This window comes from Cricetulus griseus, chromosome 3, assembly GCF_003668045.3.
Source record: "Cricetulus griseus strain 17A/GY chromosome 3, alternate assembly CriGri-PICRH-1.0, whole genome shotgun sequence".
NCBI lineage: Eukaryota > Metazoa > Chordata > Mammalia > Rodentia > Cricetidae > Cricetulus > Cricetulus griseus.
The window spans coordinates 19,645,891-19,717,080 of record NC_048596.1 but is presented as its reverse complement, the minus strand read 5'-3'; the positions used below and the strand labels follow the sequence as shown (position 1 = coordinate 19,717,080).

Below are 71,190 nucleotides of genomic sequence, written 5' to 3'. Positions count from 1 at the left end.
TCCCAGCACTTGGGAAGCTGAGGCAGAAGGATTGCTACAAGTTCCAGGCCAGCCTGGGCTATAGAATGAGACCATGCTTATAAATAAGCAGCCAGAGCTCACCCTGGAAAAATGAAACAGAAACTAGATTTGGTACATGCTCATAATCCAGCACTTGGGAGGCACAGTCAGGAGTTAAAGGTCATCCTTGTCAGTTATAGATTGGGGCCAGCTTGGGCTACATAGGACCCTTTATTTCTGAAGGGGGATAAAATAGTTGTACAAACCTTTCTATAAAAATCCTGCCAAGGGCTGAGGACCTAAATCAATGGTAGAGCTCCTGCCTAGAATATACATGGCCCTGAATTACACACTACAGACTCACCTGCCAAGGTAAACACAATGGCATGCAGGTAGTTCCAACCACCCAGGAGGCCCAAGCAGAACAGGGGAGTCAGCCCTGGAGTTTGTTTTTATCTTTAAGATTTATTTTATTGCCTATATATACATATATATATGTGTGTGTGTGTGTGTGTGTGTGTGTGTGTGCTACATCCATGCCTGCTGTTCTCAGAGGTCAGAACAGGGGTTCAGATCCCCTGGAACTGAAATTACAGATGGTTTGAGCCACTGTGTAGGTGCTGGGAACCGAATTCAGGTCCTCTGCAAGAGCAACTATTGTTCTTAACCACTGAGATACCTCTCCAGTCCCCAGCCCCACAGTTTGAGAGCAGCCTTGGCAATATGACAAAATGCAGCCCATTTTTTCTCTCTAGTCTAAGATTCTTCAAAAGGTACCTACTTAATAGAAGGTAAGTAAATAAAAATTACAAACCTTGCCGGGCATTGGTGGCGCACATCTTTAATCCCAGCACTCGGGAGGCAGAGGCAGGCGGATCTCTGTGAGTTCGAGACCAGCCTGGTCTACAAGAGCTAGTTCCAGGACAGCCTCCAAAGCCACAGAGAAACCCTGTCTCGAAAAACAAAAACAAAAACAAACAAAAAACTTACCTTGCCAAGTTCTACTATTCACCCTTGAATCCTTTTTTAGACTAGAATAAGTCATAATGTATATAAATGATTAATGGCATTAGAACTGCACTGTCTGGCAGGTTGAACCCCAGAGTTTCAAGAAAATTAAGCAAATATTCTACTACTGAGATACACCCAATCATATCAGAGTATTCTCTAGATAGAACAACAGACCAGGAGCATGGGCAGTAAAGAGTGATTCTCTAAAGTCATTGATCAAGTCTGTCTGTCTAGTAGCCAGATTTCTGGGCTGTCAACTCAGGCCTTTTTCCAGACTCTCCACACTACATAAAGGGTCCAAAACTTTGTTTACTGGGCAGGCCTGCATGTAAATGGTAACTTGGTGGTTGTCCATATTGGTAACCTTGACATTGGAACCCTGGGAAGTGCTGTCCCAACTACCCAGATTGATCTGTGGAATGTCAGGTATGAGATAGGGTCTCATGTAGCCCAGGCTGACCTTCCACTTGCTTCATGAGAGAGGATGATCTCAAACTCTTGACCAACTCTCAATTTCCCAAGTCCTGGGATAGCATGTGTTATTGAGTCCTGGGGGTTGAATCCAGAGCTTCATGTATGCTAGGCAAGCACCACCTGGGCTCCCTCCCTTTCCCACTGTAGCCACTCTTATGAAAAATCTGCCAACTGTGAAGACAGCAGGCTACAGAAGATGCTCAGGTGAAATAAAAGGCCAAAGCTACAAACCGAAACAAAAAAACTAAAATTAATCAATGAGCAAATAAATGGTTTGGATAAATGAAAGGCATATAGACCACTCCAAAGTCTGCCATCCTAAGATCATCCTAAACCAGACTTAAATGCTCTTTGAATTCAATTTTTATCTTTTTTTCCCCCAGTTTTTTTTTCCAGCTTAGAAGCAGGAACATGGAGTGAAGATCAGACAACACTTTCCTATCCAGCAAAGTCTGTGTTGAACCCTGTGATCCCTTCTTTCCAATCAGAAAAGAGTTACCTTGGCAACCAAATTACTAACTCACTCAATTAGCGCTTTCCCCCTTTCCACCAATGCTAGGTAATCACAGAACGTCAGCCCCAGAGAGCTTTGCCTCATCTAGAGATGGAGGTGCCCTCCACATGATGCTGTGAAAGCTGGTACAGGCAAAGAAGGAAAACTCTCCTGGGCAGTGTTTGCATCCATATTTAAAGGGAGCGCAAATGACCTGCCCTTGACTTTCTCCCAGACACAGGGAACAAGAGCTGGGCTCAGCAAGCAGTTCTCTGAGGCTAGCTGTGTGCTTTGGGGCAGGGTCCACAACCTCATTATGTCAATAATTCATCTGCAAAATGGGATAAGCACAGAGCCTAACTTGCAGGACTGTGGGAGATAAGGATCTTGTGCAGCCCAGGTTGAGCCTCCAGCCAGTGCTCACCCTGAACTCCTAATCCTCTCACCTCTGCCTCCCAAAGCCCTGGATTCTAAGGATCCACTACTTCTGGCTCAGGAAGCTGTTCTACAAAAGCGCCAGTTGGGAGTCTTTGGTAGAAAAGCCTGTCTCAGTGACTTCTTCAAAAATCCCTTCCTCCCTCTCTCTCTTCCTCTCTCCCTTCCCCTTTTCCTCCCTCCCTTTTCCCCCTCTTCCTTCTGAGGCCTCATGTGTAGATTGTATCACAGAACCATATACCCTGATCTTTCTTAAAAGCACAGGGAATCCAGGCCTGGCCAGATGCCCTAGTGAGTAAAGGTGCTCACAGCCACACCTACAACCCCAGTTCAGCCCCTTGGACCCACATGGTGGAAAGAGAAACCAACTCCCATTAGTTGTCTTCTTGTGTGTTCTGTGGCACGTGCATGGCCACACACAAACACATAAAATTAATTTTTTTAAAAAAGCACAGGGAAGCCAATGAGGGAATTCACACCTGTAGCCCTGATATTTGGGGAGGTAGAAGCAGAAGAATGACAAGTTCCAGGTCGTCCTTATTTGTCTATTTATTTATTTATTTGCATTTTTCAAACAGAGTTTCTCTGTGTAACAGCCCTGGCTGTCCTGGAATTTGCTTTGCAGACCAGACTGGCATCGAACCACAGTCTCCCAGAGTGTTGGGATTAAAAAGGCGTGCATGGCCCCTGCAGGGCTCATCCTTATTTACATGGCAAGATCAAGGCCAGCTTGAGTTACATGGGGTGCTGTCTCAAAACACAAACCAAAAAGGCACAGAGACTGGATATATAGCTCAGGGGTAGCATGCACAAAACTGTCCCCTCTGAGGTCAGACCACTGGATCTTAAGCCTAGTTGCAGCTTCACGGGTGTTAAAGGTAGGTGAGACCAAAGAAATCATCTAAATGTTCACTAAGGAAAGGGTAGAAATCACCTTCTGGCCAAGCCAGGGGAAGAGCTTGAGGTTAGAAGTTGTAAAGCTGGGGCAGTAGAAATACCACAAGCGAAGCGTACAGTGAAGCCAGCCTGGGGCCCAGCTCTTACGACCCCCTCCTTCCTTATAAGAAAGCCCACCCTCTTCTAATTCAATTTCTGTGCTCAGCTGAGGTTCAGCTTGCCTGCCCCCTGCACTTCTGTCTATAATTTGTGCTGAGAAAAATCATGCAATTGTGTCCCAGGAATTGTGTTCCAGTTCATTTTGTTCCCCTGTTCATCTTATTTACTGTCATTACAGAGTTATCTCGGGGACTCATATGTGCGTGCCTCCTTCCCAAAGAGATGATGTATTCTTTGATGGCTGCAGAATGACAAAATGAAGAGGATGTTTTAGGCAGATTGTTGAGCCACATGGCATGGGGAATGGACTGGTGATGAAGGGGACTATTTATGGTCACCCAGATCCATGGCTGGCTATTACAGCATCCAGGCACCAGACGATAAAAGGCCCCGATGGGTAGGGAGAGGATAAGACAAGAGACATTTCGAAAAGAAAACCCACAGGCTTGAGTACAATACTGTGTGGCCATAAAAATGCTGTGTTGGAGCCAGACTGCCTGGCTCCTTCCTATAACCCTGGGTAGCCTTTTCACCTCTCTAGCAATGACAAGAGTTCCCACCTGATACGATTGCTGTGAAGATTCCTTGAGCTGATACTAGTAAAACCACTCAGGACCCTGCCTGAAACAAGGCTGCATTTGGTACTACCACTTGGTATTGACATTCAGTAAATATTTACAGAGCAAACAAACGGGTGATTTCAACAGCCTGCCAGAAGCTAAGAGTGCCTGGGAAGGAGATGATGAGCTGAGTCACCTTCAAGTCTGAAGATGGTGGAAAGACAGGAGCTGAAAACGGAGGCTGGGAATGTGACTGAAGGGCAGTGTGTTGGTCCAGTAAATGTGAGGCTCTGGGTTTAAAACCTGGCACTGCAAAACAAAAATCATAAAAGAGAAAATGGTCAAGAGAAGGATTCCTCAGCCAGGAGAAAAACCATGCTTATTTGAAAGTAAATTGGGGATAGGGAGAGAGCAATTATGACAACTCTTTCTTTCTTCCTTCCTTCCTTCCTTCCTTCCTTTCTTCCTTCCTTCCTTCCTTCCTTCATTTAAATGTGTCTCATTATATAGCCTTGGCTGGCCTGGAGCTCACTATATAGACCAGGCCGGCCTTGAACTCACAGAGATCTACCTGCCTCTGCCTCACCAGTGCTGGGACTAAACTGTGCACCACCACATCCTGGCTGGGGACAGAGCAATTAAATGGAGCTGCTGTGAAGGATCAGGCTTCTGGCAGAGGTAGAAAGAATGGGCTTCCCATGTGGGCAGGGCTCAGAAGGATTATATGTGAGGATAGTTCATATGGCAGCACCCTGGGTCAGAAACTGGTGTACTATAGAGAATTGCAGAATCTGACAAGGGGTTAAATCAACTTTGTCTATAACCTTTCAGCCTGGGTGTTTCTGTGAATGAATTGCCAGTAGCTGATGCTACAAAGAATACAAACTAAAACTGATACCAAGGAGTGCAGTAACTGTTTCTCCTTATCAACTGCTAACTGACTCACAGGAGGTAACATGCATAACCCCAGCTGATAGGCTGCTCAGTGTGTTTGAGTTATTGATTTGGGTGGGTTAAAAAGGCACAAGCTGGCTATCATCCTGTCACCTTCGCCCTGTCTCTGCCTGTATCTGTTTAACTGTTGGAATTAGATCTCACAGCCTAATAACGAACAAGACTTCCCCAGATCTCTCCTTACCCAAACAGGGAAGCCTTGGTTGCAAGCCCCTTTCTTCTCTCCCTTTCTTTTATTTTTAAAAATAAATTTGCTTTCTTTTATGTGAACAATGCACACGGTCTTTTCCTCCAATGTACTGTAAATAGTACCTTTTTTTTTCCAGCTGGAGTGAAGATGGGAGGAACTTGGTGCAGGTGTCCAAGACAGTAATGGGGCCTTCACCATGGCCCGGTTGATAAGGACCCTTGTTCCCAAGTTGGACAGTATAAGTACAATCCCTGGGGCCCACATGGTGAGAGGAAAGAACTCTACACATTGTTCTCTGATTTACACACACACACACACACACACACACACAGAGAGAGAGAGAGAGAGAGAGAGAGAGAGAGACATACATGCAAGTAAAACACTCACAAAATTAAAAATAAAAAATCTAAAAAAGAGAATCAGGGTTATGTTCAAAAGCAGGTGGTGGTGGCCCATGTCTTTAATCCCAGCACTAAGGAAGGAAGCAGAGGCAGGTTGATCCTGAGTTCCAAGCTAGGGGTCTACAGAGTGAGTTCCATAACAGTTGTCTTGAAAAAACAAAGACAAAAACAAGGGCTGGAGAGATGGCTCAGCGCTTCAGAGTACTGGCCACCTTTCCAGAGAACCCAGGTTCAATTCCCAGCACCCATGTGGCAGCTCAAGCAGTAGCTTAAGTTCCAGTGGATCCGACTCCTTCACAGAGACATGCAGGTAAAACACCAATACACATAAAAATTAAAAAATCAAAACAAAAAAAGATCGTGTCTGAAACAAATGAATAAAAAGACACTACTTAGTGGTGCTAGTCAAGGGAAATTGAACTTCAGTGTTCAAAAATTATCAGTGCAGGTCACTGACCAAGATCTTGTCCCATGTGCCCTGGACAAGATCTGTAGCCTCAGGGCATGCGCTTAGAGGCATCACGGATATAGCTTCTCTGCCAACGTGTTCCTCAATCCAGCAGCTCTCCCTTCAGTGTCCTTGGCTTCCTGCCCTTGGTTCTACTATTTTCTGTCTGTTTCTGAATTGTATTCTCATCTTGCTCCCAGAAACTGATGACCTGCTCTTTGTGAAGCACTTGGGACAGAGTCTGGCTCTTGGTGAGCACTGTGAACATTAGCTACTGTTTTTATTGTTCCTGACACCATGTTCCAGGCTTTAGCAAGCCATCTTAAACTCAACTGCCAAATCTTTATGTGAGACCCTGGGCTGCTGTCCCTGTAACTTCTTTCCTGAGTCTCCTAACCAACCCTCCCTACCAACATCCCGTGTCACCTGACACAATCCAGCTTCTCCTTGTCACTTCCCCAGAGCTTTGGTCCCTCTGGCTCATCATTGCCAAATGTTATCAGGGGAACTTAGGCCACCAGTCCTTTCAGAAGATAGGGGCCATTTCAACTCTGCCTCTCCCCACCATTCTGTGGCCACACCACTCTACAGGGTGAGTATCCCAGTCAAAGTCGTTCCTGGGCTGAGTACTAGGAATGGGCCACTCTGAGATGCAATATTTTTAGAAATGGCCTTTGCTTGCCTGGGTGACCTCACTGAGACACTTCCAGGCCCAAGGCTGGGTCTAGGCATTTCTAGCTTTTACAAATGGCTGGATCAGTACCAGGGACTGGAGAGTTCGGGTCAAAGTCCAAGCAGCTGTGAAGACCACAGCCAACAATAAGCACTTTGTCATCAAACCCAGGGGAGTGTAAGGGTCTTCTGGGGAAAGGCCTCAAGCACTCTAAGCACAAGGGGTTCTGCCTTATCTAAAATTCATGCAGGCTTTTGAAGGCCTTCTTGAACACACACAAACCTGAGAGATTGTCTATTCTGAGATGGCCTAGTGAAATCCATGTTCCCAGGGCTACTGGTGTCACAGAATGAGGGACACTAAATGTTGGGGAGACAGGCTGAAGGTTGTTCAGGGAAAACAACCCTCTGGACTCCAGGCCTGGAACCATCTGGAAGGATTTTTGTATCCAAATTGGCAGGACATTATTCACGGCATGTGGCGTGTTGGAAAGACTGGCTTGTGAGAGCTATGTTCAGGACTGAATCCACAAGTAACAGGAGAGCGACTGTAATTCTTTTTCCCATCTCCCCTCCTGCCATTGTGGAGGATCAACCTAGCAAATCTAGTTATTTCTAGAGCTTTCTTAGAATCTAGAGGGGAATTGTTGAAGCTGTAGTGTTCCCTGAACAATGCTAGGTGCTATCATTATTAAAATGTGTTAGTCAGGTATCATGGTCCATGCCCTTAATCCCAGAACTCCAGAAACCTCTGTGAGTTCCAGGCCAGCCTGGTCTACATAGCCAGTGCTAGGCCAGCCAGGGATACACAGACTCCGCCTGAAACAAAACAAAAAACAAAACCCAAATATTTCCTCCTTGCCCTACCCCTCACCATCACCACAAAAGCAGTATGTGCAGGCTCTGGCATGAGGAAAGGGATGAACTCTAAAAGCCCCAAGCTTAGATTCTGCTCTACTGCTGATTCTGACAGAAGGTGCCCACCAGGGTATGTTTCCCCTTAGTTTGTAGGGTTCTGTAGATTTCTGTCTTTGGCAGAAGTCACCATTCCAACTTCATCCCCGTCGCTGTTCTAGCCAGGCTGGAGCCATTAGGATGTCCTGGGCTCATTTTACAGAGATGCTTGAATTCCGAAGGAAGCAGCTACATGCTGTCTGTGATGTACTTCCTAGGCAATTCCTAGTCCCTTTGTAGCAGGCCTCAGCCCTCAGACTGGATGTTCTTCAGGGGCATCTCAAACTGTCTCATCCTCAATCCCCAGAAACTTGTATCTATGTAGCTGATGTACAAAAAAAAAAAAAAAAAAGTGAGAATGGAGTGACCCTGTGAATACTTGGTTAACCAAGGCTTGCAGGACTTACTAAACTTGATTAATCCAACTTGGGAAAATATGGTGTCAAGAAAGTCTCACATAAGCTGGGTGCATGCCTGGAATTCCAGTCACTGTGGAGGCTGAGACAGGGAGATTCCAAGTTTGAACAGATAAGCTTGGGCAACTTAGCCAAGCCCTGTCTCAAAATCAAAAGCTAAATGTGATGCCATATACCTATAATTCCAGCATTTAGGAGGTTGAGGCAGGAAGATGGCAAATTCAAAGCCAGGCAGGTTGTGGGGGCGGGGGATGGGGCTGAGGAGATGGCTCAGTAGGTCTTTTACTTGTTGCACAAACATGGGGAATTTGAGTTTGCATCCTTGGCACCCATATTTTAAAAAAGAAAAAACCAGGCATAGCAGTGCACACCTTTGACCCCAGCGCTCAGGAGGCAGAGGCAGACAGATCTCTGAGTCTGGTGCCAGCCTGATCTACAAAGTGTTCCAGGACAGCCAGAGCTACATAGTGAGATCCTGTCTAAAAAAGGCCGGGCAGTGGTACACGCCTTTAATCCTAGCACTCGGGAGGCAAAGGCAGGCAGATTTTTGTGAGTTCGAGGCCAGCCTGGGATTAAAGGTTTACAAGACTCTCCCAAGCTATTTTACAACTGCAAAAGAAATGGCTGAAAGAATCTTGGTTTTTGCCAAGTGTAATAGTACAGGTCTTTAATCCTAGCACCCAGCAACTGGGAAGCAGAGGCAGGGAAATCCCTGTGAGTTCAAGGCCAGCCTAGTTTATGCAGTGAACTCCAGACAGCCATGAATATGTAGACCCCATTTCAAAAAAAAAAAAAGCCCAAAAAAGAAAATCCTGTTTTTCTTTCTGTAGACTACAGCTCAAGGCTGGGTAGTCTCAAAGGAAAAAAAAAAAAAAAAAACAAAACAAAAAAAAAAACAAAAAACAAAACAGGCTGTCTTTGCCTGTATTCTTAGAAAAAGATCACAAGAAAATCTCTTCACCTCCCTCCTCCTCACCTCCTTGCCCTTAAGCCCAGAAAGCATTCTTACAAATATGATCGACAGGAAGCCCATGGAGCAGCTTCTCAAATCCCAGAAGTAGGGGCATTTGCCAACCAACCCAGACCACCCAAGTTTGATATCCAGGACCCAAATAGTAGTTATCAGATTTCCAAAGGCTTTTCCATTGCATGTGTGAACCCTCCACACATACTGAATAAGTAAATGTCAAAAAAAAAAAAAAAATCTAAATAGCTGGGTGAGGTGAGCATGATTTTAATACCAACACTTGGGAAATAAAGATGGGGGGGGTCTCTGTGTGAGTTTGAGGCAAGCCAGATCTACACAGTGAGTTTTAGGCCAGTGAGAACCTGCCTCAAAATGAGTGTGAAATAAAAATAAACCCAGAGGCATTCAAGCACAAAGTTCTAAGAGTTAACTAAACATGGCTCTGACCCCAGTCCCTAGTTGACCCCAAATATACACTTTGCTTTTGAGGGTACACCCCACATGGTCTTTCTTCCCTCTCCCACCTCCAATCAAAAATTCAGACTATGTTCCAAAACAAAAACCAAATTTATTCAGCAGACATTTTAATTGAAATCCTATAAATCAGGACCACCACAATTTCAGACACTCCGTTGCGAAGTGTACGTCAATAGCTGCATCTGGAGGATGAACAAGCCATTGAATCTTTTTTTAAAAAAAATGGTTTAGCTACCTTAAAGTTTGGGGGTGGCACCTCAAAGGGCACCCTCAAGTTTCACAAGGGGAAAAGCCTGCAATTTCTCCTCCTGAAGTCACATTTTAAAAACGGTTTCACTCATTCACAAAGAACTAGCAGGTGAGGAAGCAGGAGAGAGCCCCTCGGATTCAGCAGAGAGTTCAAACCAGGGCAGAAAAGTGTGTCCAAGGCTTTCATCCAACCCCACACACACCACAAGTAACGAAGGTTGCAGAAGACAGGGGGTTGTCCATGGCCATTTCTGAGAAAGCTGGTGACACGGCTGAGAGTGGTCTATCTAGAAGCAGTTCTTGAAAGAGAAAAGCACAAAAAGCACAAATAACTCTCCCTTCACAGCCTGTTGGCCTGCGTGTCCTCGGAAGACTCCAAGCGGTGGCAAAGCAGACAGGTCTGCACTTGGATCAAGAAAAAAAGACTTAAAAAAAAAAAGACACCGCGGTTAGCTCTCCCAAAAATCCCACAACACCCCACTCACAACCAACCTGACCTTGAGTCGAAATTGGCAAGGTCAAGTCATTTACAAGTACACATTTAAACTCAACTCTCCCCACCTTCGAGAATGCACCAACTGGGTCTCATCATCATCCTTCACTGTAAGAGAAAGCGGGTACTGCCAAGCCACCCAACTGCCAAGTTTTAGCACTCTTCACCCCAGAACCTCTCCGATCTGCAATTGTAGCACCATATCCAGGAAGCTTCTCCACCCGAAAATAACGACACCGTGTATGCCTACTATTCGTTTTCAAGTATTGTTAGAAAGCCCTCCCGATTCCCGCCCCTGCGAGCCACAATCCAATATAAACGATGTCTCCCAAGGGCTGTCAGGTTCAAGTCCATCAAGTAGCTGCCACAGTTCTCCCAGTAAATCCCAGATCCTCGGCTGCCGGTGCTGCTCAGTCGAGTCCGTTTTCTCTAACAGCCCCGCGCGCGGACGGTAACTTTGGGGCTGCAGCCCGCGCGGGATGGACGACGGCTTTAGCTCCGTACTGTCCCGGCCGGACACTCTTGGGCCGGCGTAGCCGCGTCCTCTTCCTCCTCCGGGACCCCGGGTCAGAGCCAGGCACCCGAGGGCTGCAGGGTGACTGAGTCCGGCCCGCTTCGGCCACCCACGGACCCCGGGGCACTGGTGGGGGTCGTGGCTGCGACCGCGGCAACTGCTCGCTGGAGCCTGCGCACCGCCTCCTTGATGAGGTTTCCCGAGAGCACGAGCTGCTGCAGGAGCCGGTGCGGGTCGTCGTCGCCCGCGCGCGCTCCACCTGGGGCCCACCGCCGCCGCTGGATTCGCCGAGAAGCCACCGCACCCGGGAGCCACCCCCGCCGTCCCGGCCCGGGCAGCGCGCCGGCGCCCGCGGTGAGCTCCGCCACGCAGTAGGGAGCCGCCCGGCCCCGCACGCGCCAGCGCTCCCCCTGCACGCAGCGCACGGCTCCCCGGGGGAGCCGGGGCCCGGGCCTTGTCCGCCGGCAGCTCAGCCACGACCCGCGGGGGCGGGGGCGGGGGCCCCGGGGCAGCACTCGGCGAGGCCGGGCCGTCGTGCGCCGCGTCCAGCTGCAGCGTCTCGCCGATCTGAGCGATGAGCCGGTCCACGTCGGCCGAGCCGCCCAGAGTCACCGACTGCTGCAGCAGGAGGAAGCTGTCGTCGTCGTCCTCCCCCTCCGCCTCGTCGCCGGCTTCCTCCTCCTCCTCCCTCCGGCACGGCATGGCCCCCCGCCCGGGCCCCCGCGGCTGTGCGGGCGTCGCTGGCGACTCGGCTGCCGCGGGCTCCGCGGGCGGCGGCTGGGGCGAGAGCGGAGGCCGGGACCGGGCCGGGCCGGGCCTGAGATGCGGAAGCCGGGGGCCACCGGGCAGCGGCACCGCGCGCCTTCCAGCCGCGGGAGCCGGAACGCTGCCGGCTCGGGTTGATTTGTAAACAATGGGTGACGTCGCGCGGCTCCTACCACTGCGCGCGGCCGGGGGGGGGTGGCGTTCGCGAGAAGACTTCGGGGCACGGGACGGTGCACAGCGTGCAGGACCGCGACCCGCGCCCTCCGGCCAATGCTAGAGTATCCGTCTGTGAGCAACCCCGGGGGTGAGCGCCGCTTTCGTCGAGCCCAGGTCCCACTCGTGGTCGGGAAAGAGGCGCACTCGGAGACGGCCAGTTGGCTTCTCCCACTCGCGGACACACCCCCACACACACTCCGCCCCTCCGCCGCCGCGCCCGCCCCCTCCCCACGTGTCGGCAACGCCTGCGCTGGCCCGGCTCCACTCTGCGCACCCGCAGTGGCCCGCGCGGCCCCGGGGGAGGGGTAGCCCCAGGGGAGGGGCGACCCTGGCGGTGGGGGCAGGGGCGAGGAGGAACCGATGCTGCCGGGGCGCAGAGCCCGTGGTCGCAGTATCCCAGACTTTCTTCCCCCCAGGCCACTTCTCTGAGCTTCAGGGTGGCTAGAGTTGACTTTTATTGTAGCTCAAAGGCTAGAGTTGACTCTTTTTGTAGTTCAAACTTTACGGTAATCATAGGACTCAAACATGATTAGAAGATTTTTTTTTTCCCTTTTCAGCCTTTTCTCTGTACGTTATACAAACAGCCACACACTAAGACATTACACTTTGTCTCACATTCAATTCTAAACGCTTTCCAGTGATTGCACGCGCTTTGAAAAACATTGTAATGATTACGTAAGTTTCCATTGAGTGCTTGTAATTGTTTAAATTCCTTAAGCGGTTCTTGTCTCCCCCCACCCCACCCCCCATTTCACAGTTGTACTAAGTGTGTGACTAATTTTTCCCATCAAACTTTTTCAAACTCTGATTTACTTTTCAGAATACATTCCTAAGTGTGGAGTTTTAGATCAAAAGATAAGAGTATTTTAGGTTTGGCCTTTTATTATTGTTGTTGTAAATATACGAAATCACCTAGAATTTGGTAAATCTACTCTTCTCATTAATTCATTGAAACCACTAGATTTAAGTATTATTGAAAACCTTATTTTGTGTGTGTGCCTATTTTACAGGTGAAATTGACATTTTTCAATTTGCCTGTGGTTTTTAGTTTTATTTTTTGTTTTTGTTTGGGGGTTCTTTGTTTTTTGAGTTGTTTTCTAATTTGTTAAGAAGACTTACTTGCACCTCCAAAGCCACAGAGAAACCCTGACTCGAAACACACCCCCTCCCCCCAAAAAAAGAACTTACTTGGCTTTTTTGTAATTCGTTCCCTAATAAGTTCTTCCTACTATAGAGGTTTTATATATTTCCACAACTCACTGGCATAACAAACGTTAACCTTTTCTCATATTTTACTACTTTTTTTTTTCTGGGCTTTGTACAGTCATTGGCACCCCACTCCCTTGCACACACCCCCAGTAAAGCAAATTTTTTGTTGTTGTTCTTAGTTTTTTCAGGGTTTCTCTGTGTGGTCCTGGCTGTCCTGGAACTCACTCTGTAGACCAGGTGGGTGGGCCTCAAACTCAGTGATCTGCCTGCCTCTGCCTCCTGAGTGCTGGGATTAAATAAAGGGTTGCACCACCACCACCACCTGCCTTCCTTTGAAACTTATAATGTGGAGATAGATCTAGTCTCCCTGCCTCCAAAAGGTTATCAAAGAGCTCCATCTTTTTTCCCCCAATGCCGTGTTGCTTTAATTTGTAGTTTTTTGTTTGTTTCTTAAATCCATCTGGAGTGTTTCCGTCAGGGAAATGAGATGAAATTAATTTCTTCCTCTCTCTTCCTCCTCAGCTTGCCATCCTGGGCTGACACACAGAGTCTCTGTCTGTCCTGAGCTACCCGATGCTGGGAACTTGGTGGTTGTGAGGAATGGGCGAGGCTGGGCATAGTCTGAACAATCTGGTGGGACTAAACAGGTTCTCCAAAGACCTAGATTCAAGTCTCAGTCCTGCTACAAGGTGGGTGTGGGACTCCCCACAAATCAGTTTACAATTGTTTTCATTAGTAAAATGGAAAAAATAATCCCCGCCCTGCCTCCTTTGGAGATTGTTTTCAGGATCAAGTGAGATGATGGGAGCAGGCTTTGTCAAGCATTACGCAAATGCACTGTGGGATTAGGTCCAATGGTTTACTGACAACCTCTGGGCTCTCTTCCAGCAAGTCCCTGGGGAAAGAGCTAATATCTCGATAATAAAGGTTATCCCCTCTGCCCACTAACTAAAGGAGACCCCTGAAAGGCCATACTTCCTAGGACTGGGCTGGCCCTTCCTCATGTGGACTTTGCCCTGGGTTTGTTGTTTAGGGCCATCCTGAAAGCACCCAAGTGTTCCCAAATCTCAAGGTGTGTCATAACTACAGCTAGTTCTGCAGGTTTGGGTGAGGGCACCTTTCCCAGAAGGCAGCTCCCTAATCCATCTCCGAGTCTCTTCACACACTTTACTGCTGAAGACTGGGAGCCATTCTCCCCGGAGAGAAAGTCTCATTTTCATTCTGATGGTACTTACTGGAGAACTTCAAGGAGAATGAAAATTAGGAGAGGGCTTATGGATTTCAGCAGAGTTAAAACGGCAATTTCCCTCCCTCCACTCTGTAAGATGATGCCTGGCTGTAAGTAGAGAAAAGCAGTTTTATGCTCCATTGACTTTAAACATTAATGGTTCTGGCAAAGCTATTGTTTCTAACCCAGCATCCCTGGAAGTTGTTTTGTCTTCCTGTCAGAGTAATTCCAATGGTGCTCTTACTACTGTAGGAAATGGAACTGTGAGATGGCATTAAAAAAAAAAAGAAGAAAGGAAGAAAAAAAAAAACCTTCCCTTTGTAATGTTGCTTTTGTGTGCAGATTTTTATGTAAATATGCTGGGATGTGGACATTAGACTGTTCATTACAGAGATGAATGCCTTGCAGGAGCCCTGCTCCATTTTCTCAGGGCACTTCTCAGGAGAGCTCAGAAAAAGAAGTGCTGTGCTGGGCCAGTGGGAGGTGGAGAGGAATGCCCTGGATTAGGAGGCAGAACACAAGACGTGAGAGAGGCCCAGATGCAATTAAAAGTAATGAGAAGGTATCAAAAAGGGAAGCGGTGAGAACCTTGTGCCTGGCACACTGGCTGCCAGCCTGGAAAGAGACATTGAAAGCATTCGGGAGACGCCCTTGGAGGGACAGGTCTCAGGGGCTTGCCTCAGCATTCAGTCAGACCCCATAGCCTCCTCCCCAAGGAGTTCGCCTGCCTCGTGGAACCCCCTTTAACATAACTGAATTCAGGGTAATGAGGGTAGGCTCACTTCACTTTTTGGTGTCTCTGATTCCTACCTACTCTGAAAGATAGGGAATGCTATATTCTGGAAGGCTTATCCCATAGGTAGTACTAGAGTTATGACCTAGGGAGCAGAAATACTTCTAGGCACGTTCAAATGCAAAAACTCAGTTCTGTGGTGTGGCCCCTTAGTAGATGAGTGGATAAACAAGTGGTGATATACCCTGGAATCTGATTCTGTCATAGAAAAAGAACGAAGCCCTGAGGTCTCCACTCATGGTCAAAGCTACAATTCACAGCCCATTCTTTTGAACAAAACTCATGCTACTGATTGGGTTAAAAAGAATTAAAGGGCTGGGTCGTGGTGGTGCACGCCTTTAATCCCAGCACTAGGGAGGCAGAGGCAGGTGGATCTCTGTAAATTCGAGGCCAGCCTGGTCTACAAAGCTAGTTCCAAGACAGCCAGGGGGGAATCACCCAATGGGTAAAGTACTTCCCATGTGAGTATTAAGGCCCTGAGTGCCCAGATCCTCTCCTTTCACTTAAAAAGTTAAGCATAGTTGCTGGGCAGTAATACTGCATGTCTTTAACCCCAGCACTCGGAAGGGAGGCAGAGGCAGGCAGATCTCTGTGAGTTCAAGGCCAGCCTGGACTACAGAGCAAGTTCCAGGATGGCCAGAGGTACACAGAGTAACCCTGTCTCAAAAAACAAAACGAAACAGAAAAAAACAATGATGGAGAATGATTGAGGAAGATACCCAACATCCTCTGGCTTCCACACATGCATTAATGGATACATACCTGCAAATACACATGCATGTAAACATAAAAGGCACAGAAAGAAACAAATTGCCCTGACACATGCTACAACATGAGTGTAAGTGAAAGAAGCCCCCCAAAAGGTCACACTGTATGGTTCCAAGTGCCTATCACTAAGCTTCAGTCCAGGATAAAATGGCTAATATTATGGTATGTGAATTTCATATCAATAAAAACATTCCACGCTGTATCAGACATTTATTCCCTGCTTCGTTACATAATTGGAGCCACAGTCTATTTGCTGATATGAAATAATCTCATTACCATGTTTCCAATGTAGATCTGCTGCTCTTCTTCAGTTTTGGGGGCTCCCTGAAGATAATATATAGAAAATGCCACATAAAAGTCAGCGAGATGGCTCACTGAGTAAGGGTGCTTGCAGCCAAGTCTTACAACCTGAGTTCAATCCCCAGGATCCAAAGGATGGAAGGAGAGAAGGGACTCTGATGTCCACGAATGTGCTATGACATTCTCACATACAAATAACTGGGGCTTGAGAGACATGTCTCAGTGTAAGACTGGCTGCTCTTCCAGAGAACACAGATTCAGTTCCCAGCACACACAGGGCAGCTCAAAACTGTCTCTCACTACAGTCCCAGGGGATCTGCTGTCCTCTTCTGACCTCCAAGAACATCAGGCACACGTGTGCTACACATACACAGAACATTCATACACATAAAACAATATAGAAGACATAAAAAAATAACTTGGCAAGAAGGCAGTGAAGAACCAGAACCCTTGCCCATCCTCAGAGGGCATGTGAAATGATGCCTGTACTTTTGGAAACAGTTTCAAACTAGCAGTTCCTTAAAAGATTAAAACCAGGCCTGGGCAGCGGTGGCACACACCTTTAATCCCAGTGCTCAGGAGGCAGAGGCAGGTGGCTCTGAGTTCAAGGCCAACCTGGTCTACAGAAAGAGTTCCAGGACAGTCTGGACAATATAGAGAAATCCTATCTCAAAAAAAAAAAAAAAAAAAAATTAAACACAAACCCTCCATGTGGCACTGAGTCCACTCTTAGGACGATACTCAAAGGAACTAGAGACCTTCCCACAGACATTCGCATGAATGTTCATAGCAACATTAGTCATGGTTCTGAAACTGAAAACAATCCAAATGTCCTTCAAATGGTGAGTGGATAAACAAAATGTGTGTGTGTCCATACAATGGAGTATTATTCAGCAATGTGAGAAAATAAACTACCAGCAGGTGTGGTGATGCATGTCTGTAATGCATTTGGGAGCCTTAAGTGGAAGGAGGGCCTTAAGGCTAGCCCAGGCTACATAGTAAGGCCTTGTTTGAAAACAAAGCAGACGTGAGGAAGCCTTCCAGGGATGCTTTAACTACGAGCTGGTAGCTGTTAAACAGTCTATAGCTTTATTAAAAGCTGCAGAAGTACATACAGTGAGAATTTTACAGCATGTAAACCATACAAAGATAAAACTTAAATCTTGTTTAAAGGGAAATCATTGCTCCAATAAAGGAAGAGTCAAGAGTTGTAATGTCCATTTGTTAGCCTTTATCCCTAACCATTATAGACTACTTGGAACAAAGCTAGTCTGAGCTGAGATAACACATGGCATTTAAATATAAACTGTATTTTAGTATATTATGTTACATATTGAAATATCCTAGGTAGATCAGGTTTAAATAACACTTTTAAAATGGTTCACCTCCTTTTTGCTTTTATGTATATTTATTTACTTATATTTGAGAGTGTCTCATGTACATCTGGCCATTTGCAAACTCACTATGTAGCGAGGATAACCTATTCCTTCTGATTCTCTCTCCTCTACACAGAGTACTAGGATTATAGGTAAGGGTTTGATGGTGGTGGGGATTGAACCCAAGGCTTTATGCTTATTAGACAAGCACTTTAGCAACTCCCTGGATTTCCAGAGAGATGGCTTCCATGGGCCCCTGCACCCCTCCCTCGTACCCACATAATTAAAAATAATAATAATGACTAGGGAGCTGGAGAGTTAGCTCAGCAGTTACAAGCACTGGCTGCTCTTGCAGAGGACCCGGTTTCCATTCCCAGCAACCACATGGTGTCTCTCAACCATTAACAACTCTAGCTCCAGGGGATTGATGCCGCCTTCTGACCATGTCAGGCACTGTTGTTCTTTTGCTTCAGTTTCCAGTGATGAAAACACGAAACACGAGACTCAACAAATCCATGTGGAGTTTGTTGGGGGAGGGTCGAAGGGGAAAGGAGGGAAGGAGAAAGAAGGGAAGAAGAAAAGGGGCGAAGAAGGGTCGAACAAGTGGAAGGTGCTCCCTTAAAAGGGGAAGCTTGCACATGCGTACTGAGTCCTTATGCGGCCCCATAACGCCTAACATAGCCATGACGTGGCCATGCAACACAGGGCCCTTTGAGCTGCCTAAGTATTTGCCTAAAAGCCGGTATGTGTGCCCTGCCCATTGTCAGGGGACAGGGTCAGCATAATGCCAGGTTCCAACAGGCACCAATCACACACTTGGTGTGCACACACATGCAGGCAAAACACTTATACGCATTTAGTAAATAAATAAATAAGCAAATAAATACACATTTAATAAATAACAGAGGCATAAACTAGCAATGGAGAAACAGGGATTTGAACAAGAAAATCACAGGAAGCAAGCTGAGGAGGAAGTGAGCTGCGCTTAGAAGAGTGGCTGCCTTTGAGGAAGTGAGGAGCCACATGGTAAATGAGGAGGATGAAAACCAAGAAAAGGGTTTTAGAGAGCACCTCCCTGGAAAACTCCAACTCAGTGTTGAAGAACTAGAAAGGCAAAGGAGGCGGCCCAACGGAGACCAGAGATGAGAAAGTATCTGCAGAAGCCAGGAGAAGCTTGGTGTTTGACGATGCTTCCCCAGAGACACACAAAACAGTTTCTCAAGAATCTCTGGTGCCTGGAAAACTGGGATTTTGAAGACGTATTAAAACAAAAGATGGACGAAGTCATTCCATACAGCAGGGCTCACATAGGTTTATTGGAAGAGGAGAGAGGAGGGAGCAGAGAGGGGAGGACGGGGGAGGGGACGCGTGACTGGTCCCTGTGGACAAGAGTAGTGGAAGAGAAAGAGAGACAGGACGTGGGCAAGGCCCACCTTTTTATTTTAATTAGAAACAAGCTTCTTTTACATGTCAACCCCAGTTCCCTCTCCCTCCCCTAAGGCCCACCTTTTATAAGGAACATAAGGAATGTGAACTGGTTGTGTTCTTAGTAGCTGCAGCTGAGGATGAATCCTGTCAGGACCCTAAGGGCAGGCCAGTACACATGCCTGAATACTAACATTCCTCCCTTTTTTTTTTCTAGTTTTTTTTTATTTTATTTTATTTTAGAGGCACTCATATTTACATATCCATTCCCTGGACCTCCCATCCTCCCATGTTTCCCACCAACCACCCCCAACCCTCCCTCCACCTCCTCTCCAGGGATAGTGAGGCCTTCCACGGGGTACCATCAAACTCTCATGTCATCTCATTTGGGGGAGGGCCCAGGCCCTCCTTCCTTATCTGGGCTGCAATAGTATCCCTCCATAGGGAATGGGCTCCCAAAGTCCTTTTGTGCTCTAGGGATAAAGACTGGCTCCCCTGTTAGAGGTCCCACAGACTGTCTTGGCCTCCTAGCTGGCACCCACATTCAGAGGGCTTGGTTCGGTCCAATGCTGGTTCCCCAGCTTTATGGCTAGGGTCTCGGGAGCTCTCACTAGGTCAGGTCAGCTGTTTCTGCGGGTTTCTCCAGCACAGTCTTGACTTCTTTGCTCATCCCTCCTCCCTCTCCATAACTGGATTCCAGAACCCCAAGAGAAGATTGCATGGTCCCTCAAAGAAGGGGAGGGGGACAAGAAACCCTGAGCAAATTGGGAGCACCAGGGGTGTGTTGGGAGCCAAATCTCAGGGCTTGGCATGAGATCCTAGGCCATGCTTGATGGGCCACATAGTTAACCTTTACATAGCAGCTCCTTAGAACCTCAGCTCAAGAAAAGAAACGACTCAGTCTTCCACCCACAGGCTCAGTCACCTTGGCAACCCTTCCTGGGCCTCTTACTCATGAATCTTTCCCCTGCCAAACATCCTCTTTGTGGCTTTCTAATATCCTACCTATACCAACACCTTATGCACAAACAACCCATTCTACTCCTCCCCATATCCTGTTCTACTGACTATATAAGCTAGCCTGAGAAAAATAAAGTTTGCCACGTGATCAGAATCCTGTCTTTAGGTCGTTCTTTCTGCATCTCTTGTCCCCATTCCCTATCCCTGACTCTCTTGCCCCAAGTTGACCTTCTGCAGGTTGGGACAGGGGTGGGGGGTATGTGAAGGAAGTGGGAGGGGGAGGAGGGAGGAGAACAAGAGGACTGAGACAGGAGAGGAATAGAGGAGGGCAAGAAAGGAGATGCCTTGATAGAGGGAGACAGTACAGGTTTGGAGAGAGGTCTGGCACAGGGGGAATGTTAGGGGATCCACAGGGATGACTCCAACTAAGAATCTAGGCAGTGGTGGAGAGGCTGCCTTTGATGCCCTTCCCCTATAATTAGACTGATGACTATCTTGGTTACCATTCCTAGAGCCTTCATCCAGTATCTGATCGAAGCAGAAACAGGCACCCACAGCTAAGCACTGAACATTCCTCCCTTTTGTTTACTATAACCCATTGCCTCCAGAAATTTTGGAACTGCTTCACTTGGAATAGATGCAGAAGTGTGTGTGCAAGTAGGGGAGAGTGGGGAGTGTATCAATAAGTCTTTCTGCTGAGCCACCCAAGCCCTGCTTCCACTTGGGCACTTTCTGCCAGGCCGTACAAGTTCTGCCTGCCACCATATTAATGTCCCAAGTAATACACAGAGACTTATATTAGGCACAAATGCTGCTTGGCCAATGACTAGGATTTCTCATGTTAGCTCAGTCTTAATTATCATAAATCTACATATTTTATAAGACTTATCTTATAGAAGACGCCTTCCACTGGCGCCCTCTTGCCAGCAGATCACATGGTGACTCCAGAGCAGAGACCAGGAGGAAGAGAGAAGGAAACGACTTCCTTCTTGCCCTTGCTTATATACTGAGTCTCCCGGCTATGTCACTTCCTGCTTGGATCTTTTACTATATTTCTCAGAATCCTCCTTGACTCCTAGTCCTGCCTAACTTGCTGCCTCATTGGCCAAACAGTACTTTTTTTTATCATCCAATAAGACACATACATAGAAGTACTGGGAGGGAGGAAAAATAAGGAAGGTGAGAGAAGAAAGTGATATGAAGAAAGACTTGCAGGTCAACTCAATCCGCCTCCAGAAGATGGATGAGAAAAGAACACTCAGTCCTTCCTTGGCTGCCCTGCCCTGCCCTTCACCTCAGCCAAGTCCACTCTGACACTGTTCCACCCTCCTCACCTGGAGCAGTTCTGTGATTGGTTCCTATCCCAGAGATGTGTTTGGTGAGTTAAGCCCCCAGGTAATTCCGGGGAAGAGCAGATACTGGTGTGGCACTTCAGGTGGTGGTAGCAAGTTCACAGCCAAACCTCTTGGTGCCACCATATTCTCTCCAGGGCTGAGGGTAGCAGGTTGTGGGGGTATGAACTTGAACTTCCCAGGCCTTGCCACTAGGTACTCAAACCATGAGTCCATCCAGACTTTGGCAGAGGTAGCATTTGGGAAGGGTGGGAGTGAGGTCAGCTGCTAGGAAGGGATTATAAGTCACAATCGGAATATAATCGACCAGAGTGGTCACAGAGATGTAGGGTATGGGACTGCCTCAGGTAAAAGCCTACCAACCTGGGCTGCAGCTGCAGATGGCCCTCACACAGGAGTTTCAGAGCCAGCCACAAGGATCAGGTGTGTCTGCTTGTGCATGACCAACCCTAGAGGAAGTGCCAAAGAAGGGAATACACGTGGCCCATGTGACAGTCAGAATACTAGTTGCCGCTTGCTGACTACAGTGTTTGCTTTGGGTGGGCCCCACCTCCTTGAGAGGAGCAGAACTTGCAGTTGGAATGATTAAGAGGGTATGTTTACATAAGAATTATTGTACAATGACGCAATCAACATACGTGCTGTTTAAGTCTGCTCAGGCTGATAACCATGCTTGTTGTTGATGATTGTATTTGCTCTGTGGCCTCTAGTCCAGGAGCTCTATTGCAGTAGCAGTTCTGGTTAAAAGCAAGGCTTCAAAGGCTCACACAACCTGCAGAGGGGCTGTGAAGATGCACAGACATCACCTGATGGCTGGGCTTCACATGCTATTTGGAATTATGACTTTGAGCAATCAGGTTTAGAGGGTACCTGCGGGTTGTCAGGGTAACATCACAGGAATCTAAAAACCAAGCTGCCCTCTGGACATTACCCTGCACGATAAAGGCTCAGTTGTCTGTACCAGGCCCTAGAAGGAACAGACTGTCTCCCTTGCAAAAGCCAGAAGAGCTGGGCTTAGAAATTTGATCCAGGCATGCCATGTGTGGAGCTGGAGACTAATTAAATCTCAGAAAGGTTGTGTGGTGGCAGGGAACAGACTCAGAGATTGGTTGACACAGACCAGAGTGATCTTTCCTGCTCATTTTCAGGGGTGCTGGACCCCAACAGGCTACTAGAAGGGATGGGCCATACCCTGCAGGTGTGTACCACCACAAGGGCAACGCTACCAATGTATCATTCAGAGGGTTCCCTTCCTTCCTGTTTCATAGTTGCTTTAACCACTGACTTTGACTTAATGCAAAGCAGAGTATATTCTGGTCAATCATTGTATCTTGGGTAGTTACATTTCTCATTACAAATTAATAATTACACTTCTGATGAAACTTGCTCCGGAGCCAGGGTTTTCTCTTGAATCTCTTTAATTTTGGTTTGAGACTTGCAGAGCTGAGCTCACAGTCCAGCTCTGATATGAGAATTCAGCACTAAGCTACCATTATTTTTTAATTTTGTATTTTTTGGAGACAGGTCCCACTAAGCATCCTATGCTTATTTCAAACTCATAGAACTCAGCCTGTCTCTGCCTCCAGAGTGATGGAATTAAAGGCATGTGCCACATGTTCAAACTATATTTCTTAGTGAGTGTTCCATTAAAGTGAAGAGGCACCATGACCATGGCAACTCTTATAAAAGAAAGCATTTAATTGGGGCTGGCTTACAATTTCAGAGGTTTAGTCCATTATTGTCATGGCAGAGAGCATGGTGGCACACAGGCAGACACCGTGCTGGAGACGTTCAAAGCTCTACAGCGAGATCCACAGGTGCAGGGAGAGACACTGGGCCTGGCATGAGTGTTTGAAACCTCAAAGCCCACCCACAGTGACACACTTCATCCAAGGCCACACTTCCTAATCCTTTCAAATAGCGCCACTTCCTAAGCATTCAAATCTATGAGCCTATGGGGGACATTCTCATTCAAACCACCACACTACACATTAGTCATGACTTCACCCATGACTGACCACAGCCTTGAAATCCTATTCTAGAGAGTTGGGGATGCAGCTCAGTCGACTGCTTGTCTAGCATGCATAAAGCCCTGGGTTCAGTCCCTAGCACCACATAAACCAGCAATGGAGGTGCACACTGATAATCCTAGGCAAGAAGGTTCCAAGTTTGGAAGTATACACCAAATTCAAGGCCATCCTTGGCTACACGAGATCCTGTAGAAAAGAAAAAAAACAAAACAACCCACTGTTGGGTATGGTGAAGCATACCTTTAATCCCAGTCTACAGTAAAGAGAAACAAGATCACTATGAGTTCAAAGCCAGCCTAAGACACCTATATACTCCAGGCTAGCCAGCATTACATAGTAAGGCTTTCTCAACAAACAAAACAAAAAAGGGGGTCTGAGTATTTGGTAAAGGGTGAGAGTACTTGTTCTTGGCGAGCACTCACTGAGCATTTCCATGGGAGGGGTAAGAGGAACCAAACTGCTGTGCAGCCCTGGCCTTCAGCAACTTAGTCAGCTAACAGCATGGTAAGTGTTTCTAATGACAGCAGCTACATTAGGCATAATTTCAGGAAATGGCAAACCAGCTTACATTGTCCCAAATCAGGGTTATTTTCTGGAGTAGTCATCTATCCGATCATAATAATGTATATCAAAAATAGAACAAAGAGTATTCATCATGTCATTTTCTAAATATTACGCACAATCTAGCATCCAGTGTTGGCTTTAAAGTCCTGAGTAAGCAATGAGCAGCATACTTAAGGGCTCCAAAAGCCTTTATAAATAAACTGAGCGTCATCCACTGGGCAGGTGTTCTAAACTGAAATATTCTGAGCTATTTATTCAGGTAAGGTAAAACCTTGCTATGTAGTCAAGTGTAAATGTATAATTATATGTGCTTATATTTAAAAATGGTTCTTTTGGAGCTAGAGAGGTGAATCAGTGGTCAAGAGCACTTGCTGTTCTTCAGAGGACCCAGCACCAATAAGGTGACTCTATACCTTCTTTGGACCTCCACGGGCACCAGGCACATATATAGTACACAAACATACCTGCAGGCATAGTACTCACATACATATGTAGCTTAATAAAAATGAAATTAAGGGCTGGAGAGATGGCTCAGAGGTTTAATATCTTTAAAAAATGAAATTAATTTAAAAAGAAACACAAACTTGTTTCTTAGCTGGAAGTAGTACTTTGACTACAATCCCAGGATTTGGGAGGGTGAGGGAAGAGGATTATGAATTTGAGGCTGGTTTAGGTTTGTATAGTGAGACTCGTCTTCAGGACAACGAAGTGGCCAGATGTCGTTATACACACCTGTAATATCTGTAAGCACTTGGGAGACAGAGGCAGACAGGTATCTGTGAACTGAAGGACACCCTGTCAGGTTAACACAGTGAGGCATTGTCTCAAACAAAGGCCACTACCAACAAAACTGCAAAACAAAGCATTAGGGATGGGGATAGAGCTGAATTGAAGAGCACTGGCCTATGTGAGTAGTTCTATATCTCCATCGAAAGAAAAGTGGGCCCTGAGTGCAGTAAAGAAAGAAACTATGATAGTGGCACATGCCTTTAATCCCAGCACTCAGGAGGCAGAGGCAAGAGAATCTCTGTGAGTTCGAGACCAGCCAGGTCTACAGAGTGCAGTAAAAGAAAGAAACTATGGTAGTGGCACATGCCTTTAATCCCAGCACTCAGGAGGCAGAGGCAAGAGAATCTCTGTGAGTTCGAGACCAGCCAGGTCTACAGAGCGAGTTCCAGGATGGCCTCCAAAGCCACAGACAAACCCTGTCTTGAAAAACCAGAGGAGAGAGAGAGAGAAAGAAAGAGAGAGAGAGAGAGAGAGAGAGAGAGAGAGAGAGAGAGAGAGAGGTTAACCAAGAAAAAAAACAGGGAAAGGACTCAGGACTCAAGATAGTCCCACACTGTAAACCAAACCAAACCAAACCAAACTTTCCAGGGCTGATCAGACTGTAAACAAGACTATTAACCTAGTGAGAACAGCTTCTGAAGGCAATGAACCACCAGGATAGTCACCACCAAGCCTTTGCCACGATCATGAGAAGGGTGCCCCAGCCTGGCTCTTCCTTGTCCAGATGTCTCAGGACAGTCACTTGATTATTGCCTTTGTAAGGCTCAGGCACACCAGCTACAGGAAGATCTGCTTTTTTGTAGAAAGTGATAAGGTGAGTATGGTTTTCCTTCAGTTTCTATGACTGAATGGAGGATGGATCAGAACAGGAAACTGGAAACAACTCAGTTGTAAACGTGGATCTTGGAGGAAGCTTGCAACTCTTCCACTAGGCCTGTGATGGAATGGATCTTGTGTGAGGAATGCTGCTGTGGTCCTGTTGCACACGGCCCCCGAGGACAGAAAAGCAGCACTGCCTTCCCTCCCTGACATCTTTCAAACACTGAGGCAGAAGACTAACACCTTTTCACCAAAAAGAAAAAAAGAAAAAGAAAAAGAAAAAAAAGGGCGCTAAACTTGAAATCTACCTTACAAAGAACAGGGATCCATACTTCACTATTACCAGCCTTTCCTGGTCACCTTCCTCTCCCTCCCTGAAAGGAAGCAGAGCTTCTTGGAAGGTATGCTATAATAAGCAGGTTGGCTGCAGGCTTCTTTGTAAAGACATCAATACCGGGTGATTGGCTCAGACCCATCCCTCCTTTACATGGGGCTCCCTAATGCATGTGGCTCCATTTCCTGAGAGAGGAGGGACCAGGAAAGGCCTGGGCAAAGATAAATGTGATGTTGAGCGGTGAAAACTGGGGGTCATGACTGGAAAACCTTTGTAAATCTTAATACGTCTTTTGGCTGCCTTTCTAGCTTGATCTTCCAGTCCCGGTTTCTGTAAGCAAGGCATGTAAACAGTGCCACCTCTTGGCAAACTCTGATTCTCCTCAGATTTTCAGCCCAAGGTCATGGTAGAAATGCCACAGCATGGAAGGCAGAATCAAAAATCTTGGAGAATGAAAGGAACAGTGTTAGGAGACAGGCTACCAAAAACTGCACAGGATCTGCCAGAAGCATCACTGGTGCTAAGGAAATTAAACCAAAACAGAAACTACTCATGAGTGTGCATGTTGTAGGGCTGGAGAGATGGCTCCGCTGTTAAAGGTTAGGTTCACAACCAAAAATATAAGCATGTGTATGTTGTAGCTGGACAGTGGTGGTGCACAACTTTAATCCCAGCACTCGGGAGGCAGAGGCAAGAGGATCTCTGTGAACTCGAGGCCAGCCTGGTCTAAAGACTGAGTTCCAGGATAGCCAGGGCTACACATAGAATCCCTGTGTGTGGTGTGTTGGTTTCATATCACAAGAGAAGATATGAGCCAGAGCTCACTAATCAAGAAAAGGCATACTCTATATACTAGGGTATGGAGATAGTCCTAGCTATACCTTCTGCTTCCTTTTTTTGTTGTTTTTTAAAGTAAACAGGTTTTTCCCATTTATTTATTTATTTACTTATTTGGCTTAGTTTTTTTCAGACAGTTTCTCTGTATAACTTTGGAGGCCGTCCTGGAACTCACTCTGTAGATCAGGCTGGCCTGGAACTCAGAGATTCATCTGCCTCTGCCTCTGCCTCCCAGGTGCTAGATTAAAGGGTGTGCTACCACCACCCAGTGGGTCCTCTGATTCTGGCTGTCTACTGGGAAAACACACCCAAAACAAATGCTGGGCTGATAGGTCAAGTGACTTTAGCAGAACTTACAAAGCCCAGTGGGAATCATACTGCACAACTAGACCCAGGAGAAAGAATAAGGGGAAGATAAATGTGCTGGTTAATTTTTGTCTTCTTAACACAGCTAGAGTCATCTTTATTCTCTGCTTTGGTTCCTGGCTTGGTTCCCTCAATTACTGTTGGAGCAAGGAAGGGCTCAGTAACTCTGTTGAATCAATGGATAGAGATGCTGACAGAGGCTTGTGAATAGGGGCAGTTGAAGATGCAATCTGAGAATCGTCAGCCACTGTCTCCTGTTCTAGACCAGCCACGGAGCATTCACTACCCTTCTACATCCTAATGTCACTTTTTGACTACAGGAAGCCCTCCTGACACTATGGGCCAGATTGCTAGCAGCTGGATAGGAAGGGTTGGTCAAGTCACCACTCAGTATGGCCAGTAGTCAGGTGTTATTCTTATCCCTGGAGGGGCAGAGATAAAACTCTGTTTTCAAGGTTGATGCATGGCCATGCACATTTATTCTAGGCCTGGTTACAGATCTTACACAAGCAGACCATGCTCACCACTCTGCTCTCATGGCCACTTTGGGCACAAAGTAGAGCCCCTCCTAGGGGCTTCTCAGAGGTAGCAATGTCACATGGTTCCACCACCAGATGTTGACAATATTTCTAAGGACATTTGGACTTTCCAAAATCCTGTGCATCTCTCTGGGAACGGAGTCCTAGTTCCAACAAGTCATTCTTTGTCCAGGTTTTACAAGGCTCACTCACACCTAGAGTTGGTGTTAAGCAGCACGGGGGCTCTAAGACCGTGGCAAAGAACAGCTCCATTCCCCCAAGGGTTCAGGGCCTAGGATCTTTTCTTCGAAGTTTGTGTCCCCGCTGGGATCCACGCTGGGCAGCTTTCACTAGACCTTTGAACTGTCCCTGTAGCTTCACCTTTTTCCTGCAAGAAGAAAGAACAAAAGGGCTATATCTTACTGAGAACAGGCAGCTCTCTCCTTACAGCAGTGTTGATGTGTGCTGGTGCATGCCTAATCCCAACTCTTGGAAGGCTGAGGATGGCAAGTTCAATGCCAGCCTGAGATCCTGCATAGAAAACCTGGTCTCAATAGAAAAACCAAATCAGGGCACACCTGGCAGAAACAGAGTGTATGTACTTACCTGGCTACTGCACAAATCCCCTGGAGAGAGCCCCTCACTTCCTCTAATGAACTAAGGTAAGGTCAAGGCTCACTCTATCCAACCAGCCTTTCCTCATCTGCAGATGCCTCCCTGTGAGTCCTATTTGGAATCCATTTCCCTAGAACATAACATTTGCAAGCACTCCTACACACCTCATTATAGTCCCCACACCTATACCAAAAAAAACCCCAATAAATAAATAAATAAATAAAAATAAGGGGGCTTGCCCAATGGCTCAGCTGGTAAAGGCACTGCTGTCAAGCTAGATGATCTTAGTTTAATCACTAGAACCCACATGGTGGGAGGTGAGAACTGACTCACATAAGTTTTCTCTCTCTGTCTCTGTCTCTCTGTCTCTCTCTCTCTCTCTCTCACACACACACACACACACAAAATAGTAATAGATATAAAAATAAAATAAGAACAGGGTTGGGTTATATTTGGTGGGTAAAGTGTTTACTGCACAGGATGGAACCCTCAGCACTCATATAAAAAGCCAGGTGTGGTGGCATGCACCTGCAAACTCAGGGGATGCTGGGCACTTGACAGCTTGTCAGTTTAGACAGGTCCAGTGAAAAGACTGCCTCAACAAAGGATAAGGTAAAGAGCAAGGCTTTTAGCCTTTTAGCCTTCACATTCACACACAAGAGGCATAGACACACACTACAAAAATAAGTAATCACAAGAGACCTGAGCATCCTAGCTGAGAGCTGAGTAAGAAAGACCCTGCCCTGTGTGGAGCCTGCAGCTCCTACTAAGCCACATCACCATACCTGCGGTTGAGCTTGGTTCGGTTGAGTGGGATGTAAGCATAGGGATCAAGCCGACCCTTCTTCTTCACATCGCCCTTTGCTTTCTGCTCATCCAGAGAAATGGTAAAAGTAAAACAAACAAAAGGCAAAAGCCCAGAGTCAGAGTCAGAGTCAGCCAGAGTGTGGGGTCCCTTCCCTGTCCTGATTTCAACTAGCCTAGTGTTCTCTCTGCCCTTCATATGACATCAAGAGGCTTCTCTGGCTCTGGAAGAACATTTGTCAAGGCTCCCAACTTCAGATGCCACATACTAAGTGCCTCTTTTCTTTTCTGACCTTTTTGACTCCAAAAATCACCCAGGATGATGATGGGCACAGATCTTCCATGCCCCTTCATCCTCCTCTTGGTACCAGGAAGCCCCATGCTCTACCCACAGCTCTCACCTTGGCCTTGTACTCAGCTCCAGGTGTAGCTTTCTTGCCCACAGGGCGATGGATACCAGAGCCTCCAGCTATAGAGAAGCACAAAGATCATGAGTCAGGCAGAGCCAGAGTGGCCTCCCTCTGGGAGGCAGGAGGTACTTCTCTCAAAGGTACTCTGGGGAGATGATGGACAAAAGACCAGGAACTTGGTCCCATTTCCTGGCAAGGAATGACCCAAGTGCTACCTTGGAAAGACACTATGGCTCCTGGGAACACATATGCTCTGTACTGATACAAATGACCCACATTCTCCAAAGTTACACAGTATCTACTTGCAAAACTCCTAACCCCTGCCAATGGACAGGAAAATTTCCACGCTCCACCCTGTTCTGACTCTGATACATAAGCAACTATTTATCCCACTGTGCAGGTGAGAACTAGAGATAACAGAGGCAAGAAAACCTGCCCAGGGTCAGCTTGTCACTTCTGGCAACAAGGTCACACAGCTAAGTAACAGCTGGACAAGTTGTCCTGAGCCCAGGCTTCTTGTCTAGGAATTACAATGTTTTCTGCCCACAGCATCATCTTAGTGCAGGAGGCAGCCAGGCTTTGGATGCAGGAGCAGAAGTCATAGGTCCTGGGGCAGAGTTAGGACGACTTTTGTAGTCCAGTTAGGATGACCTAGAGGACATACTGCTAAAGAATGACAGACTGCCTCCATAGCTCTGGATTTCTTGATGCACCATGAGCTGTACAGCAGAAAGCCAGGTCAGAGCCCCATGGTGCACCTCTGGAAGCAGAGGAGCCACTCTGCTGCTAGAGAGGAACCCTTTGACCAGAGTGCAGATCTTGGAGCATACAAGAGAGGCTAACACTTCACAAGCTGCATGGAAAGACAGCTGGATGGGGAGGAGCTAAACCAAGGTGCTTGCCAAAAGGGCTAGATTTACCATGCACAAACCTAACCCTTAGGTTCTCTCAGGTCCCTATCTCCCTGTCCCCATCCTAGTCCTGAGTGTTAAATCAGCCAATCTGTGTAGCTGAGTTGTCAATTGAGTACAACTTCTCGGCTCTGCCTCCCTTTCCATAACTCCCCAGCCTGACACAGGTGAAGGAAAACTGTTCCATGAAAAGAAAGGACACCTTACCTTGGTACTGAGGTGGGATCTCTAGTTCATCCTCCTCGGCCTCCCTCTGCCGCTTAAGCTTCTTTTTCTACAGAAAGAGGCAACAAGCAGGGAGTCAGTAAGCAAAGGGGTGTCCCTACATCCTTTAGACTATAGGACTAGTGAGGGCAGGAACAGAAGCACTGACCTGTCTTGATGACGAGGCCCTCTGCCAAGCTCACATCCCCAGCTGCACAGGAAATGCAGTCCCACAAAGGGAGTGATTACCTCATCACACAATTGGAGTATCTCACCTACATTCTGACCACTGGACTTCCCTGAGCTTTACACCTGGAGCTATTAAAGGAAGCTGGAAATCTTCTGTCAGGTCCCCTTCTCATGAGCAAGCAAGGTTCTGGGCAACCCTAGAGGGAAAGCCCTGACTATCTCTTTCCCTCTCTGGTACCTGGGGAGGTGGGAGACCTTGGACCACGCTATTCATTACAGTCCCCCAACAGACAGTAGGTTCACAGAAGTTGTAAGTCAATGAGACACATGAACTCATCCAACTATGATACAGCACGTGGTAAAAGGCACCTGATGCCATTCCTGATGCCAATATTAGGATGCACGGGAAGGAGAGAGGACCTGCCTGCCACAAGGATATGGCGTTAGCACCAGTAATCAAGTAAGCACACTATACAGTGGGTGGGTCAAACACGGTGGCACAGCTCCCAATGCTCACTCCTATCTTATCTTATGGTTTGTGACACCAGCCTGGAAGCCGTGTGAGTTCTGTAAGTGAGCTGAGGGCCAGGGGTGCCAGGTTAAGAGATCAGACTGAACATGCGTCTGGGAATATGGATGCCAAATCCACTGTCTTGTAGCACAGAACTGTGGCTATTCAGTGAGAACCAAACACTGGGGCTAGAGAGATGGCTCAAAGGTTAAGAGCACTGACTGCTCTACCAAAGGTCCTGAGTTTGATTCCCAGCAACCACATGGTGGCTCACAACCATCTGTAAAAAGATCTGGTGCCCTCTTCTGGCCTGCAGGCATACATCCAGGCAGAACACTGTATGCATAATAAATGAATAAATCTTTAAAAAAAAATGTTAAAAAAAAAGAAAAACAATCAGACACTGCACATGTGTGACTTCAGGTGTACAACAGAGGATGATGGCTGAGCTTTATCCTAGTTCTACTGGTGCACAAGCAAGAATAGAATACTGCCTATTCTTCCATGAGAATGCCTTACCCCCTAGCATGTACACGAGAGGACTCAGCAACTGCCAACAGAGCCTTGGGTTTTGGTAGCAGGGGCTGACTTATTAGGAGCCAGGCACTAATGTGGCCACCTGTAAGGTCCTCTTGTGCTGCCTCAAGGAAAGATGTCTAATCTGGTCTGCTCTGAGCTGAGGGTCATCTACAGAGGACTGTGGTCAGTCCTTACTTGTCAGAAATAAAAGGCAGCTGCCAAGGGATCACCAGCCCCCATGAAGGTTCCAGAAAAGCCAGGGAGGCCTCAACCAGAATAATTTCTGGGAAAATGGTCACAAAGAACAGCTATGGCTCAGTGAGCATCACCAAGCGACAAGCTCCCTACACACCAAGACCTCTACGCAGAGCCCTGGGTCCTGTGACAGGCAGGTTACTCACAGCTTCCTACTGGAGCATGGAAAGTGAAGGTGGGCCTGGGCAAGGGTAGAACCCAGGTCAGGGAAAGAGCACTAGTAAACAGAGCTGGGCCACAATGGGATGTGTCACACATGACGACCCCCAGGGCATCCCTGAGAAGCCTCTTGTTCCTCACCCTCTTCACTCCATATGACTCCTACATGGTTTTCACTCAGTTCTCCAAGCAGCATTCTACACCCTGATACATTCTTCTTTTAAAGATATGTTTTATTTTATTTGCACGAGTATTTTGTTGTTGTTGTTGTTATGTATGTATGGCTACTTTATGTGTCTGATGCCCGTGGAGGCCAGAAGAGGATACTGGATCCCCTGGCACTGAAGTTATGCATAGTTGTGAGCCAGCAAGTGAGTGCTGGGAACCAAACCCAGGTCCTCTGCAAGAGTGAGAAGTCCTCTAACCATTAAGCCACCCCTCCAGCCCTCTGATATGTTCTCAACAATAAACTAGCTCCTAGGGCCTGGTTTGCCAGAAAGCATGTGGGGAAGTTTATTACACGCCAGGTTCTAAGCTGATTCACTTTACATGCCCATCCAGACTGCCCCAGCAATCTTGAACACTGAGGGAGTTGGGCAGATGCAGTGTTGGTTCGTGTGTAGGGACTGGGGTGTGGGAGCATGAGCCCACAAATTACTTACACTTCTGACACCAGCATCTTCCAATGGGTCAATCATCTCTTCATCTTCACCTGGAGTCAGAAGAAGACAGGCTCATGAGCACTTGGGCATCCCTAACCCACCTTACCTCCTGCTCCCTTGTTGTAGGATATTTGATCACACTGTGAACCCCCCCAAGTCTGCATTTGAGTTAATTAAATAAAATCAGCCTTCGGTCAGGAGACAGAGCCAGCAAATGAGTTGACAGAAAGTAACCATAGGGAGTTAGAGAGAGCCACAGACGGATAGAGACACACACAGGAAGTAGTAGGGAGAGACTCAAAGTGTGGTGGTCTTTTTTGGTTTGGAGAGCTGAAGGATGCTCTTTCTTTCTTTTTTTTTTCTTTCTTTCTTTCTTTTTTTTTTTTGAGACAGGGTTTCTCTGTGTATCTTTGGAGCCTATCGTTACACTCGCTCTGTAGACCAGGCTGGCTTTGAATTCATGGAGATCCGCCTGCTTCTGCCTCCCAAGTGTTGGGATTAAAGTCATGCGCCACCAACGCCCATCGGATGCTCTCTTTCTGAGACACCTTGTTCTTGTTGCTCCTCAGTCTCTCTGATCTAATAGGTTTTCACCCCAGACTCTGACTTCTGAGTCTTTTTATCAATAATATCATAAATAGAATGATATAGATTTAGTTAAAAACTGTATTTGGTGGCAGCAGTGGGAGGTGGATCTAACAGGATGTAAAAGCCCCACATTCCTGAGCCACTGCCTGAGCAGCAGAGCTGCAATTCCTGGCTGAAACAGCAGTAGATTCAGGTGCAGCCTCTGTGCCAACAGAAAGACAACACCCCCTCCTGGCATAGCAGGAAGAAAGGACATCAAATCCAGTCCTAGAAACTGCCCTTCCCAGACCTATGTCCTCTTTTCATGGGAGATCAAACTGCTGCCCTGCACTCCCAGACTGTACAGCCCCTTCAAGATGTGAGTGACTCAAGGAAAGCCCCTAGACTCCTGGGAGTCAGCCCCACCCCACACATGTCCCCACTTAGCAAAAGGACAGTTTTACTCTCCTACTCCAAAACTTTTTGCCCACTCTGTGTACTGGCACCAAATGGAAATAAGAGAAAGAATATGAAGCTGACCATATGAAGCTGCAGGCAAGAGAGATTCCAGCAAAGCAAAGCAAAAGCCAGAGGACAATAAAGACAGCAATGGGAAAGGGCTGGGAAAGTAGCTCAGTGGAGCACTGTCAGAGCATGTACCAAGTGCTGTGAGAAAATAAGTCAGCCTATGACTAAAGATGTATAGAAGAAAGACAGTTAGTTGGCTTGCAGGAGCTCTGTGTGGATGAGGTCTAGTGGCTAAGGGACCCTGGAGAGGCTAGAGGATTAGTGTGGGATCTTACAGAACAGAGGGGCTTGGAAAGGCAGGGAGAGGGGAAGGGACAGGCATCCTGGCACCGTCGTCAGTGTGGGTACTAAGCCCACAAGAACCTGGAGAGCAGACAAGGGAAGGAGGGGAGCGGGGAAAGGGCAGCAAAAGGAACGGCATAAACCACAGTTACATCAAGCACAGACAGGAGCTAGACCGACAAGTAGCTGACAAGCGGTGGGTGGAGGAGCTGTGTGAGCAACAGCCAGCCAAGCAAGTGAGCCAAAGGCCCAGAGCTGAGCAGTGAGATAGATCCAAAGGAACCAGGAGACACTTGCCCCCACAGAATCCAGGGCGTCACACATTCTAGACAAGTGCACTATTACTGAGGGGCATGCTCAATTGGGAAGGCTGACACTTTTAGAAGACCAGGGTGTTCATTTACTCACTGATGGTATGTAGAGAGGACATGGAGAAACTGTGTTGAGAGGTTCTGGCTAAGGGACAGATGTACAACATGGATGTTATGAAGTGAGATGTGCCGCACAGGCTGGCCCTTCCTGCCTCTGAATCAGCTGCAGCGCTTAGCCAGTCTCCATCAAAAACCAATCCAAACTGAGCAACAAAAAGGATGATGGAAGAAGCAGAACAGTGTACCCCAACTTTTGTTTAAATTATATGTATGTATACTATATTTAAAAAATAAGTATAGATAATATATGAAATAAAAAATGTTTTTTAGCATGGCCAGGAAAAATCTGAGGAGTCAGAATGTTCAGGAGTGGCTTAGATCTGTTTCCTATGCTTCCTCAATTGTATGAACAAGCCAAGAGCCTTCAAGTGAGCAAATGAGTATCAAGTCAGCACAGCCCTAGCCACTGGAGCAGCTGTTTCTCTGGGGGAGACCTTTACCTTTCGTGCCATCTTCTTCCACCTTGTCTCCATCTTCCTCCTCCCGTATGATCAGCCGGCCATCAGCGCTCACCTTGAAGCCATGGTCCTTCTTCTTGCCCTGCCTGGGCCCAGGCTGGGTGGCTAATGAAGTAGATCGGCATGAGGTGATGGCAGGGCAGTCCTAACCAACTCATACCTTTCTCCCTCAGAGTCCACACACACCAAAGCTCCCAAATAGGGGCCTTTTAGCCCCTACCCACAGGCTATCCACAGAAGACAACCCCTGCCTACCATCCATGAACCCAGCAACAAGGCAAGTCTACTCTAGGCTATGTCAGCTGCTTCTTGCTCACCAAGGACTCGCTGGGCCACCTTGGGATCCAGGAAATTGAGGGGCTCATCCCCACCACCTTCCTTTAACCATGCCCGGCTCCTCTGTCTTGTCAGCTTCCGCTGCTCCTTGCTTCGGCCTCTTTCCTCTTCCTCATCTTCATCCTCAGAGTCAGCCAAAATCTCCTCAATGCTAAATTAGAGAAGTCAAACATCAAACATCTCCTCCTAGGAGAGTGGGGGCCTAAGGTGATAACAGGACAGGTTTTGGGCTAGGGTAGATGAGGGCCTCAGGGCTGCACCATGGCCTCACCTGTCACCTTTGCTCTGGATGGGCTCCTCTTCCTCCTCCTCTTCCTCTTCCTCCTCCGTAGCATCCTGGCTCAGGGCACGATGCTTCTTGGCCCGGGTCTCAGCTTTCCGGATGTTGACCAGAACTTTGTGGTATTCTGCAGGCAGCAGATCCTTCACCAGCTCAAACCTGCATGTGGCAGAGGGCTATTTACAGGGACTTGCCAAGGACCCCTCCCCAGGGCAGGAGCTGTTTAGGAGCCAGTAAGCCTTCCTGTAGCCCGTGAAGAGACTAAGAACCCTGTACCCAATCTACCCCAATCTACCCCATTCAAATGCACAGACCCAAACTTGCGGATGAACTTGATGAATAGGTTCCGAAGCTTCATGCGGAAGTGCCGTCGCATGTCATCTGACAACTTCCCTATGGCTTCCATCTAGCAGGCAGAGAGCACCAGGGTGTCAGCGGGGGGAAGCATGGTGTCTTCCACCCTGTTCCTTGCTGTCCAGACCAGTGCACAATACAGTTCGGCTCAGCTAAGAGAGGAGATACTGGCTGGCCTGTTCTCGGCTCACCCCTTCCGTGGCTCAACATGCTTGTTTAATTTGGATTGCCACCTTTCCTCTAGGCCCTCCTTCATAACACAGCTGTGGTCATCCTTTCAAGATGACAACACTTTCCATATGTCCTTCCAATGGATCTTTACAGCAACTCGATGGAGCATATACTACCAATAACAAGGCAAAGGCTACTAGTTGAAGCACAGGCTCTCCTGATTGCCGAGTAGCCATAAAAGTACCACCTAATCTACTCATTCTACTTTGCCAGATACTCTCCAGCATCCTGTAGTCTCCTTTCTATCACACAGTCATGCTCATCCTGACTAGTGCGGTGACACCTATGGGTTGGAGACCTATGGGTGGGGCCACGGAAAAAGGTCTCCACGTATCCTTTATAGGGATTTTTATAAGTTCTAAATATAAGTAGATATAATAGATCTCCACTCTAGCCATTTCTCAAATCTTTGGTTCCAGTTAGGATGTAGGCTTTTGGAAGACATCTATCCCTGCTCCCTTCCTTGAGGCCAAGGCTTGACTCAGAAGACATGCAAGAGTGATCTCAAGTGTCGTATAACTCAACCAGCTGGGAGTGGGAAATGAAGTCAGCAGGTTAGCAAACTTCCAGCTTGCAAGGAGTGTGGGGTAGCTCCCCGGGCAGAAGTTTCTCTATCTGTACAATGTGGGAGGAGCTCTGTCCCTTTGTCTTTGGTCTAGCTTCTATGGAGGGGACACAGGATAAAATGAGACACTGTGGCATTGTGCCTTCTTTGTCAGTCAGTATTCTCCTACAATCCCCTCAAGAGCTACTTTATGTCCTTCTGCTGCTCAAAGCGACAGTGGATAATGAAAACGTTCTAAACTAATATGACCTGCATCCCATGGAGTCTACACTGGCACCTAGGAGCCTCCATCCCCAGGGAGGAAATGGAGCCTCACCACCAGCTGCACATGCTTGGCAAGATGCGCCACGTCCATGACCACCACGGCCACCTTGATGAAGCCCAGTGCGGATTTGACCACATCACGGGTGCGGGAAGCCAGCAGCAGACAGACATTCTCCAGGAGCTGTTCCATAGTGCTTGTCCCCATCAGCCCTGTGCACAGGAACCACTGTCAGACACCAGAACTACCCAAACCCAAGACCCAACCTTGGGTCAGATGTTAGCAGGGTCTTTCTGTGGGTCTCACACAGTTCAAATCACCACTCATGAAGACGCCATGGCCTTCCATCTTAGAGACTGAAAGAGGTTCTAGGAGGTTAGTGAAGTTGCTCAAAGTTTCAGGGGGTTGGTGAGAGCAGGGACCAGAACTAAGACCCAGCAACTGGTCAACCTCCTTCTGACCAATCGGACAAAAGGCTCAGGACACTGGGGCCAAACACTTCTGGGTGGTGCAGATGTAAGGAAGGGGGCAGAACTTTGTGGAGAAAGTCACTGGGAAGCAGATGGGGCTGGGTTCTGGGTCTCCCTGCCACCTCCCTGATACTTTTCCTCATTCTGACACCACCCTGTTCTGATCTTTGGGGCACTCTTCAGGTAAACACTTACCTTTAAACTCAAACAAGAGGTGGGTCAGAGCCAAGATGCTGCAGCTCACTGTGGTAACCGCACCCAGAAGGCCAGGATAGATGAGGACAAGATATCGCTGCAGAGCCTCTGGGAGCAGAGTGAAAGTGGACAGTCACTTGCAGGCAGGGTGCCCAGGAATGGGCATTACAGGCCTCCAGCAGCAGCCTACTCATAGCCACAGCCAGAAGAGAGTAACAAGTTCCCTCCACCTTTCCCTCTAGACCAGTGGCTTTATGAGTATTCTCGTCTGCAAGCAGTGTGTCCTCCCCAGCTTGCATCCCACAGTCTCACCTTCCTGGCTGGAGCCAAATCGCAGGAAAGCATGGCCCATCTCCACCAGCAGGTTGAATGCATTCTTCCTTGCACCCACTGACACCTCCTTGGTGCACAGGATCACCTGGCCAAACAGCCTTGTTAGTTAGCACATGTTACCTAGGGTGGCAGTCTGGGTGAGCCACACATGTCTAGGCAGTGAGTGCAGCATATCCTCGCCACTGCTACAGCTCCCCCTTCACTACCATCTCTTGCAGACCATACTTTAAGAAATCACAAAATAAGAGCTGGAGAGACGGCTCAACGGTGAAGAGCACTGGCTACTCTTCCAGAGGACCCCAGGTTCAATTCCCAGCACCCATGTGGCGGCTCATAACTATCTGTCACTTCAGTTCCAGGGGACCCAATACCCTCACAGAGAAATACATGCAGGCAAAACACCAATGCACATAAAGATAAAAATAAATCCTTAGCAAGAGGGAGGGAGGAAAGGAAGGAAGGAAGGAGTTGCAAACCACGCATGCATGAATCCTTCTCATCACTTACCTCTGGGATGAGAGCAGCGATGAAGTCCTCATGTTCAGCTGACAACTTTTTCACAATGTGTATGAGGCACTTCAAACGGGGCTGTGGGCAGAAAGGCAACACTGGGATCCTTCAGTGTTACTCCTCCCCAGGTCTCCTTGCTGACACCCTTCCTCCCTTGCAGGGCAGGCAGCCCTGGAGCCCTCACCCTTTTCGCAGGCGAGGATGTGCTCCGCAGTGAGTCTAGCAGAGTCTTCTTCAGATCTTCCAAATGGCTTTGCACAAAACGGTCGGCAGGGCCCTGGGAGCTCGCACACACTTCCTCCAGCACCCGGTAGGCCTTCTTCTGAACCCCATGGACCTTACTCTGAGTGGGCAAATAAGGCACAGAGATAAGGAAGGGGACTGGGTTCCACTCCATGCTGTGACATTCCCATGCATTTACTGTGGCCAGCACTACTGGGGATTCAGAGAGAAGCTGGTCTAGAAACAGTAGCCATAGCTTCAGGGACAAGGCCAGACTGGCTTTCCAAACCATTCTTACCACCACTAAGTAACAGATCCTGGGGCTGAGGCAACGGCTCAGCAGTTAAAATCGCTTGTTCTTAAAAGGGTCCAGTTCAATTCCCAGCATCCACATGGTAACTCACACTGTCTGTAACTCCACTTTCAAATCACAACTTTCAGGGGATCTGCTTTCCTCTTCTGATCTACATAACACCAGACACATGTATGGTGTACATAAATACATGCAGACAACACACACACACACACACACACAATAAATAAATATATAAAAAAATAAAATGAATAAGTAACAGATACCCAAGCCTGGGCCGGCGGCGTCAGAATGTGCCGGGGCATTCTCCTCGCCACCCCACTGACTCCAAGTCATCATGAAGGGGACCCCAGCACTCTTCCTGAGATGCCCTCCTGAAGTCAGGCGGCCTGTCCTGGACATGGTGCCCACCTGCACAATCCTCCTCTATACCAACTGTCAGGGGAACTGGTGCCCAAGAGGGTGCTATTGGGCTGAGCTCTGTGCAGCTGTAAGCCACAGCATGATTTTAGACAGGGCCAGCATGAGCAAAGACATAGGCAGGCTCACTCTATACAAGACTCTGGAGACAGGGGGTATGGTTCATAGAGTGTGTGCTTAGCATCCATGAGAATCTGGGTCCATCCAGTAAAAACAGAAAATGAGAGGGAGGGAGAAAGGGGGAGAGAGAGAGAGAGAGAGAGAGAGAGAGAGAGAGAGAGAGAGAGAGAGAGAGAGAGAGCAAGCATCAAAATGACTCAGCAGATAAATGTACTTGTTACCTGATGGTGTGAGCCCTAACTCTGAGTTAGATCCCTTATACTCATACATAAGGTGGAAGGAGAGAGCCGATTCTACAAAACTACTCAGACATTCGCCTACCCTCTTCACCACATACAAATAATAAAGGAAATAAAACTTTTTTAAAAAAAGAGATAAAAATAAAGGATTGATCTAGGACTCTGAATAGCAGGCTAACAAAGGGTAGGTGTGGTGGTATACACCTAGGAAGTAGAGGCAGGAAGAGAGGAGTTCAGGCCAACTTCCACTATACAGGAAATTCAAGGCCCGTCTGAGATACATGGATTTCTGTTAAAAACAAAAACAAAAAAACCCACAAAACAAAACAAAACAAACAACCAAAAAACAAAAGCAGTCCGATGAGGCTATAGTTGTGGGAAAGTGAAAAACAGGCTAGGAGGGCTGAGGGCTGGGGCAGGCTGAAAATGGCACCAGGAAAGGAGCATGGCCTTTGTTATTTATACAAGACACACCTTGACAGGAAGGTTAGAACACAGCTGCACCTGTGACAGATGGGCAGGCATGACAAAAAGGGAAGCTGCTGTGGAAGTAGCTGGGGGCCGGGACAATCTGGGCAAATAGGAAGGGATGAAGACAAGGAGACTGTAGTGGAATATTAATTTAAGATATGTTTGGCCGGGTGTTGGTGGCGGACGCCTTTAATCCCAGCACTCGGGAGGCAGAGGCAGGTGGATCTCTGTGAGTTCTAGGTCAGCCTGGTCTACAGAGCAAATGCCAGGATAGGCTCCAAAGCTACACAGAGAAACCCTGTCTTGAAAAAAACCAAAAAAAAAAAAAGTGTGGAGCTGGAGAGATGGCTCAGAGGTGAAGAGCACAGACTGCTCTTCAAGGTCCTGAGTTCAATTCCCAGGAAACACATATTAGCTCACAACTATCTATAATGAGATGCGGTGCTGCCTTCTGGTGTGCAGGGATACATGCAGGCAGAACACTGTGTACATAATAAATAAATCTTAAAAAAAAAAAGGAAGTGCTACATTTGTTTATGCTATGGAACACTTGTTTAATGATGCAGAGATGTGCTGCATTTGTTTAACTCTGTGAAGCTGTGTTACTTTGCTTGCCTAAGGCACCTGTTTGGTTGAATAAAGAGCTGAACAGCTAATAGTGAGGCAGGAGAAAGGATAGGTGGAGCTGGCAGGTGGAGAGAAGAAATAAGAGGTGAAATCTGGGAGGAAAGAAAGAGGAGCAGGATAAGGACCCCAAGGAACAGCAAGTCATGGAGTAAGAAGTAAAGAAAGGTATACAGAAACAGAGAAAGGTAAAAGCCCAGAGGCAAAAGGTGGGATAATTTAAGAAAAGCTTTTCTAGCTGGGCAGTGGTGGCGCACGCCTTTAATCCCAGCACTCCGGAGGCAGAGGCAGGTGGATCTCTGTGAGCTTGAGACCAGCCTGGTCTACAAGAACTAGTTCCAGGACAGCCTCCAAAGCCACAGAGAAACCCTGGCTTGAAAAAATCAAAAGAAAGAAAGAAAAAGGAAAAGAAAAGCTTTTCTGGGTGGTGGGAGTGCACACCTATAATTCCATCATTTGGGAGGCAGAGGCAGGCAAATCTCTGTGAGGCCAGCCTGGTCTACAGAGCTAGTTCCAGGACAGCCAAGGCTACACAGCGAAATCCTGTCTCAAAAAACCAAAAGAAAAAAAGAAAAGCTGGCAAGAAACAAGCTGAGCTAAGGCTGGGCATTCATAAGAAAGAATAAGTCTCTCTGTGTGATTATCTGGGAGCTGGGTGGCCGGCCCCATAAAAGAGTAAGAAACAACCAACAACAGAAGACAGGAGAGGTAACTTGTAAGGAGCTTACCTCAAGGTAGGGCCGGATGGTAGAGTACAGCTTACTGATGGCGGCTTCATCTGCGTGAGGAGCCAAAGCCACAACCAGGTCCAGGACAGACAACCTGCCAGAGTGGGAAACAGGAAGGGGCTTAAAGGACTGGAGAGGGCAGAGGCTATACCCACTCAGGGTTGGGATCAGGGCCTCCAAAGGGTTTGTGAATGGTCAACAGAACACTTACGCAGGGTACCAGGCAGTGTTCCGGGGCCACAAGCTAGCTCTCTATCCTCTTAGGGCCATGCGCAGGTGCTATTCTCACACCCATTTTACAGATGAGGACTCTGAGGCAGAGTATGTAACTTGTCCAATGCCACATGAGCTGGGAAGTGGTGGAGCTGGGATTTGAACCCATGCCATTTATCTCTAAGCACTCTTTCATCCTCTAATAATAATTAACTACTCAGACCTCTCAGAACAGCTGGGACATTTGATATTTCAAGACTTCCAGAGTGAATCCAGAGGCTTCTGCTAGGTACCCTCTGGCTACCAAGCTCAAGTGAGAAAGCCATGAGTACTTTACCTGGTGAAGTCAGAGCTGGCAGGATCGAGCACCTTCTCAGTGGCTTTTTCCAAGAAGCCGTTCACCAACTGACAGCCCCCAGTGGAGAGAAACAGAGACAGTTAAAAGCGTGGTCCCCAGAGTTTAGGAGCTCCCCGGTCCTGCGAGGTGGGGTCTTGCCCTTTCCAACACCCACAGCATCCCTGCCTTCATAGCACTCACCTGAGACTCGGTTATGGTGAGGTAAATTTTGATGGTTTCCAACACAGCACGGCGAGGGACTGCCGCCTCGCCAGCTGCAACAGGCTGTCCATACAGGTTGAAGAGGATTGGCAGGAAGTTCTTAGCAAAGCGGCTCACTTCAGCACGGTCAGCCTCTGGCAAGGGAACCAAGTTTGCATTGAAGGGACAGGGCTAATATAAGCCAGGGGTCACTGGTTGGCAGGCCAGCAGGTCCTTTTAGAGGATCCTGCGGCAGGAAAGGCTGAGGACAGGGCACACAGAACATGAGCCTCCAGGTTTGGATGCTAACTACACAGTCCACAGCAGCTGCCAGCACATAGTGGAGAAAGGTATGAGGTAAGGACTAGAGTTAATCTCATAGCAGAGAAGATGGCTGCCAAGCAGTGTGCAGTGTGAGCCACCCCAAGTCACCTCACTAGCTCCCACACTTACCTGCTTCGCAGCCCTTGGTGATGAGAGTGCGTAGGGCCTGGCACACAGTGACCCTCAGGTCTGGGCGCTCATTAATGGCTGTGCCCAGTGTCCGTGCCAGGCCTTTGAAAGAGGCAGCCACATCAGTGGGCCTTGTGCAGAACCCAGGCAGGAGGGTCCAGATCTGGGAGGGAGGAGTTTGGAAATTAGAGTCACCAGGGACTTGTGTCCCCCATGCTCTGTCCCTCTTCCTTCCCCAGCTGACCCTCACCTGCCACTGGAGTGTGTCATAAATCTTGGACTCCACCGTGCTGCCTGCCTGGGCCAGGTCCATTGCTGGAGGTTGTAACAAAGACATGATGTGACCCTAGCCACCCTCATGGCCAACTGACCTCATTATACCAAAACCAAAAGTCCAACAATGAGGATACAGGTGTAGGTAATACCCTATAAATTAATAGTAACACTAATCGTCTAAATACTTGAAACAAATTTATGAATCTGGGCAGAGTTGACACCTATGATCCCAGCACTCCTGAGGCAGGAGGATCAGGAACCCAAGGTAATCTTCAATTACTTACCAAATTCAAGGCTACATGAGACCCTGTCCTAAAAAAACAAACTAACATCCCCACTGCTTGCAGGTAATTAATATAAACGAGCCCCCATTTTAGTGACTTTTCAGCAATTAGAAGACAATTTTCTTTTTCGAGACAGTTTCTCTGTATAGTCCTAGCTGTCCTGAAACTTGCTCTATAGACCAGGGGTTTTTAAGTATATTAAAATGATTATTGCTGAGTAGTAGTGGTGGGATATGCCTTTAATCCCAGCACTGGGGAGGCAGAGAGAGACAAGTGGACCTCTGTGAGTTCCAGGACAGGCTCCAAAGCAACACAGAGAAACCCTGTCTAGGTAAAAATAAAAACAACAACAACAAAAATTTTTTGTTGTTGTTTCTCTGTGTAGCTTTGGAGCCTATCCTGGCACTCGCTCTGGACACCAGGCTGGCCTCAAACTCACAGAGATCCGACTGCCTCTGCCTTCCGAATGCTGGGATTAAATGCGTGTGCCACCACGCCCAGCTGTGGCTCACATCTTTTTTTTTTTTAAGAATTCTTTTTATTTTAAGATTTATTTATTATGTGTACAGTGTTCTGTCTGCATGTACCCAGGCCAGAAGAGGGCACCAGATCTCATTACAGATGGTTGTGAGCCATCATATGGTTGCTGGGAATTGAACTCAGGACCTCTGGAAGAACAACCAGTGCTCTTAACCACTGAGCCATCTCTCCAGCCCATGTGGCTCACATCTTTAATCCCAGCAACTGGAAGGCAGAGGCAAGCAAATCTGAGTTTGAGGCCAGCCTGGTCTGAAGAAACTGTCTCAAAAAAACAAAGCAAAACAAATACACTCACACTCACACACACACACACACACACACACACACACACACACACACACACACACACCTAATTGCTGTTTGAAAACTACAGATGTAGCAGGGTATGGTGGTGCATGCCTTCACTGTCAGCACTCAGGAGGTAAGAGCAAGGAAGATTGCTATGACTTTGAAACCACATACATGAACATATCCACCTGTAGGTTTTTAACTATGGAAAACCTTTGCTCAGCACCCATGGAGGTTGGCTGTAGGATCCCATGGATATGAAACTCTGAATGCTTAAGTCTCCTGTGTAGAATGTACAGTGCTTGTATAAAACCTCTACTCATTCCCCTTTCTTCAAGTCACTTCTAGATGTCTTACCAGACCCAAAAGTGAAATGCCAAGTGTCGGATTGTTACACACTAGTGTTTAGGGAATTTTTTTCCCCCTGTGTATTCTCAGTTTGTAGTTGATTGAATCTGTAATACAGAACCTGTGATACAGAAGGCAGCTGTCCACTTATAAACCATGGGGGAAGTCTACCTAAAGGGTTACTATAACAAAGAAGGCCTGAACTCTTTCTTTTGACTCAAGAGGGAAGAGCAAGACCCAGGGGGTGGAGGCTCCCTAGGGAGTGCCCTTGCTGGCCAATTCCCTGCTTTGCAGAGGAATGCTGCCAAATGAACATGCCAGACTCAGTCCTTTCTGGCCTCTTCAGCTGGGGCTCCTAGATGTGTGGAGGAGGGGACTCAGACGGCACACAGTCAAGAGCACCATACCTTTACTCTTAAGAGTGGTGGCCAGGGGCAAGAAATAAGTGGTGAAGAAGCCAAGTCGTGTTTCCCGAACGTGATCCCGGATGACAGGCAGCAGCCAGCTCCGTGGGAAATCCAGAGTCTCCCTGTGAGGAAGAAGGACTCAGTGACAAGAGGTAACAGAAGGAAGAGTGGAGCACTATCTGCATAGAAAACCTAGTGGACACCTTCCTAAAAGGGAACAAGCTACGTGAGACTCCCAGGCTCCTAAAGACAAGCAGGGCCACACTTACTCAGAGCCATCGATTTCCAAAGGCACAGCCTGCAGCACCACCTCAGGTCCCATGCTGGTCACTGCAGCCCCCACGGCCTGGTCAAGGGCTGCTGTGTGGGGGAAGTGAGGGGAGAGGCGCAGGTCACACAGGGACTGGAGGCACTAGAACAAAGAGAGGATACACAGAGGGGCATGATGGCAGGGCCCAGGTGTAACACTGCGGCAAAGCAATCACCTAGCACGTTCAAGGCTGGGATCAAACAAGAAAAATGCAATTTTTCTGCCTTCCAGGGACTAGGAACTGAATTTTCAAAAGGCTCCTTACTCTCTATTGATTTCATTTCAGATCCATCTTTGGGAGAAGGATCCACGGTCTAGACCAGGCCAGGCTCCATTCCCAAGGATGGAGCCAGATTCTGGGCACAGGTGAAGCTCCACAGAGACACATACTGATGACCCAATCGACTCAATGGTGTGGCCAATCCTTTTCCAGGGCCCAGAACTTTTAAAAAGGCCTGTTTCATTTAACATGAAAAACATACAAATCTAGATTGCAATTTTCTTGAAGAATGGGAAGGTGTGACCAAGGCTGGCCTACAGCCCAACAATGAGCAAATGCCTTATACTGACTCCAGAAGGCAGAGTAGCACCCTCTAGTGCCCTCAGTATCAACCATACTTGCTTCTCATAGCCCTTCCTGTTGGCAGGAAGCCATTTGCCAATCCTAACCATGTGGGGCCCTGGCCTGGCTGAGTGTCCTCTCCAAGGTGGCTCCCATTACCCTGACAGCAATGGGAAGAAGCAACGAAAAAGACCCAGGAGCTGATCCACCAGCTGCTCCTTGCCCTGCCATCTGCTCAGAATTCCCAGCACTTAGACATCTCACTAAGGCCTAAGGCTACTTAAAACATCAACACTACACTCACTGATGACACAGCATTTAGAGAATTAAGATTTGAGGGGCTGGAGTTTGGCTTAGCAATTAAGAGCTCAGTCCCAATATGGCAGCTCACAACAATCTGTAACTCCAGTTCCAACCAAGGAATCCGAGGCCCCCTTTTTCATCTCCCAAGGCACCAGGCACACAACACACATGGCGCACAGATACACACACACACACACACACACACACACACACACACACACACACACACACACAGATAAAAACACTCATAATATAAATAAAAAAGGGCTGGGCGGCGGTGGTGCACGCCTTTAGTCCCCGCACTCGGGAGGCAGAGGCAGGCAGGTCTCTGGGAGTTCAAGACCAGCCTGGTCTACAAGGGCTAGTTCCAGGACAGCCTCCAAAGTCACAGAGACATCCTGTCTCAAAAAAAAACAAAAAGCAAAAGGGGGGCTGGAGAGAAAGTTCAGCAGTTAAGACCACTGGCTGCTCTTCCAGAGGACCTGGGTTCAATTCCCAGCACCACATAACAGTTAACAACTACCTGTAACTCCAGTTCCAGGGAATCTGAAATCCCCACAGACATACATGCAGGTAAAACACCAATGCACATTCTAAAAGGGCCAGGGCTTCCCAGGATTCTAAATCAGCTTCAGCAAAGTTAATTGGCTGGGACAGTGGCCCCTTCCACCCTCCTTGCTTTTCCCAGTTAACCTTCCTGGAAGTATGGTACCAGACACCTGCTGTGCACACTGTCAACGTTGGAAATGTTCTTCCAGGCTATGAGTCCTCAGACCGAGGACCCAAGTGCCACCAGTGCCCTGGCCCAGCAGCCCCATCTTACCTTTTTCATCACAGGGTGACCCTGCTTTCCACAGGCCTCAAAGAAGACAGCCAATAGCTGTAGAACAGAGCTCCAGGACGCATGGAACTTGTACGTCAGGCCCTCTTCCACTGCCCTGTCAAGGAGCAGCACAGTCAGGGCCACGGTCACATTATCCCAGGAAATAACAGGGGCTGGTAAATGACCCACAGACCCGGCTAGCCTGTACAGTAGGGGAGGGGCCCACAAGGACAAAGTCGACAGCTAGTACTCAGTAATACCCATGCTGAGTTTAGTTACACATTCCTATGTCCCATTTTCAGACAAGAAAACTGAGGCTCAGAGACAGGAAATAACCTGCCAGTCACTGCACTAGGCTCCTCAGCATGTGTACTGCTGCTGTTCTATGCTTGCTCTACCTGACCCAAGGAGGGAAGATGGCAGGGAACAGGTGGCCTGGGCAGAAAGGAAAGTCTTCAGACCCTTTCTGTGTAACCCTGGCTGGTCCCATGTGCCCCACAACAGCTGAGCTGCTGGAGACTTTAGGCAGAAAGGGCCACCATGGAGCAGTGTGTGGGCAAGGAGCAGCTGAGGTCAAAAGTCTTACTCTTTGAGAGCTCCTGAAACACCATGCCACATGTACAGGAAGCGGCCTCTGTCCCTCTGAATTAGCCACTAGAGCACCAAAGCAGGAGAGAGAACAAACAGCCCCAGGAGAGACCCAGGACCCCAGCCCCTGTCCAGGGATTGCTTAGCACTCATGGCCATGTCTGTGAATGGCCCCTAATCGGGGCTGGGGGCAGCTCAGCAGACTCTGGTCAGCCTTTTACAAGCTGGATGACCTCCCTTTCTGAGTTCTAAGAGGGGGTTACTACCAGTCTCCTAGCACAAGGTCAACAGTTTCTGCTTACTGAACATGCCTGCTGCTGCTCTCCCACTGATGAGATACCTGGGACTTGCAAGCAACAGGGCTGGATTCAAACCCAGCTCCAGGGTCTAGCAGCTCCAAGGCAGAGATCCGTGAGCCACATTTACATTCCACAGTATGGCACCTCCCTATTCTGAGTGCCTCTAAAACACAACACACCCCAACCAGCAGGAACTGCTCAGACAAGAGGTTTGGCACTTACCCCATCCTATATAGTACCCGGTACTGGGTACACTGCCCAAAGTGGTAAGTGGAGCACAGGTCATCATACTTCCAACAAGGTCCCCTTTGTACCCTCCTAACAGGGACAGCACATTCTCACCTAAACATCTTAGCGATGTACTGGGGAGGACCTGACGCTGAAGAGGTCACAGAGCCAATGTCTGCAATGTGTGGAGCCACACACTCCTTCAGCATCTCCTACAAAGAGAGGCCCCAGGCTGGCTAGTCCAAGGCAGCACATCCAGTTCCGTTCACCCTCCCAGACAGCTGCTTTTGAAGCTCCCAAAGTCTGACTCCCACTTGGAGAAGTTCCCCCAGGACAAAGCTGGGCATCCAAAGCCCAGGGTGGGCTTGCAAGACAGAGAGGCAGGCAGAACCTCTTACGTGCTCTGTTTCTCCAGCTAAGGCTGGGCTGAGGAGGCTGTGGTACCTTGAGAGTCTGGGTGGCAGCTGCCACCACTTGTGAATGAGGGGATAGCAGACAGGTCACCACTGTTCCAAAAAACCGAGCAAGATGGCCCAGCCCCAGGTCTCGCTGCATCCTGTCAAGACAAAAGGTTTCTGTGGAACCTGGCCCTGCACCTCAGAGACCTGAGCCACATCAGGTGAAAACATCTACTGGTGGTTCTCCCAAGTCAGGCCATTCCAAATAAGCACTAAGCATGGGGTGAAAAGTCCAAACTACGGAATGAGAGCTTGCCTTCATTATCACCTCCTTTTGGCCTGGCCCTCACACTTTCCAGAGTCAAATCAAAACAATAATACTGCTAATATTTGCTTAGCACTACAAACCAGCTACTGACATAACAACAGACATTTCATCCCAATCTTGAAGAAGTCAAGCCTGAGGAGTGATCTCTGGAGTCCATCTAGTAAAGAGACCCATTCCATTCCTAAGAGCACTCTCTGATTTCCACATGTGCTCGCTCGCTCTCGCTCTCTCTCTCCCCCCATTCCCCTCTCTCGCACGCACACACATGCAAAAAATTAAAAATAAAAAGATCGCATCAGGACTAGGCATGACGGCCCACAACTGTAATCTTAAGAAATTAGGACACTAAAGCAGGAGGACCAAGATGTCAAGGCCAGGCCAGGCATGTTGGCACATGTTTAATCCCAGCACTCGGGAGGCAAAGGCATGCAGATTTTTATCTGTGAGGTCAAGGCAGCCTAGTGTATATAGTATATTATAGTCAGAGCTATGTAATGAGACTCCATCTTCAAAAAAACAAACAAAACACAACAACTAAACAAAACAAAGAATCCAGCTGTGAGATGGCCCAGTGGGTGAGGTGCTTGCTGCCATGTCTGATGGCCTGAGCTCCACCCCTAGAACAAACATGGAGGAGGAGAGACCTGACTTCCAAAGTCTCCTTCCAACAAGGAGAATGATATTTCCTCTACCAAAACCCACAGAGCAAGTGAGAATCAGGTTCAAACTTGGGTCTTCAGTGTGCCTTGTTGCTCACAGCTAGCTGGCTGGTAAATGCTCCAGCCAGGAAGGAGCTGGACTGGACACAACGGCTATGCTGCACCACCCTTGCTTTTTCTAACACAAGAGCTGACCCTCATCCAGGCAGCACAGACCTGGGAGCTGAATGGCCTCTGCACACATAGTAGGCAGCCTAAAGGGAGATTGCTGGCTGACTTCTACCACATTCCTACCTGACAAGGTTGATGTGGGCTTTCTCCATAACCTTAAGCCAGGCTAGCAAGGGCTGTAAATCATTCTCACTGGGAACGTAGTCATACAAGGCCTAGAGGTGAGACAGGAATTAGCAGGTGAGTCTCAGTCAGCAGTAGCCCCAAGGATGATGACCCTTTTCTATACCCTTGGTAAAGACACTGTTAGGACCGGTCAGAACTCACAGCCACCTGGCTTCCCCTGCTCCATGCAACCTTTCCAGGCCCAACATTCCAGAAACATAAGGCTCTAGGAATGGAGTGAGATGCCTCACATACCTCCTGGGAGTCAACTGAAGCCAGAGCCCTTCTCTGAGGAAATGCACTTCAGTGTACATTTTGCAAACAATTTTGGGAGGATTTATGTAGGAGGCTTTCCTGGACCGCCAGTCCTCAAAACATGACAAGGAGACTTATGAATTATGAATGTCTGGCCTTAGCTTAGGCTGGTTTCTAGCTCTCTCTTTTAACTTAAATTAACCCATTTCTATTCATCTATGTGCTGCCCCGAGGCTCATTTCTCTCATCTATGTACCGTCCATCCTGCTTTCCTGCTTCCTCCATGTCTGGCTCCCTTTTTTTCTTGGCCCACCAGCCCTGCTTATCCCTCCTCTGCATAGCTATTTGCTGGTTGGCTTGTTATTAGAAAAATCAGGTGCCTTAGGCAGGCAAGATGAAAAAAAAATCTTTACATAGTTAAATGCAGCATAAACAAATGCAACACATCTTTATATAGTTAAACCAGTATTCTATTCCACAAATTTTATGTCTGCCTCCAAAAGTCCACCCACAAATATCAGCGGTTAAAAGCCCTGCTCAAGCTGGAATCATTTATGTTAACTAGATCAGGAAAGGGTCAGTACCCATCTCCATGTCACAAATGCAATCTCAATGGTCTGTCTGCAAGCCTGACTATTCTCTGCTGGGACAGCTTAACCCCTGCCAAGCCCAGCTAGATAGAGCAAGGCAGCAGAGCTGACACCTCCTGCAGTGCCTTCCAAAGACTTACCCTGCAGTCTTCCCTCCCCCAAATCAGGCCTCACCGTGATGATCTGAGCGTTGAGCCCTGCAGACAGAGTGCTAGTGCTGGGCTTGGCATGGAAGAGGCTATGGAAGGCCTGCATGGCACAGGCTGTCACGAGCTGCAGGAAACACACAGACTTAGAAAGGGAGCACAATTTCCACAGCTGCCCTGGAGCTCTCAAACTTCTACTCCATCATCTGAGCTAAACCCCTAGACTCCAGATTCCCTGAGAACTGTCACTCTAATCAGACACAGCAACCTGGCAACCAATAAAAAACTTGAAGTGGGAAGCTGGATAGATGGGTCATCAGTTAAGAGCTCTGGCTGCTCTTCCAGAGGACCTTGGGTTCGGTTCCTAGCACTCACATGGCAACTCACAACCATCTGTAACTCCAGTTCCAGGGGATCCAACACACACACATACAGGCAAAACACCAGTATAAAGAAAAAGTAAAAATGAATAAATCATTTAAAAAAACTGAGACATGGCTCAGTCCTAGAGCCCTTATATTGTATGCACAGAGGCCCTGAATCCAATCCCAAGTAGAAAAGACAAATTAGGGCTCAATAGGTACAGTGCCACCCAAGCCTGATGACCTGGGCTCAATCACTGAATCCAATGTCAGGGGAAGAGAGAGTACATGCACACGCACACGTGCACACACACACACAACTGAAGTCTGCTTCCAAACGGACTTAAAATGAGATGACCCGACCCATTCTGATCCCATGGATGATTCGGTGTCCTAGGCGTATGGCAAAAGCAGGTTCAGGGAAGAGAGAGCCTCATTTCTTAACAGCAGAGATGCAGGGGTTACAGACACAAACCACGACTGGAATCAGGACTGCTGTTTTTGTTGTTGGGTTCTGTTGCTTACTCAATGAACTCCCTACGTTGGCCCCATTCTTCCTGTGTCCTGAGCTTACCACATGGTTCAAGGTCATGACCCGAAGCAGAGTCTCACTGCAGCTCTTCACCAGGCCTTCCGGGCAACAGGGCAGCACATCCTTCAGCAGTGTTAACATGTGCAGTGTGGTGGTAGCCTCCTTGGAGCCTAGCAGACAAAGGCCAGTGAACTTTAGTCCTAATCCTCCTGTACGGCCCACACTTGCCCTCCACCTGCTCTGGTCCTGGCTACCTCACCTCCAGACTTCTCAATCTCCTGGATGCAGAACTTGGCAGTGGAGACAGCAGCAGGATGGTGAGTGGGGGCCTTTTCACCAAACATGAAGTCACTGCCCTTGAGAACTGAGCACACTCCATGCTGAGCAGCCTTACGGATCTGAAGGGAAAGCAAATGGGCACAACACAAGGTCAGATCAGCATCTTGGGTGCTTGACTCAACTACCAATAGCATCTGGTGAACACCCACTATATAATACCCACTGCTATGTCAAGATCGCACCACTACTGAGTCCTAAGCCTGCTAACTAGCCAAATGGCTCTGAGGCAGCCCAAATATGCAACCTCTGGACAGCGGTGTCCTCATCTTCAGACAGGGATATAGTCATTTAATTACCCAACAGTGCCAGTACCACCAAACCAGGCACAGCTCAGTGTCAACAAAGTGGCAGTGAAAGTACACAACACTTGCCTGAGGCAAAAAAAAAAAGCAAATATAAAGGTAAAAGATACCTTTGCAAAGGCTAGAAAGATGGTTCCGAGGTTAAAAGCACTGACTGTTCCTGCAGAGGACCAGGTTCAGTTTCTAGGACCCACATGGAAACTTACAACCACTCCTGGGCATCTGGTGCTCTTGTCTGGCCTCCACAGGCAACATACATGCATGCAATACACATAATACACAGGCAAAACACTTATACACCACTAGGTGTGACAGTATACACCTTTAATTTCAACACTAATAAGCAAAGGCAGGCAGATCACTGTGAGTTTTGAGGCAGCCAGGGCTATGAAATGACACCTGTCACAAAACAAAACAAACAACAAAAATACTCATACACAAATAAAAATAAGTATTTTTTTAAAAAGACACTTGGCCAGGCGTTGGTGGTACATGCCTTTAATCCCAGCTTTCAGGAGGCAGAGGCAGGCGGATTTCTGTGAGTTCAAGACCAGCCTGGTCTACAGAGTGAGTTCCAGGACAGCCTCCAAAGCCACAGAGAAACCCTGTCTCAGGGGGAAAAAAAAAATTTAATTTAATTTAATTTAATTTAAAAAGACACTTTTCTGACAAAGACTTCCAGGTTACAAGTACTTCACGTGGGGTGGGACTCCTCAGTCATATGCTCCTAGCCCTAAATTTCTTAGGAAGCAGCATAAATCCACTTGCTGAAAAGCCTGCTATAAAACAGGGACTGTATCAGGCCTGAGACTCCACACAACTCAACAGCAAGACTGGAACTATCTCTTAGTTAGGAGGCCCAGCCCATTAAGTAAGTTGCCCAAGGTGATAAGGCAAGATGAATTAAGCTGGGTGGTCGTGGCACACACCTTTAAAAACAAAAAACAAAAGGAAAGAATCCAGCTCAGAACTGGGACTGGTGCTGCAGGCTTTATAATTCAGCTACTGGGGAGGCTGAGGACAGAAGGTGAAAGTTCAAGGTCTGCCTAGAATGCAGATAAGTTCAAAGCTAACTCAGGGAGCTTAGTAAGACCCTCTCTCAAAACAAAAAAAGCAAAACTTCTCAAAACAAAAGAGCCAAACTGGACTGAGGATATAGGCCAATGGTAGAGTACTTGTCAAATATATATATGGCCCTAAGTTCACTCCTCAATATTGCAGCAACAAAGAAAAGGAGCGGGGAATCCAAGTTAGGTCCGTATGGCTCCAGATCATATGTCACTGCCAAGGGAGAAAGGAGGACTGAGAGGCTACAGACTCTGAAGCACTGGACTGAAGAAATGAGAAAGGGTGCTCCTCATTTTCTGGGTTTAAGAGGACAAGGCCCAGAGCAGAATCTCAGGACTTCGGCTGGGAATGGTGGTGTAGCCCTTTAATCCCAGCGCAGGTGGACTTCCAGTTAAAAGCCAGCCTGGTCTACATAGCAAGTTCCTGGACATAAAGGGGCTATTAAGTGAGACCTTGTCTCAAATAACAACAACAAAATGCAACATCTCAGGACTTAGGGTTGAAGAGGTAACTTAGCAGGTAAGGGTGCTTGTGTAAATGTGAGGACCTGAGTTCATCTTGTGGGCTCTGTAAACATCTGCACACAGGTCTCTTTCTTACACACACACACACACACACACACACACACACACACACACACACACACACACAAATAAAAAAGAATCTGAAAAAAAAAAAAGTCAGGCATAGGTTACAGCACTTGTAAACCCTGTCAATACAAAGAGTGCAGACAGGAGGATCACTGGGGCTTACTGGCCTCTAGCTTTGCTCCAGACTTCACGAGAGACTCTGGGAATAAAGGGATAAGGCTGAGAATGGTAAGGGCAGGACACTTTTGTATGCATGTGTGAGTATGTGTATCTACACACAGGTGCATGCACTACTCACATACACACAACTAACAAAAAAACAAGAAAAACAAAACAAAACAAAAAGACCCTAAAGTCACCTTCCCAACCTGGCTCAGAAAAGTTGACTCACACTGGGGTACCCCGACAGTCTTACCTTGGGTTTGGCATGCACAGTGAAGCTCAGCAGCCCATGGTACACCTGAAGGGTTATAGGATAGCCCCAGGCCTCCAGGTCTTGTTTCCGAAGAAGGGTGGCCAGGCAGGAGAGGACCTTAAAGAAAAATGTCAGAAAGTCCCTCAGCTCTACCAGCCTCAGGCAAAGAGTTCAGGGTCTCACCAATCCTGGGAAAGCCCCAAGAGATCTGTTTGAGGCTCCATGGAATGCCTAAACCTCTCCCAAGGAGAAAAAGGAAGGAAGGAAGGAAGGAAGGAAGGAAGGAAGGAAGGAAGGAAGGAAGGAAGGAAGGAATGGTCCATGCTTTAACCACATCCAGGGAACTCAGCAATCCGCAGGCACTGACCCATCTGAGTGCAGAGGTGGAGCCACTGCTCGCCTGGGCAGACATGATGTTCATGAAGGATTTGGAGGTATCGGAGAACTTCTTAATGAGCACAGGACTGGGCACACTGTAGGGAGAATAGAGAGTCAATCCAGAGAAGCCAAAGAAAAACAACTGAGACAGGCCCTGGAGTCAAGAGAGGAGCACTGCTAGCTCAGCTACTCAGCGAGTCACCAGTCAGTAGAGGGGCTCATCTTTCTGCCATTCAGGTTACTATGCTTTCAATGCCTAAGTTCCCCACCAGCCAGCTGCGTACTGTCTAATAAGGGGATCACACGGTCACAAAAACTCATACAAGCCCCCTCTCCTTCCTTGTGTAGCCTGGTGACTCAGTCCCACTGCCCTTTCCCAGGAACCAACATTCATTCCAGGATGTAACAGCCAAAGTCAATTCCAGGGCCTGATGCAGAATGTACTGCTGGGCCTTCTTTGGATTTTTTTCCCTGGGATTTTTGTTTGGTTAGTTGATTTTGATCTTTCAGTTTTTCTTAAATTATGTATATGTTTGTTTGTGTGTGTGTATGTGTGTGTGTGTGTATCTATGTGTGGGTATATGCTTATGAGTGCAAGTGCCTGTGGAGGCTGGAGTCATTGAGTCCCCTGAAGCTGGAGTTCTGAGCTGCCCTGGATGGGTACTGGGAATTGAACTCTTATCCTCCACAGTACGAAACTCTTAGCTGCTGAGATACTATTGGAGCCAGCCCCTTTGTTCACTTTTGGTTGTTTTTGTTTGTTTGTTTTTCGAGACACGGTTTCTCTGTACCTTTGGAGCCTGTCCTGGAACTCGATCTGTAGACCAGGCTGGCCTCGAACTCACAGAGATCTGCCTGCCTCTGCTTCCCAAGTGCTGGGGTTAAAAACATGTGCCCGGCATTTTGTTCATTTTTTGAGACAAGGTTTCATGTAGCTCAGTCTGGCTTCAAACTTACAGTATAGCCAAGGATAACCCTGAACTGATACATCTGCCTCTACCTCCCAAGTGCTAGGATTACAGGTGTGTGTCATCACAAATGGTGCTCAAATAGCTTCTTAAAATATTTATTTTTTGATTGCTAATTGTGGTAGAATATACATTCATAAAATTTTCCACCGGGCGTTGGTGGTACACACCTTTAATCCCAACACTCGGGAGGCAGAGGCAGGCAGATCCCTGTGAGTTCAAGACCAGCCTGGTCTACAAGAGCTAGTTCCAAGATAGGCTCCAAAGCCATAGAGAAACCCTGTCTTGAAAAAAAAACAAAAAACAAACAAAAAAAAGATTTACCATCTCAGGTGGGTGGCGGCGGCGGCGCACACCTTTAGTCCCTTTAATCCCAGCACTTGGGAGGCAAAGACAGTCTGATCTCTGTGAGTTCAAGGCCAGCCTGGTCTACAAGAGCTAGTTCCAAGATAGGCTCCAAAACTACACAGAGAAACCCTGTCTTGAAAAAAAAAAAAAAAAAAAAAAAACAGCAAAAAACAAAAACAAAAACAAAAAACAAACCTATCTTAAGTTCTAAAAGTTAACTTTAAATATCAACTTGACACAACTGAGAATCACTCAATGAGACTCGATGAGGCTCCGTCTATACTGGCTTGGCCTATGGGCATGGCTATAGGGTTTCCATTATGGGTGTTACCTTTTCCTAGGCAAGGGATCCTGAACTGTGTAAAAGACTGGAGAATCAGCTGGAGGAATGGCTCAACCCTTAAAGAACACTTGCTGTTCTTGCAGAGGACATGGGTTCAATTCCCAGCACCCACACTGGGTCAATCACCGCTGATGGTATTCCAGGAGGTCTGACTCCTTTCTCAGGTCTCCCTTGTACCTGCACACTCAAGGTGCACATAAACACTCAAGCTCACACACATAAAGACACAAAGACTGAGAAATGGAACTGTTCACATTCCTTATGCTCTGCTCCTGGACTGCGGATGTGATGTGACCAGTCACTTTAAGCTCCCGTGGCCTTGACTACTGTGATCTGGAACTGCAAGCTTTTTCATTTTCTCCCCTAAGTGACTTTGTGTCAGGATATTTTATCACAACATAAAAATGCAACTAAAACACATATATTCTGAAGCTTTCAGAAGTATCTGATTCCACAGCATAGGTATAGTCACACTGCTATAATATTTATAATACATTTAATTGCCAGGCAGTGGTAGCACATGCCTTTTATCCCAGCACTCGGGAGGCAGAGGCAGGCAGATCTTTGAGTTCAAGGCCAGTCTGGTCTACAAGAGTGAGTTTCAGAACAGTCAAGGCTACCCAAAGAAACCCTGCCTCGAAAATACATATTTGTATTTATATGTGTATAATCATCTCTCTCTCTCTCTCTCTCTCTCTCTCTCTCTCTCTCTCTCTCTCTCTCTCTCTCTCTCCCTCTCTCTCTCTCTGTGAATGCACTCACATGACTGCTGGCACCTGTGGAGCCACAGTCACAGGAATTTGTGAACTGCCTGATCAGGGGTACTAAGATCTGAACCCTGGTCTCATGACTAAGCAGCAAGTGTTCTTAACTGCTGAGCTGTCTCTCTCTAGCCCAAACATTTTCATCTTGCTGGAGACTGACTGACTGACTGACTGACTGACTGACTCTCTCTCTCACTCTCTCTCTCTCTCTCTCTCTCTCTCTCTCTCTCTCTCTCTCTCTCTCTCTCTCTCACACACACACACACACACACACACACACACACACACACACACCACAGAAAAACCAAGTATCCAAGTATCTTGTCAAGCCCAAGCTGGACTCACCGCTTTAAGACAAGGTTCAGTAAGTAAGCAACAGCAGCCAATGACTCTGGGGACTCCACTGCTTCCATTGTTGTCATCTGAGGGCCAAAGTGAGGGGGGAATAACCTTATGTTATTTTATTTATATATTCTTTGCAATCTTTTGTCTCCCAAGTGCCCTAGTAACCTTCTGTGACTCAGTTTTTTCTTATAAAATAGGGATAAGAATATTTCATCTTGGGTGGTGGTGGCACATGCCTTTATCCCAGCACTCTGAAGGTGGGGGCAGGCAGATCTCTGAATTCTGAGTTCAAGGCCATCCTGATCTACAGAGTTAGTTCCAGGACAGCCTCCAAAGCCACAGAGAAACCCTGTCTTTAAAAAAAAAAAAAGAAGACTGTATCATCTTGTGCAGCTGAATAACTAAAGCACCTTCTCACCATGTGAAAGCCCTGAATTCCCAGTTCTGCAAAGAAAACAAAAGCCAAAGCAGGATGATGCTGTCCATGCAGTCACAGCACGTCAGAGGCTAAGCTAGGAAGGCTGGCATCAGTTCAAGACCATCCTGAGCTACACAGTGAAAACCTATTACAAACATAACTACCCCCAACTTTCCTTCACTATCAGGTAACTTCTGGAAAACTATATGCTACATTCATGAGAATAAAAACAATACATGGGATTTTAGTATCATTATAGAAATAATCTTGTTCTGTTTGCCCCTAAAAGGGCCACAGGGACTCCGAGATCACACCTTGGAAGTCACTTTTTCTAAAGATCTTCCAGTTCTAATTTACCTTCATAAAGCAGTGGACTTTCATCTTCCAGGGCTGAAATGGTAAATCCCACCAATCTTACCAAGCCCCCAGAGGATAGAAGCACTTTCACCTAACAAAGTTGCCCTGCCCCATAGCCTTGACTGACCTGCTGCTCTGAACACCCAGTCCCAGGTCACACTTACTCACCAGAGCAGCAAAGTACTCGGTCTCCGTCTCCTTGCCTCCCTGGGATCGAATCACCTCAGTGACAGCAGCCAGGACAGCACAGATCTACACAGAAGGAGGAAGTGTCTAAGATGTACCTTAAACCCAGCCCTGGACTGCAGGGTCCCTTTCCCCTTCTCCTTCACTAATTAATGTCCTGATAAAACCCCAAGTCAGACAAGACAGGGCCAGCATCCAGAAATGACCACACACCACAGGGCCTAGCCATCAGGAGGCCCCAAAACACGATTGCTCCAATGCCACCTCAAGGACACCATTTCTTTTCCTTCTTTCCTTCCTTTCTTTTTTTAAGACTGGAACTCACAGAGATCTGCCTGTTTCTGCTTCTTGGGTGCTGGGATTACAACTGCCCAGCCCAAGACACTATTTCTTTTCTTTTCTTCTTTTTCTTTTCTTTTCTTTTTTTTTTTTTTGCTTTTTTTTGAGACAGGGTTTCTCTGTGTAGCTTTGGAGCCTGTCCTGTTCTGGAACTCTGGAGACCAGTCTGGCCTCGAAACTCACAGAGATCCCCCTGCCTCTGCCCTCCAAGTGCTGGGATTATAGGCGTGCGCCACCATTGCCCGGCTTTACTTTCTTTTTATTTATTTGATGTGTCTTTCACATCATGCTCTTGATCCCACTCATTTGCCCAACCCTTCTCATGTATCTTCTGCCCCTGCAATGCTCCCCCACAAAAAAACAAAATTTAAGAGGAAAAAAAGAAAAAGGAAAAAATTAAAAACCTCATTATGGAAGCTGCAGTGTGACACAGTGAGCCATACAGTAAACACTTTTATACAGATATCTTTACTTGCAAGTGTTCATTGCAAAGATTCACTGATCTGGTTTGAGGCCTCTGGTTTCTGCTACACTATTGATGCTGGGCCCTCACTGGGACTCCTCTTGGATATCCTGTTGTGCTGTGTAGTGGAGATTCTGTAGCTTCAGGTCTGTTGGTCAGGCCCCTTCTTGAGCTCCAGCAGATCACAGATAGGGTGGATGTTGGGGTGGGCCAAGTCACAGCCCTGGGCCTGAGCAGCTGCAGGCTTGGTGAGCCTGCCAGTTCTCCACCTCCCACCCCACATCCTCAACAAGGGTGAGCTCTCCTGCATTGCCCCAGCTAATTCACCATTATAGCAAGGGCTGGGGACAGTTGTCCTGCTTTCACAACCTCAGGTTCTGCTCTCCCTCATACATACACCATCAGGGCCAGTTCTACTGTGTTGCAAAATCCAATTGCAGGGGTTGCTCTCCCGAATGCTGAAGCTAGTGTGGGGCAGGGACAGCCCTCCACCCTCCGCTTGTCTCAGACACCCATGGTAAAACACCGATGTGCATAAAATAGAAATAAATTAGAAAAAAAGTTCAACCCAACACAATCCTCCTGCCTCAGCCTTCTAAGTGCAGAGATTACAGGCATGAACAGGCATGTAGCTCAGAAAACAACAGATTTAAATGTTGTATGACCATTGAAAGAAATTAACAACAACAATGGTGGGGGGAGAATAATTAGATACAATAACTTGGAAATACTGTTTGGTGGGGGACAAAGTTGGAGAGCAATGGATATAAAATATAATCATTTTTTAGTAAACCCTAGTAAAAATTATACAAAAAGTTGAACAGAATCAAGCATGGTGGTGCACATCTATAATCCCAGTACTCACAAGGCTGTGTCAAGAGGACTACAGTGAATTTGAGACCTACCTGGGCTAGACTAAAAAGACCTTGTTGTCAGGCACGGTGACCAAAACTTTTAATCCCAACACTTGGGAAACAGCCATATGGATCTCTTGAGTTCAAGGCCAGCCTGGTCTACATAGCAAGGCATAGGCCAGTCAGGGGTAGAGTGAGACCTTGGTCAAAAATAACACCCCCTAGCTAGGGCTGGACATCTAGAAGGCTCAATGGTTAAGAATTCTTGCTGCTTTTGCACAGGACTGGAGTTTGGTTCCTAGCACCCACACTAGGTAGCTCACATGCACTTCTAACTCTAGCTCCAGGGGACATGATCTCCATGGGCACAATACACACATACACAAATAAGTAGAAAGTAAAAAAGTAAAAAATTGACCATTAGCATATTGATATGCTAACATTTTTAAATATACTGATCAAATACGGTAATCTTTCTTTCTTTCTTCCTTTCCTTCGAGACAGGGTTTCTCTGTGTAGCTTTGGAGCCTATCCTGTCACTTGCTCTGTAGACCAGGCTGACCTCAAACTCACATAGATCCGTCTGCCTCTGCCTCCCAAGTGCTGGGACTAAAGGTGTCACCACCAATGCCTGGCTCAAATATGTTAATTTCACCTATTTCTTTTAACCTTTAAATGTAGCTTCCAGAAACTTCAACATTATACGTGTGGCTCATTTTACATCACCACTGGGCAGTGCTAGTCTAGAAATACACACAATTACCCATTAACACTGGAAGAAATCAAATTAGGAGACTAATTATAACATTTTATTCTATTTATATCACTTTGTATCATTTAGTATTTTGATATTCCTTTTTTTGTTTTGTTTTGTTTTTCAAGGCAGGGTTTTTCTGCGGCTTTGGAGGCTGTCCTGGAACTAGCTCTTGTAGACCAGGCTGGTATCGAACTCACACAGATTCAACTGCCTCTGCTTCCCAAGTGCTGGGATTAAAGGTGTGTGCCACCAATGCCCGGCCCTTGATATTCCTTTTTTAAACACTAAAAAATATAAGCATATTAACTTTGAGGTGTACATTAAGTAAAACATTTCTTGTTAACTACAACACAGTCTAACCATGGCCATTCACTATGAACTTTGCTGCACACTGGTGTCCCTGGAAATACACAGAAAAATTCTTGTGTTCAGTACAGTTGAGGAGACAAATGTCTTCAAGGATTTTACTCAGCAGAGATATTCTTTAAAAAGTGGAATCTAGTAGTCAGGCATTGGTGGTACATGCCCAGCACTCAGGAGGCAGGCCGATCTCTGTGAGTTCAAGGCCAGCCTGGTCTACAGAGTGAGTTACAGGACAGCCAGGGCTACACAGAGAAAACCTGTCTCAAAAAAAGACACACACACACACACACACAGAGAGAGAGAGAGAAAGAGAGAGAGAGAAAGAGAGAGAGAGAGAGAGAGAGAGAGAGAGAGAGAGAGAGAACGAGAACTAGGGGGGGGATTCCAGATGGCTCAGTAGTAAAGGCACTTGCTTCCAAGATTGACACCTGAATTTGATCCCTGAGCCCTACATGATGGAAGAAGAGAAAGGACTCCCAAAAGCTGTCTTCTGACCTCCACGAAAAAGCCACACACACACACACACACACACACACACACACACACTCTCTCTCTCTCTCTCTCTCTCTTCTCTCTCTCTATATATATATATATATATATATATATATTACAATTTGCTCAACATTGTGGCACACCCTTTAGCCCCAGCACTTGAGAGGGAAAAGTAGGTTGGTCTCTATGAATCTGAGGCGAGTCTGGTCTATGTAGGGAAACCTTGTCTCAAAAAATAAACAAAAATTTAAAAGTATATATGCACATTTACCACGCACACATTTTTTAAGTGGACTCTGCCCCACGTGGGTACTGTGTAAAGGGCACAGATGGTAAGAGAGATGACACATCATCCAGAAATGCCAGTTGCTGTCACCAGATCTGAAAGAAAATAAGCCCTGAATGTGCCACGCCTACTGTCCTACAACTGCCAGAGCCAATCTCCTACCTCTTTGTGAGCAGCTGAGTTGGATTCCCAGAAGCGCTGCACTTTGCTGAAGGTGACGTTTGTACAGTCGGACAAGCCACTCAGGAATGTGCCCGAGGACTTCTCACTGAAAGGCACCTCCAGGTCTTGGTCCATGGCCGTCTCCGGGGTTTGGCTTTTGCCCAGGCTCAGGGTCCCCGACTGCAGCTCATTATGCAACTTCACAGCATCCACAGTCAGGTCGCTCTTGCCTGAGAACCGGAGTTACAAGGTAATGGCCCCACTTTCACCCAACTTTCCTCTGGCTAAAGTAACAGAATTCCCAAGAATAAAACCAGAACGGTTCAGACCCCCAACTCCAACGACTGGATTCTGAACCCAAGCCGCCCGCCTCCACAACAGACCCGTGTATGCTGGCAACTTTCAAAGCCCAGAGAAAAGAACCCCCGATCCGTTTCTGCTTCCTAGTATTAAAGGCACAACATCCAGAGCCGAAGACCTATGTGGCTTAGTAACTGACTGTTCGCTTAACGTGCACAAGGCCCTGGGTTCGATCCTTAAACCCCACTCCCAACACACACAAAACTCTAAAGAGCCACCCAAGGGTAGTGACGGCCATGTATCCTTCACCTGACGCTGCGCTACCCTAGACAAGTCATTTCCCTTCAGGGGACAGTTTCCGCATCTGTCAAACTCGAGGGGCGGGCCTTCGAAGTGAGCTCCAGGCTGACGTCCTAACCAGGACGGGCCTAGACGCCCTCCACGAAGACGCCGCCCGCGGAACCCCGCGGAAGCCCGCGAAACCCCGCGGCCGGGCCGGGCCGGGCCGGGCTACCTGACGGACGGCTGAAGAAGCGGCTGCGAGCGGCCTGGCGGTGGCGGCAGGTGGCGGGGTTGCTGTCGCTGCTGTGGCCTTTCTTCCAGCGCTTCAGCTTGGCCGAGACACCGGAGTGCAACTTCCCCGAGCGACCCATGGCGACCAAACTGTGGCCCGGACTCGCTCAGAGAAACCGCGTCCAGCCACGCCGCGGAGACAGCAGAACCCACGTGTGTCCCCGGCCGGCTTCGCGGCCTCTTCCTGTGACGTCACTTCCAGGCTCCCGTCCGTTACTACGGCAAAAACTATCAACATCCGGTCTGGGGATCCCTCTTTGCGCTGAGGTCTTAGAGCACTAGGAAAAGAGTTCTGGTGTTCCGTCGCAGTGCGAGGCCATGGAGAAAGCCTTATAAAACAGGGATTTCTTTGGAATTGAAAAACAAGTCGGGCGTTGGTGGCGCACGCCTTTAATCCCCGAACTCGGGAGGCAAAGTTCGAGGCCAGCCTGGTCTCCAGAGCGAGTGCCAGGATAGGCTCCAAAGCTACACAGAGAATCCCTGTCTCAAAAAAAAAAAAAAAAAAATCAAAGCAAATGTACATTTATATTAGTCTCAAGAAAATCCCTTGTTAAAGCGGCGGCGGCGGCGTCACGCCTGCTATCCCATCAAACTGGAGGATTGTCGCGAGTTTGAAGCCAACCTAGTCTACACACCGCGGGATTAGCAAACTCCTGTCTAAAACAAAGTAACATAACTTCTATAATCCCAGCGCCTAGGAAGCGAGGCAAATTGATCCCTGTGAGTTCACGGCCAGCCTGGTCTATATGGTGAAAACTTGTCTCAATGCCCAATAAAGGGCTGGAGAGATGGCTCAGGGGTTAAGAGCACTGGCTGCTCTTCCAGAGGTTCTGAGTTCAATTCCCAGCAACCACATGGTGGCTCACAGCCATCTGTAATATGATCTGGTGCCCTCTTCTGGCCTTCACTGTATACATGGTAAATAAATCTTTGAAAAAAAAAAAAAGCCCAATAAAGTTAAGCCAAAAGAAAAAAGAAAAAAAAAAAAAATGCCGGGCGATGGCGCACGCCTTTAATCACAGCACCCGGGAGGCAGAGGCAGGCGGATCTCTGTGGGCTCGAGACCAGCCGGGTCTACAAAGCCACCAAGAAACCCTGTCTCGAAAAAACAAAGACAAAACAAAACAAAACAAAAGAAAAAAAAACACGCATAAGCTCTATTCTGTTCAGTTTGTTGCTGCTTCTCACTTTAGAAGAATCCACCCCCCCTGGATTTTTCCTTTTAATAAATCTCTTGGTTTGTTGCACAGTGTGACACTTTTAAGGAGGGGAGCCCAGTTGTAACAACTTTGGCTAGAGCCAGAGTGGCGGCAGAACTGTAACACTTTCACTGGGAAACTTTTCCCTAGTGGAGCAGCATTGTTACACTTCAGGGGGCCTGAGCAGAGTTGAAACACTCTCACTTGGGGAAATACTCCCTAGCAGACAAAACTGTATCACTTCCCCAGACCTAGGCAGCGCTTTAACAGCTTCACGGAGGAAACCCTCCCTGCCAGAGCATAGTTGTTACACTTGTATTGGGGTAACGTATCCCTGGAGCAGTGCAATAAGCTGCTAGTTTACGGTGACTTTGTTGTATTCCTTGGTTGATGACTGCCAGAATACCTTTCCATCGAGCTGCAATACTTACAAGAGTCAAAAACCTGTGGAGATAAAGATGAAAATATATTGGCCTGCAGAGAAAAAAGAGCAACTGTTGGTGTTCTAGACTTGCTTTGCAAGTTGAAACCACAAGGAAATGCACATACCCACCCGAAAAGGCAAAACTGAAAGAGTATTTGTGCAAATGTTAGTAAGGGTGCATACAGCACTGTCTACATGTTGGTGTGAGCCACCACCAACCAATAAGAAATAAGTCTTAAAAAAAAACTAATACTGGCGGGGCGGTGGTGGCACACGCCTTTAAGCACTCAGAGGCAGAGGCAGGTGGATCTCTATGAGCTTGAGGCCAGCCTGGTGTACAAAGTGAGTTCCAGGACAGCCATGGCTGTTACACAGAGAAAATCTGTGGAAAAAGGAAGAAGAAGAAGAAAAGAAGAAGAAGGAAAAGAAAAAGAAAAGAGAAAAGAAAAGAAAGACTTCTATGCTCAGGAGGCATATGCCAGCAGATCTTTGAGTTTGAGGCCAGCCTGGTCTACAGAGCAAGTTCCAGGACAACCAGGGCTACACAGAGAAACCATCTTGCAAAAAATATTTATTTCTGAAATTATGTGTCTGTACAACTGTGTAATGGAATATGCACCTGAGTTGGGGTACGTGTGGAAGCCAGAGCATCAGATCCCCAGGAGATGAAGTTACAGGTAGTTAGCTCAGGTCTTTGGCAAGAGCAGTATGAATTCTTTAACTGCTAAGCCATCTACCCAGCCCCTGCTCCCTGTTTGTGTTTTAAGAAAAGGTCTCATGCAACCCATGCTGGCCTCAAACTCACAGAAACCCTTCTGCTTCTGCTTCCTAAGTGATGGGATTACAGGGATGAGCCATAACATCCAACTTGTCTTGTAATATCTACTAAAAGAAAATGTATGCCTATTTCACCCAACAATTCATTCCTAAATATACACCCAACACAGACGTTTCCTGACATACTGAAAATGAGATAGAAGAGTACTAGAAATGACCAAATGCCCATCAACAGAATGGATTAACTCAACTAGGAAATAAGGTTATGTAATGGGATATTTCAGCATTTATATACAGTTTCTGCATAGCACATGCAAATATGATCTATGTTAAATGAAAGACTCCAGACATGAAAGAATGCATATTGTGCACTTCTACTTAAATTCATTCCAAAAACAAACAAAGTCTACCACATTAAGTCTCCAGAGCACTGGAATATGCAAGAGGCATGTAGTTATATTCTAGTATTTTAGTTTACATAGATGCATTCACTGAGAGGTGATTGAGTATTTGTCTACTAACCTGCATGTATTTTTTGTTTGTGTGTTTCTTTCCTTTTCAAAACATGACTTCTCTGTGTAGCTATGGTTGTCCAGGAACTTGCTCTGTAGATCAGGCTGGCCTCAAACTCAGAGATCTGCCTGCTCTTTCCTTTTTCTTCCCAGTCCCCTTTTCTCAGCCTTACCACCAGGTCTCAGCCTGTGACCCAGGATCAGGGCCATGGGAGAGCAGTGGAGCTGTCTCCTGAGGATGGGGAAACAAAGGCCTAAAATCTGTGATGTCTTCTGTATTCTCTACAGTGATGCGTTGCCAATATTACCTGTGTGATTTTTTTGTTTGTTTTTTATTTTTTTTTTTTTGAGACAGGGTTTCTCTGTGGCTTTGGAGGCTGTCCTGGAACTAGCTCTTGTAGACCAGGCTGGTCTCAAACTCACAGAGATCCGTCTGCCTCTGCCTCCCGAGTGCTGGGATTAAAGGCGTGCGCCACTACCGCCCAGCTACCTGTGTGATTTTTAAACAGCAGATGGCCATGTAGCATATTCTTGCTTGGGATTCATGGCAATCCTTCTGCCTCAGCATGTTGAATGCTGGAATTACAGGTGTACACTTCTATGTTCGGCTCATATTATATTTTTTAATTATTTATTTTTAATTTCTTGTGCATTGGTGTATCCTGTATGTATGTCTCTGCGAGGCTGTTGGATCCCCTGGAAAAGAAGTTATAGACAGCTGTGAGCTGCCATGTGAGTGCTGGGAATTGAACCCAGCTCCTCTGGAAGAAGATCTTAACCACTGAGCCATCTCTCCAGGCCCACATATCATACAGTTTACATTTTAATTAATACTGAAGCCATTGGGTCATTATTAGGAGTCAGTGTGAAAATGTGTGTATGTTGTTTCCTTTTCTCACTTCTGTGACAAAAATGCCTGGCAAAAGCCATTTAAAGGAGGAGGAATTTATTTTGCTCACGGTTTGAGGGTACAGCCCACGTTGTAGGGAAAGCGTGGCGCTAGGAGTGTTAGCCGGTTGCACATTGTGCCTGCAATCAGGAAGCAGAGAGAGAGAGACAGAGATAGGAGAGAGAGAGAAAGAGAGAGACAGAGAGAGGAGAGAGAAAGAGAGACAGAGACAGAGGAGAGAGAGAGAAAGAGAGAGGGGGGAGGGAGGCTGGTGGTTACTTGCTTTCTTCTAGTCAAGTCTAGGACCTCAGTCCATCAAATGTTGATGTCCACATTCAGGATAGGTCTTCCTATCTCAGCTGAACATCTCTGGAAATGCAATCAGACAAACCACACACACAACACTAGAGATTTGTCTTCTAGGTGATTCTAAATTCTGTCAAGTTTACAATTAAAATTAACCAACACAGTGTGTCTATGTCAAAACAAGGAAAATTTCTATTAGCAGTTAATGGTACTTTGCATGAGTGTAGAGGTACATCTTCTCCACAAGAGGGAGCATTTCCAGGAACTTGGGCTATACCCATACATAATGGCTGCAATATTGACTAGGCTAGGATTTTGCAGCTCATGACTGAGGTGCCGACTCTCCCAGCCTTTTGGTGAACAAAAGAAACCTCCTCACCTCCAAACTGTGTGCACAAGAAGCACACTTCCACCTTGCAGAGGCTTTAGTTATGTTCAGGATCACTCAAATCACATAAGCTATACAAGGAACCACATATAGTATGCACACCAGACTTAAACCATTTGAATTGGGACCATGTCACCTTATTCTCTATGATGGCCATTCTTGGTTGTCAACTTGTCTACATCTGGAATTAACTGAAACCCAAATGGCTGAGCACACCTGTGAGGATTTTTTTTCTTTTTTTTAATATTTATTTATTTATTATCTATACAGTGTTCTGCCTGTGTGTATGTTTGCACGCCAGAAAAGGGCACCCGATCTCATTCCAGATGGTTGGGAGCCACCATGTGGTTGCTGGGAATTGAACTCAGAACCTCTGGAAGAACAGTGTTCTTAATCTCTGAGCCATCTCTCCAGCCCTGCAATCAGACTTTGTATACCTTTATCAGAACCAGAATATAGTGGCAATTTCCAGGATCAATACAGCTGTAGTTGCCAGGATACAGTGAAGTTTACAAGTCATACAGGATACACAAGATTAATGTCTAAGATCAATTGTCCAGTCAAACTTCCATGATTCATTGATTTCCAAGGGAAAATACAGAGAAACACAAAGCAGCCTGAATGCTTCACTGCTTGAGGGAGTGTGTTGGTCTCTCAGGAACTAGAAGCCACACTGTGCCCCAGAAGCCATGGACTCCAACCTGAAAAACCTATGATGAATGCCTCTCAAGTCAGCTAGGCCAGGCCAACTCCATGACTCCCTGAAAGCCTACATAAAGGACATGGAAGAAAGAAGCTTGCTCTCTCTTTACCTGCTGGCTCTTACTCCTGCTAGCAAGTTTATTCCTTCACTGGCATTACAGCCTACTTCTTTGGGATCCCAGCATAAACTAAATGAAGACCAGATGAGACATCCAGCTGAGTGTACTCAACAACTACTAGATTCTTGGACCTTCCATTGTTAAATAGCCATTGTTGTAGTAGCTAAACCACAGCCTGTAAAACATCCTAATAACTCCCCTATGTGTGTGTGTATACACATATATAGCATATATATCACAATATAAAATATCATATATTTATATATAAAGATTTATGTGTATTTGTAAGATATATGTTTGTCAAGGTTTTCTAGATGGATAGAACTTGTAGAATGAATAATAAATATATACTCTGAGCCTCAGGTTTTTGAATGTGTCAAATGGGGATGATAAGAATGCCTACTCAAGAGCCCGGATAGCTCAGTCAGTAGAGCATCAGACTTTTAATGCCAGGTGTTGGTGGCACACACCTTTAATCCCAGCACTCAGGAGGCAGAGGCAGGTGGATCTCTGTGAGTTCGAGGCCAGCCTGGTCTCCAGAGAGAGTGCTAGGATAGGCTCCAAAGCTACACAGAGAAACCCTGTCTCAAAAAACAAAAACAAAACAAAACAAAAAATGCCTACACTCATAGGCTTCACAAAAACCTAAATGGGAACACAATGTGGTGATATTTTGTCTATGATCTAACAAATAAAACTTGCCTAAGGATCAGAGTACAAAGCTAGACACACTAGTTAGCCATAAAAGGCAGGTAATGGTGGCACACACCTTTAATCTCAGCATCCAGGAGACAGAGGCAGATGGATTTCTGTTAGTTCAAGGCCACCCTTGGCTACACGAAACTGATCCAGTCTAAAAGAGAAACAGAGCTCACACAAAGGTGATCTCCCCACTTGGGATCCCAGGCCTTTAACCCCAGCACTAGAGAGGAATACAAGGTGGGAGAAGACAGGAGCTGAGGTTTCCTTGAGACGGGTGCAGTCTAGGCAGGCAGTCTGAGGATGCAGTCTGAGGACAGGATCGCCCCTTTGGTCTGAGCATTGGTAAAGGTGAGAACTCTCTGGTAGCTGGCCGCTTTGCTTTCCTGACCTTCAGCTTTAACCCCAATACCTGTCTCTGTGTTTTCGTTAGTAATATCAACTAGAATTCGTGCCTCAGAGCACACCACTGGGGTATGGTAAGCAGGTGTGTTTCTGTCAAAAAGCTAGCCTTGAGTTCCAAAATATCTGTTTATAATTTAAGCTTTCCCAAATGAAAAACATGGGTTCAGTGATTACCCAAGGGCATAAGACCTGACTGCTGGGCAGAAGCCCAGAGAGACAACTCCTAATTAGAAACTCCTTCTGTAGGCACATCTATAAAAACCACCTGTGAGGCTCCAGCGGAGAGAACAGAGCTACCACACCCAGCGAGCTAAAGCCAGAAGGAGCAGAAAGGTCTTCTATAGGTCAGTGGTTTTGTAATCTGTTAGGACACTGCACAGTAGGGAAGGGAAATTGAAGGTTAGCCTCTTGTCCCAAACAAAGAGGAAGTCTGTGGCCTGGGTGTTTAACTTAGGGTTCTAGCTCTGGGGATGGAGAAAGCCTTTATTAACCTAAGCAACCCATCAGGACAATCTGGGTGGGGCCCAGCCCTTACTGAGTACTTGGAAGCCTGGGTTTGAAGCCGCATCCTGATGTATGACATGGGATAGGTGACCAAATTTTAAAGTTCCCATGTCTGTTTGCTGTTCTGTCACTATAGTGAGACAATGCATGTGAGGTACTTAGCATCACTTTGCACACAGTCCCTGAAGAAGGCCAGCAAGATTGAAAAGCCGCTTAAGGAAGGCAGAGCCATGCCTCTCAACTCCAGTGGCCTTGAGTGGAGCAGGGAAGTAAGCTTCAGCAGATGAGGAAGTATGAGGCTAGTCCATGGTCACCTGGGGGGAAGAGTTATGCCATTCGTTAGTCAACTGTTAGGTGGTTGTTGCTAGTAGAGTAGCCACAGATGCAAACTGCTTTTGTCCAACTACTCAGAGATGAGCTGTCTTTGACTAAGTAGTTTAAAGCTTGTGAAGGCAATTTTTTGTCATGGTAACAGAACAATCTTTCCCAATGATACAGTCCTTTTCTTCCCCTCCTCCTTTTTCTTTTTGTTGTTGTTGTATTTAGAGACGGGATTTCTCAGTATATCCCTGACTGTCCTGGAACTCACTCCTTGAAATCAGACATCTGCCTTTCTCTGCCTCCCTAGAGCTGGGATTAAAAGGTGTGCACCACCACTACTGGTATGGCATCATCATCATCATCATCATCATCACCATCATCATCATTATTATTTTATTATTTTATCATTTTATCAAGACAGGGGATCCCTGTGTAACAGCTATAACCCTCTTTTTTTATGATTTATTTTAGTTTTTTGTTGTTGTTGTTGTTTTCGAGACAGGGTTTCTCTGTGGCTTTGGAGGCTGTCCTGGAACTAGCTCTTGTAGACCAGGCTGGTCTCGAACTCACAGAGATCCTCCTGCCTCTGCCTCCCGAGTGCTGGGATTAAAGGTGTGCACCACCAACGCCCAGCTACGATTTATTTTAGTTTTAATTTGGCATATGCTTGAGTTTATCAGTTAAGTACACATGAGTCCAGATGTCCTGAACTGTTGCAGATGGTTTTGAGTTGCCCAACATGTACAATGGGAACCAACCTCTGCAAGAGTAGTACAAGCTCTTAAACACTGACTCATTGCAGGCGGAGGTGGCACATGCCTTTAATCCCAGCACTCAGGAGGCAGAGGCAGGTGGATCTCTGTGAGTTTGAGACCAGC

The 71,190-nt window shown here is 47.2% G+C and overlaps 2 protein-coding genes across 2 annotated transcripts; both read right to left on the bottom strand.

Moving 5' to 3' along the window:
* Positions 1-10,675: 10,675 nt before the first annotated feature.
* On the bottom strand, positions 10,676-11,572 carry LOC113834828 (GSK-3-binding protein FRAT2-like). Its single transcript, XM_027407321.2, is given in 2 exon segments — positions 10,676-11,202; positions 11,204-11,572. Coding segments are annotated over 2 exon segments (648 nt in total). The 5' UTR covers positions 11,467-11,572; the 3' UTR covers positions 10,676-10,817.
* Positions 11,573-27,340: 15,768 nt separating this feature from the next.
* Positions 27,341-63,255, bottom strand: Rrp12 (ribosomal RNA processing 12 homolog). The gene is made up of 34 exons (XM_027407320.2): positions 63,009-63,255; positions 62,195-62,424; positions 58,461-58,544; positions 57,518-57,594; positions 54,739-54,844; positions 54,372-54,488; positions 51,917-52,055; positions 51,700-51,827; positions 50,792-50,890; positions 49,731-49,822; positions 48,496-48,607; positions 48,166-48,263; positions 46,937-47,051; positions 45,208-45,350; positions 44,939-45,060; positions 43,046-43,110; positions 42,796-42,958; positions 42,343-42,497; positions 42,142-42,209; positions 41,592-41,685; positions 38,639-38,797; positions 38,452-38,532; positions 37,924-38,029; positions 37,612-37,719; positions 37,001-37,158; positions 35,849-35,940; positions 35,526-35,693; positions 35,236-35,405; positions 34,901-35,023; positions 32,653-32,702; positions 30,361-30,427; positions 29,234-29,301; positions 28,814-28,896; positions 27,341-27,801 (listed from the first exon to the last, which is right to left on the bottom strand). The coding sequence occupies exons 1-34, from the start codon at positions 63,145-63,147 to the stop codon at positions 27,699-27,701; spliced, it is 3,882 nt and encodes a 1,293-aa protein (XP_027263121.1). The 5' UTR covers positions 63,148-63,255; the 3' UTR covers positions 27,341-27,698.
* Positions 63,256-71,190: the final 7,935 nt, after the last annotated feature.

What these genes read in the sequence shown, in the direction of transcription:
- Rrp12 (XM_027407320.2), bottom strand. Translation starts at nt 63,147, where the DNA reads ATGGGTCGCTCGGGGAAGTTGCACTCCGGTGTCTCGGCCAAGCTGAAG. An exon ending in ACTCAGCTGCTCACAAAGAG is followed by an intron (nt 58,545 to 62,194) that starts GTAGGAGATTGG and finishes CCTTCTGTGTAG; the next exon opens with ATCTGTGCTGTCCTGGCTGC. An exon ending in TCATGACCTTGAACCATGTG is followed by an intron (nt 50,891 to 51,699) that starts GTAAGCTCAGGA and finishes TGTTTCCTGCAG; the next exon opens with CTCGTGACAGCCTGTGCCAT.